Source organism: Pinus tabuliformis, chromosome 6, assembly GCF_031772625.1.
Source record: "Pinus tabuliformis cultivar Carrire ecotype Pingquan chromosome 6, CPIR1, whole genome shotgun sequence".
Lineage (NCBI taxonomy): Eukaryota > Viridiplantae > Streptophyta > Pinopsida > Pinales > Pinaceae > Pinus > Pinus tabuliformis.
In genome coordinates this window covers 718,938,414-719,010,502 of record NC_142292.1, presented here as the reverse complement: position 1 = coordinate 719,010,502, position 72,089 = coordinate 718,938,414, and positions in this window count along the sequence as shown.

The window sequence follows — 72,089 nt, the reverse complement described above, 5'->3', positions numbered from 1 at the left end:
TAGCTTTATTGTTGTGAGCTCACATATGTTGTTTGTCATTCAATTCTTCACATGTTGTAATTGTTTTTCCCTTATGCAATTTCCTGCTTTCCTAGTTAGTGTTTCAATGCCTTCCTAGATTAATTTGATTTGAATAATTTAGATTAAATTAGTTCCACTTCGGTCCTGCATATATAGTGCATGTGCCTCGTAAGTCTACGAACCTCAGATTGACAAATTGAATATTTGGGCAAGTACTACAATAGAATTAAATGATAATATTTTCACCCAAAATTTTGGCGCCGTTGCCGGGGAGGCACGATGGATTGAAGTTTATTTTGATTTTTCATGCAAGTGTGTTTAGACATGTTCCTAACTCTGAGGTGTTAAGGCGGTAAGACATGGGAAACAACCTACACATCACATTCGAGATACCGTAATGGGCTTGACCTCTTATGGATCATGGCATGTAGGGTGTGTTTACATTTATGCAAGTGTGAATTTCAAAATCTGCAAGTGTGTTTGATTTTTGCAACTGTGAAGAGTGTTTGATGAATTCATGGTTCATGGTTGTAGTTGAAGAATTCGATTACTCAATTAATGAGCAGTCCTTGTAAGAGGGTTTAATTCAGTATTGAATTCAAGATTATTTTTGTGGTCCTTTTGTTTTAATTCAATTTTTAGTGTGCTGATTTGGAAGAGTTTTTGTGAACTAAAACCTTGTAAAAGGATTAAAAAATCAAACAATTATTAGCACTTTGTTTTTAGAATCTCGTTCAACATGGTTTTATAATGAGTGTCAGCTTGGAACTACTCACTCAGATCCTTGCAGAAGTCAGAACCTCCTCTTCCTTGGAAAAGGAGATCTTGACAAGAATTGAAAGTTCAACTACTCACTAAGAAATAAACGAAGATTCAACATCTGAAGAATCCTGCTTATCTGATGGTGAACAATCATTCGAACAGGAGATCGAGGAAGAAGAACAACAGATTGGAGAAGAAGAATAGGAGTTACAACGTGATCTAAGTGAGGGAAGCTGTGCCTATCAAACCTTTATCGAACAATGGTTCTAGGTAAGTACAAGATTAGATTCGTCTTTTTATTTTTATTTAGTTGATTTACAGATATAGCAACTAGACTCATTCACTCTCAAATATTTTCACCCATTATTTAAAAAATTGTTACTGGATATATTGTTGTTACTACTAAGTGAATGGCCTCATTGGAAGTTTAATTACATGTAACTAATTTTTTTTTCTAATTAGTATAGAGTAGGTAGGCATTAATTTTTAGTTTTTACTTTCATTTTTAGTTTTGCTTTTACCTAGAATAAGTATGCTCTCCTCCATGCTTAGTGCGATCATGAGGATCAGAAAATAGGGATGATTTAGACTAATTTCAGGAATAAATAAATTCATGTTTTGAAATATGCTTCATCAAAAACATCTTTCAATATGCAAATCATTGTGTCCATTTCTCAACATTTCTCAATGAATTTTGGTGGCAATGCTTCACCAGGCCTTGCTACGGCAGGGCAGAGATGTACGTATATTACTGGCACAGAAGAAACCATTGCTTCTGCTGCATAATAAACTTGGAATTCAATCACTGCACCTACACATTTAAAACAATTTTTGTCATAGCGTTCTCATACATATGCCTCGGGACTGAGACTTGGGGATTGCAAGTTATTTGTGCAAATCGAAAAAATGTAAACGAATTGTCAATACAAAAATGGAAAAGATGCCCTCCACCCTCTCAACTCCCTCAGCAATGCCCACAAAATCCTCCAAATCATAAATTAAAAATCCAACTCTTTGTCCGGAAAATCAGGAAACGATAATACAAATTCCAATTTTGCAGGAACAAATCACTACACGATAAGTCAAATTGGATTTTTCTATTACTAAATCAAATATCGAGGAGGCAGTTTTGTAGTAATATCCGGAGATCCTAATACTGGGAATTCACGAGGTTTTGGCTTTGTCAGTTATGATTCTTTTGAAATATCTGATGCTGCTATTGAGGCAATGAATGGTCAATATCTTTGCAATCATCAAATTATGGAGAACGTCATGGAACTCCTGCAGAACGAATGCTTGCTTTATCGTGAATAGACTTTATCGTTAACGCAGATTGCAGGAAATTACTCACCACTTTAGTTGCCACCCGATAGCCAGCGCTGCATGGAGGGATTCTTTCTTTCTCCAATGATACTTTTGATGCAGTTTATGCAATTGAGGCTACCTGTCATGCACCAGATGCAGTTGGCTGCTACAAAGAGATAAAAAGAGTACTGAAACCTGGCCAACTGTTTGCGGCATATGAATGGTGCATGACTGACTCTTTTGACCCAAAGAATGAAGAACACCAGAAGATTAAGGCAAAAATTGAACTTGCAGATGGGCTTCCTGACATTCGTACTACAAACCAATTTATTGAAGCTCTTAAATCTCCCGGATTTGAGGTGCTCTTTGAAGAGAACCTTACAGTCTCATCAACAGTTACAATCCAAATTGTTTATCCTTGAGTAGTTTTCGTCTCACAACCCTTGGTCATTTTTTAATTAGCGTTAGTTTTTTTATTATTTTCATTCTTAGTTTTGTTTTTAATAAATAAATAACTCGACATAAATAATAAATTAAAAACTTTTGTTTTTTAAATTTTTATTTATTAAAAATGATATATATATATATATATATATATAATAAAATAAAAAATAATAATAAAATAAAATTGCCTTCATTCATTTATAAACTAACTACTTGTTCCCTAACAAATACAAAACCTTTTCAAATGTTTTAAATCACTTTTCCTGCAAACCAATAAAAACATTTTGAAAAAGTATTGCACAATCAATGAGTACATTGCATGGGGACATGCAATATTTCTAGTTGGGGGGAAATAAAAGTATGTTGGAATTTATCATTTATTTTTGTGGGCAAGAGTTAGGATGCATATAATAACAAGTGAAATGAGATTTGTGTTATTTGTAGGTCAACGAGAAGCTTATGCAGAAACCTCAACATTAAAATGCGACATCCTTTTCATACACAATTAGTCTAACTTCGAAAAATAAATAAAAAATGGACATTTCATGCAAATTCTTGAAAATGAGATAATTTTTTTTTGAGTCACTTCGTACAGGAATGATCGATGGAGATGGCACACAAAGGTGACAATTTTTATGCAGGAATGGTGCTAAGTTTTTCAGAGTGAAGACAATCTAATGCAAAAGTGATTTTTTGAAATCACAATGAAACATGCATCATTGGACACTTGAAGGAACTAATTCTTCACTGCACATATCATGACATTTTCCACTACACAAAAATCCTTTTGCTTCATGACTACTCACCTATTTCCTTCCAAACGCCTAGACCATCCTTATGTTGTAGCCCATCTTCCATTACCTTATCTTTCACGACTTCATGCACGCCCATTTTTCTGAATCGCATACACTCCTTTATCCTTTTTAGTTTATTTTTTCCTTCTAGGTTTCCTTTTGAATAAAACTCATTCCCTTTCCATGATTACATTGCCTTGTTTTCCTCGCCATGCTGATCCACACTGCTTGTCCATGAGTTCTTTCCATTTATAGTCCTACCAAATCTTTTTGTACAAACTCGCGTTGACTGATGTGGGATTCCTTAAGGCCTACCTTTCAACAAGTCTTGCCCCATCGACATCAGCACCTTATCTAGGAAATAGACTAGAGTTCCTTTTGGGTACCTTGAGACTTGCATGCCTCAATGGCAAGTTCTCTCGCTGACAATCATGGGAATACATCAATGTCCCTTGATCGTCAGATCTTGCAAATGGCTTGACGTCAACCCCTTTATTCGCATTTCGCAAGATGTACCCGGGTACCTTGGCACTCATTGACATCAATGGTGAGTTTGCCTCGCATTGGTTAATGGCATGCATCAATGGCCGGTAATCCAATGATCTCTTTTCATGCTTGACATCAACACATTTTTTCGCATGATTAGACTTGTACCATAAGTTTTGTAGCAGATGAAGACTATACACTTTTTCACGACTCCCTCAGCAGTTACAGCAGCATGAATTCTGATCTATGAGAGTACCACAATTCCACTTTCAGCGTTTATCTTTTCCATGATTCAGCATCAGCAGTTTAGATTCCTTCATTTCCCAGGATCCAGTTACAACAACATCAGTCACATTTTCCTAATCCAGCAGCAGCAACAACTACATTCCTATTGCATAGTTCATCATTCTTGGGTAAGTAGAGGTATGTTGTTTTCTAATCTTTAATGATGCAATTCCTTATATGCTAACTTGAATATTTCGGAAAATTCCCTCACCATGCTACATTTCCTTTCATGAACCATGTCAAGTTGCATGAGGACATGCAACCAATTCAGTTGGGGGGGGGGGAGAACTATATTCACTACATATTCACTACCATGATTCCATTTCTTCACCACTATCACTCCATTTTTTTTCTCATTTACCATTCACCAACATTTATTTTCCAACGATACTTTGTTTCACTTTGCTTCATATGCAATATTGGCATGCTTCATTAATATTACAAAAGGGCTTTCTTATGCACATTATGATTTCCATTGAGTGTTTACATTATTATTGAAGAAAAGAGAACAAAAAATGAAAAGAATTTTGTTAACACAAGAACCAACATTCTTTGTATTCATGGTTGTCACACAAGAACCAACCATAAGAAAAGGTAAGTTGTTACTCATATCTTTCACATATCCTAGAAACATTCATTATTAAAAGACATCATCATGTAAAGCCAAAGTTCAAGATGCCAAATGTTCTTAAAGAGACCCATGCATGGTTGCATGAGGACATGCAACAAGTTCAGTTGGGGAGGATGTTGGGACTCAGAAATGTCATATTTTCATCCACCTTTTTCTTCACTATTCCTTACATTTCATCATCCCATTAACCTTTTATCATATCATTTTCATAAATACATTTGGGTTTCACATTCTTATTTTCCATTTTATTCATTTTTGTATTACAAGTGAATTTATGATTAAATATTAGAAAATATACATATTTTTATATATATCTCAAGAATATGTGAGTTTTCTGATGTGTAGGAAATATGTGAAGAATTAATTCCAAGAGACTTCTCAAATATCTCCTCCACCATATTAAGGAGATAATTATGCAAGCCTATTCCTAAGAAGAAAATCATGGAGGATTTAGTTAGCATATCTTATCCAATATATGTGAGAGATTTGTGGAGGATTCAAAGGGATCATATTTTGTAATAATGGGAAAGTAGTTGAAAATGCTTGAGAGATTTGTGGAGGATTCAAAGGGATCATATCTTGTAATAATGGGAAATTGGTTGAGAGTGCTTGAGAGAATATTGGATATGTAATTATGAGATGGTTATCTTCCTCGTGTATATAAGAGAGTGCTCTCTCTTCATTTGGATAATAATGAATAATGGAGAATGGAGATTAGCTTTAAGAGATAGTTTTGTAATTAGGAGAAGGGGATTCTTAGCTTTGATTCATATTATTTGGTATGTTTTCATGATTTGTAGTTTGACTCTTGTAATATAATTTGAGATAGCTTTATTTTTGTGAGCTCACATATGTTGTTTTTCATTCAATTCTTCACATGTTGTAATTGTTTTTCCCTTATGCAATTTCCTGCTTTCCTAGTTAGTGTTTCAATGCCTTCTTAGATTAATTTGATTTCAGTAATTTAGATTAAATTTGTTCCACTTCGGTCTTGCATATATAGTGCATGTGCCTCGTAAGTCTACGAACCTCGGATTGACAAATTAAATAGTTGGGAAAGTACTACAACAGAATTAAATGATAATATTTTCACCCTACAGGAATCTTCTTAATTCCCATGAATATATAGAAGTTGTGTTAGTTTAGCACTTTCGAGGTATAGCAAAGGAAACCATTTTAGATAGGGAGCACTTCATCAAGGACTTAACAAGACATATACCTAGGTTGGTGTGTAGAGAGGATAATTTCAACCTTAATAGGCCAGTGACTAAAGAGGAGGTTAGTGAGTTCCTCAAGGAAATGCAAAATGGCAAAGTGCCTGGCCCGGATGGTTTCAATGTGGATTTCTTTAAAGCTTGCTGGAATATTGTTAAACATGATATTCTAAATGTAGTGGAAGATTCCAGAATGAATAGAACTATTTTGAAGGTGCTCAATACCTCCTTCATATCCTTGATCCCTAAAAAGGACAATTCTCAAACTCCAGAAAGGTTTAGACCCATAGCTTTGTGCGATGTGGTAAACAAGGTAATATCCAAGGTTGTGGCCAATAGACTCAAACCTCTTCTTCCTATACTAGTTTCTATGGAACAATATAGTTATGTGGAAGGAAAGCAAATTCTCAATAACATCAGTCAAGTGCATGAGGTGGTGCACTCATTGACTAGCAATAGGAAGGCTGGAATGATCATGAAATTGGACCTAGCCAAAGCTTATGATAAGTTGAATTGGACCTATATTAGGAAAGTTCGTATTGCTTTTAGGTTTGATGAAAATTGGGTTAGATGGGCCATGGCCCTAGCAACCTCTTCTAGCTTTTCAATATTAGTTAATGGTTCTCCCTTTGAGACTTTTATTCTCTCAAGAGGCCTCAGGCAGGGAGACTCGTTCTCTCCCTTTCTTTTCATCCTCATGATGGAAGGACTTGGTCGGTCTATCAAACATGTAAAAGAAGCTGGTAAGATTAAGGGTCTCCAACTTTCTAGGAATAGACAGGCCTTGACTCATCAACAATTTGTTGATGATACTGTGCTGCAGGGAATCCCCACAGTCAAAGAAGCTCTTGCATATAAACAAATCTTGAATGACTTTGCCATGGCTACAGGTATGGAAGTTACTCTCTTCAAATCTAAGATTTTTTTTTTTAATACCAATATTGCGATTCAGAGGAATATCTCTAGAATTCTGGGCTTTCAAAGGGATGTCCTCCCTTCACAATATTTCAAAGTTCCTCTAACTGCTAAACCTTTGCACAAGAGAAATTGGGAGTCCATGATTAATAAGGTGCAGGACAAAATCACGAAATGGTCTATTAGATCTTTAAACATGGCTGGTAGGTTGGTTCTTACAAAGGTTGTTCTTCAATCAATCCCAGTCTTCATACTATCAGCACTTCCAGCACCAAAAGGAGTCTTGCAACAATTAAGAATCATACAAAGCGACATTCTTTGGGGTAAGGGGGAAGAAAGAAAGAAATGAGCCTTGGTAGCTTGGGAGAAAATCTACAAACCTAAAAACCATGGGGGTCTTGGATTGGATGATCCAGAGATTCTTAGCAAGCTTTTAGGGGAAAAATTATGGTGGCATTGGCTAAAAGACCCAAAGGCTCAGTAAGCTAGTATCTGGAAAGAAAAATATGCTAGCACTTGGCAAAATAATGATCACATAAGGATTTCTGGAAATATAAAGGGCTCACATATCTAGAATAAGACCTGGGAGAAGGAGGTCTTAGTATAAAAACACAGCTTCTCGGAAAGAAAAGAGGGAGACTTATCTTTATTTTGGGAGGATAAATGGCAACAAGAACCTATACTGTTAAAAGAGGACTTTTTGGACCTCAAGAAAGAGACAAACACCAAAGGGTTATCTAAGGTAAAAGATTTTTGGGATCAAACCAATAGTACAGGGATATGGAGAACCTGGAGGAACATTGATTATAGGGATGACATCCCCTTGAAAGATAAAGCAGAGGCACTTATGAAAATGTTAGAACAAAGGAAGATTTTAATGTCACGGGGGCATGACCAACTGAGATGGGGCAATATAATGAGGCTACCTTTAATCTTAAGGAGGCAAAACGCATACTCCTTGAATTGGATTCCCATGTTACCGATAGGATTTGGCAGAACCAATGGAGGCATCAAGGTTGGATGAAGATTAAACTCTTCATGTGGCTGGTTCAGCATAAGAAAATTTTGACTTGGGATAGCATTCAGAAGAGGGGTGTTGTGGGGCCTTCCAGATGCCAGCTCTACGAAGCCCAAGAGGAAATAATGGAGCACCTTCTCAATAAGTGCATTTTCACCTCCAGGTTGTGGGATACTTTTTCCACCATTTTCCAAAGAACCAATAGGGACAAAGGGAGTATTATAGATACCCTAAACAAATGGAGAAGAAACTTTTCTGATTATGAATTTCTTGGCTCAGCTTGGGCTCTTATGCCAAGCTTCATTATATGGAATGTCTGGAAAGAAAGGAATAATAAAATCTTCAAAAATGAAAAGAATCTCTCCCAATGCCTTTTTGAGCAGATCTTAAAACAGCTTAAGGAGAAGGTTGGTACTATAGTGCGAAATCCCCTTAAGAACCCACCTTCAAAAGCTGAATTGAGGATTTTCCGTCAGCTAGATTTGTAGGGACTTATACCACTAGGACTAGATAGGAAGGTAATGAAAATGGATACTGAGTAGGATTTCTGGCATCCTCCCCTAAGGGATTTTTGAAATACAACATTGATGGGGTTTCAAAAGGCAACCTAGGTACTGCTGGCTATGGAGGGGCATTAAGGGATGAAAGAAAAAGTATTCTTTTCATCTTCCATTACCATTTACGTAGAGGCACTAACAATATGGTGGAATTAATGGCTCTGGAGCAATATTTAGATTTCTTGGAGCAGGATAACCGCCAAAATGTGATTGTAGAAGCTGATTCTGAGTTAATCATTAACTCGGTCAAGAGAATCAGCTGGGGTATGATGCTAGAAAAAGTTTCAAAAAACTGGAGGCTGATCCAGGTCTTTCAACAGATTCAGCTTCACCTCCAGCTCCTTCGAATAGTAAGTTTTAACCATGTGTGTAGAACGGCCAATAAATTGGCAAATATTCTAACAAATCAAGGAGTGATCTATACAAAAAGCAGGGTGGCAATGGGTTGGCAAGAGTTACCTTAGAACAGATTAAAGGTGAAGTGTCATGAGACAGGATGGTGTTTCAGAACAGAGCCATGGAGGCAGGGTCTAGATGACTTGGATTCATTATGAATTGTTGCTTTTTTTCACAGTCTGGTCTTTTGTGGGATCTAGGCCACTGTCCGCCTTCACAACCCTGGCATGCACATTCACAGAGGCTCTAGGTGGAAGCAGCTCGGTAGACTCTATTTATCGGATGGTTGGCGGGATGGATGGAGCATCATATTACATTGGTCCAGGTATAGGCGTAGAGGAGATGCTGTAAGGGGCCAGAATCTAGGATTTGTCGATGGCCTTAATACCCCTGATTTTCCTTCTATGGACGCAATACCACTCTTGGGGTGGTATATCGGTTATCACATGCCTTTAAAGTGGGAAGCGAATTTTCCAAAATGGGAGCGATTCCACTCACCAAGCTACACGTGGCCAAGGGGAGGGATTGAATACCGCCCTCATCACGCGCCAATGTTCCAGGTTTTAGAATTGTGCAATACGATCCTCAGTTGTCAAATTAAGCAAGGCAGATCTATGGTCAGGAACGAATGAGAATGTAGGTGGGTCCAGGTGGGTAAGTGCCATGCTTCTAAGTACTTCGAAATCTTCCACTATCGTTGGATCAGGCGAGGAGATTTGAGGCTGCAAGTCCGGATGATGGTGGGAATCATTGATGCAATACATTCATGGCAGGATGCAAGATGTTCTTGGTAGGAATTGTTGATTAGTGCACGTTCTATAGGTTTGTGGGTCCGTGGGTTATTTGCACCCGAAATCCTTTTAGATTGGTACCTTTTTTCCTCTTCGGGTCTGATTCTTTATTTAAAATGTTTGCTTGTTGGCGGCCCTATTTGATTCTCATTAGCTGGATTTCTGTGGGTAGACCGTACAGCCTCAACATTATCTGTCTTTTGAGGGTTTTGAGGTTTTGTTTGTAGGCGTCGGGGCTTCTTCCTTCAGCTTGATGCCCTTGGCAGTAAGAGAATGGTTTTTCCTTGGTCTACAATTCCTTGTGGACTACTGTAATTTATGTAACTTATTTTCCGATTTAATGAAATAGAAGGTATGACTCTTGCTTTACGAAAAAAATAAAAAGTTAAGTCTTAAATAATATAATATTTGTAGTAGTTAGGTTTTAAATAATATAAAATATAACTATTTTTATATTAATAGATATATTTACTTTAAAATACGATTTTATTTTTAATTTAATTATTAATAATTATTAAATGGATGATAAGGATTTAATTTTTTTAAAATATTTTAATAATATAAAAAAAAGGCTAAGATTTATTTTCAAAATAATTATGCTTTTTTTGCCTTTTAAATAAATTTATTAATTAAAATTCGTTATATATATGAAATGATTTATGGTTTTTTGGGTATATAATATTGATAAGTGATGGGATTGTAATACATCCTATTTACAAATTAAAGATCTCCATGAGAAAGCGACAATGAATCTCCATAATTAAGAATCTTGTTACATGTTTTTTTAATGCATATATGTTTAATTGTATATTAATTCTTTTTATCAATAATAATAATAATAAAAGTTATAATTTAGTTTAGCTTTTTATAACAACTTGAGATGTATGATAAACTAAGCATTTAGACACTTACTAAGGATTTATGTCCATCCACATTGATCCGGATTTAAATAGGAATGCAACAAATTACAGAGGTAACCATATACACAAAGATGCAGTGGAAATAATACTTCATTTCATTAATGGAAAATACTGAAATATGCTTACAACTAGAAATGGAAATAAACTAGCTAGGGCGATGGTAGCTTATCTCTGAGAAGAGATGTGGTGGCTACATGCCTCTGAACTATGTTACAATGAGGCTCAAAGACCTATTTATTGTTGAGAAACAATGGAAAACCCTTAACATTCCAAAACCTAACCCTAGAAGATGAAACGCCAAACTGTGGGCCCCGTTTGGGTAAATTGGTACACCAACTTCCCAGGGTTGTAACTTTAGCATACGATCTCCATTTGACGCGTACAATAGCTCGTTATAAAGATCTATCCGAGCACTGCCACTTTGGAAGGCAAAATCGGTCCATGGACCGATGTTGCCCCAGATTTCCCAAAAACGTCGTTTAGGGCCTCAAAACGGCTCCGAAAGTTCAGGACCCGAAAAACGGCTAAAAATAGTAAGTTGTGCTACAATTAAGGAAACTGAAAATGCTGAGAGACACAATGGTGGCGGTCCAGGTGGACTTGGCAGGTGGCTACCAATATCCACCTGGATCATTCCTCCCCCCTTAGGAAGCAATGGTCCCCATTGCGTTGTGTTCCTCCACGAGATGAGGAAACTTTTGCTGAACTTGTTCCCTGGTGAGCCACTTGCCCTGCTGAAGGAGTTGGCCTGCTTTGACAACTCGATACAGTTGGATATTCTGTTGGCGAGTGTTCTTGATCTGTGTGTCCATGATCCGATCAGTTGCAGCTTGTTCCATGCAATCTGGATTTAATTCTGTGGTTGTGAGCTGTTCTGCAATGTCGGATGTGTCTAGCAATGGTGGAAAGTATGGCCGAAGGCGGTCCACATTGAACACTGGGTGCAGGCCAAGGAATGGTGGAATGCTGAGCTCAAATGCATTGTCTCCCATAGCCTTAGTAATGGTGTAAGGACCATATCGGAGTGGTCTCAGTTTCCGATAGGCTCCAGTAAGGCGTTCCTTTTGCAAATGCAACCAGACTTTGTCACTCACCTGAAACTTGTGTGGCACCCGATGTTGATCATGTTACTGCTTGTACTTGGCATTTGATTTCTCCAGAATGTCATGGACCTGCTGGCGAATATGTTGGATGCGCTCAATGAAGCTAGCGGCCTTATCTGTTTCGGACTGGACATGAGCTGAATTTATGTGAGTAGCTGCAAGTGGTATGGCCACATCAATGGGGCATAGTGGCTGGAATCCTAAACCCACCTGAAAAGGGCTATGGCCAGTGGAGCTGTGAAGAGCTCGGTTGTAGCTGTGCTGAACATAGGGGAGGCTATCGTCCCATGTGCGTGGATGCTTTGAGTTATACATGCACAAAATGTGCACAATCATCCTATTGATAACCTCTGTCTGGCCATCAGTTTGAGGATGGAAGGCTGTGGAATTCGTGAGTTTGGTGTCCAGCATTGACCCGAGACTGGACCAAAATGTGTTGAGAAACCGACTGTCCCAATCTAAGATGATAGACTGTGGGATCCCAAAGTGCACCCACACTCGTTCAAAGAAGAGTTTAGCAGTGGCTTCTGTTGTGATATTCTTCTTGCAGGCCGCCATAATGGCCATCTTCGAGAACCTGTCCACGACCACAAAAACACAGTCATTTCCATGCTTAGTGGAAGGAAGGCCTGAAATGTAATCCATGGAGATGGATTCCCAAGGTCGACTAGGGGTATGCAATGGGGTATAGAGGCTGTGCTTCTTGATGGTCGATTTGGCAATGGCACAGGCAGTGCATGATCTGATGTACTTCCCAACATCCTATCGAAGATTCGGCCAATAGAAATAATTTTGTAGTACTGCCACTGTTTTCTCGACCCGGAAATGCCCAGCAGCCCGACTGTAGTGTGCTTCCCAAATCATCTTGGCACACTCGCTTGAAGGAACACAAAGGTGACCCAGGTGGCATAACAAGGCATCCTGGAGGTGAAAATCTGGAACATGCCGACCTTCCAAGAGTGTCTGGTATGTGTGGCCGAATTCTGGGTCGCTTTTGTAGAGAAGTGGCCAATCAAAAGTCTCGTGCCCACAAGAGTTGAGCACGGTGGTTAACGCCATGATCGGTGGTCGACTGAGGCAATCTGCAACATTATTGGTGCTGCCCTTCTTATACTTGATATTCAAGTGGAACTGTTGCAGGTATGTAGACCACTTCTGATGGCAATCATTCTGCAATTTCCCTTGGGTCTGTATGAACTGCAGGGGTCGGTGGTCTGTGTGGATGACTGTTTCCTTCCTCAAAATGTAATGCTTCCATTGTCGGCAGGCCTGTACAATGGAATACATCTCTTTATCATAAGTGGGGTACTTCTGGACTGTGTCCGAAAGTGTTTCACTGTGATATGCCACTGGATGTCCCTGTTGAGTAAGGACTGCCCCAATAGCATAGTCAGAGGCATCTGTCTCGACCTCAAATGGTTGTTGTAAATCTGGTAATGCGAGCACTGGTGCCGTGCAGAGGCGATCCTTCAATTCCATGAATGCCTTCTGTTGAGATTCAGACCAAAAGAATTTTTCTCTCGCCCCTCCCTTGGTGACTTGACTCAAGGGCCAAGTAATATGAGGAAACCCCAACACGAACCTGTGGTAGAAGTTGGCAAGACCTAGAAAGCTACGGAGCTCTGTTAGAGTGGTTGGAGATGGCCAATCCCGAATGACTTGGATCTTGGCTGGATCGACATGCACCCCCTGTTCATCAATGATGTATCCCAGATACTGAACCTGGGTCATGCCAAAAGTGCATTTCTCCAAATTGGCACATATCTTGTGTTTCCGCAGTGTTTGGAGAACCTGTCGGATGTGGTGGAGGTGTTCTTCCCAACTCTGGCTAAAGATCAGAATGTCATCCAAGTATACTACTACAAAGGAGTTGGTGAATGGCCGCAAGATGTCATCCATAAGCCTCATGAAGGTTGCAGGAGCTTTCGTCAATCCGAAAGGCATAACCAACCATTCGAAAAGGCCCTCCTTTGATTTCAAGGTAGTTTCCACACATCAGAGGGTTCGTTTGGTACCTGGTGATACCCTGACTTCAGATCGATCTTGCTGAAATATTTTGCCCCCTTTAGTTGGTCAAGGAGGTCATCAATCCGCGGGATCGGGTACCTATTACGGACAGTGATCTTGTTCAGCGCCCGATAGTCAATACAGAGTCTCCACGTCCCATCCTTCTTCTATACCAACACGATCGGGCTCCCACAAGGCAATGAACTCGGACGGATGTGACCTTTCTGCAGGAGCTCCTGAATCTGCCTCTTGATTTCATTGTTCTCCAAAACGGAGTGCCGATAAATTGGTCCATTGGGTAGCAGCGCACCTGGGGTCAGATCGATGGAATGCTTGACCTGACAGTGCAGAGGAACCCCTGCAGAGGAGGTGAAGATGTCCTCGTACTCCTCCACAACCTTGTCCATCTGTAGTTGTCGTGCAGAGGGACCCCGTCTGGAGGCCGCAGCCACCGTCTTCTTCTTTCCTTGAGGGCGTATCATCAGGAAAACAAATTTCCTGGTTTTGGAAATGATCTTACTGCATTGTTTTGCAGTAATCAAAGAGAGGGCGGTAGGTGGTGCTACCTCTGGTATCCTGTACAACTTATTTCCCAATGTAATAATAACAGCACGGGGCCTTGATTCATACACAGCATGTCGCTTCCACAAGTATGCCTGTCCTAATAATACATCACAAACTTCAAGGGGAGCGATGTCACACAATACCTCATCCGTGAAGGGCTTGATGTTGTATGGAAGGCGACACTGCTGGCTCACGCGAAGATCTCGTCCTTGGTGAAGCCACCCAATGGTGTATGGTTGTGGATGTGCTGTGGTCGATAAGCCCAACCGCTTCACGACCTCTGCCAAAATGAGGTTCTTTTGACTCCCGCTATCAACAATGAACTATATCGGGGAGCCCTTTACCCACATCTGGGAGTGGAAGAGACGCTCCTCCTCCTCTGGATCTTCGGGTTCATTTTTCTGGATCTTGGCGGTAGCAACAATGGCGTTGGGATCCGCATCAATGATTTGCTTCCCTTTGTCATTCCCCTTATCGGTTTTTGACTCAGAGTCGGAACATGCATCTGATTCTGAAACCTTTAACTCAACCACCAGTGACTGCTTGGCCCGACACTCACTTGTGTTGTGGGTGGAGCTCTTATGGAACTCACACCATTTTCCCATGTCCTTTTTCGGCTTCGCGGTGCTGTTCTTTGCTTGCAGCTTCGGTGGGTTGTCTTGGGCTATCCCGCCTTGTCTTTGTCCTTTGTTCTGTGGTTTAGGGGCACCTTTCCCCTGCTTTGGATTGGCAGATCCAAAGTCTCTCTTCTTTTGCTTAAACTTCTGCTCGACCTTGACGGCATATCGGTATGCTGCGCCGAGCGAGGAGATGTTCATGAATTGTATTTCTTCCTGGATGTACTTGTGCAGGCAGCCAGGGTATTTGAGTATCAAATGTTGCTCCGAATCCTTCATACCCAACTTTGTGCGAAGGGTATGGAAAAGATTAGTGAACTCCGGCACGTCTTGGTCCCTTCCCTGCTGCAGTGTGGTCCACTTTATGTATTCATCCTCATAGCTTCCGACAGGGTAGTACTGCTCCTTGATGGCCTCTCGGAATGAATTCCAGGTGGGTGCGGCTGAAAATAATGAGCCAGTACTTTCATCCTTTTGCTCGCAGTAGGTTTCCCACCAGTCCTTGACGTGGGGGGCTTCTTTGAGAAGAGCGAAAACAATCTTTTCCCGACTCGAAAATTCATGAACAGAAAAATAACCCTCTAGCAGATTTAACCATTTATCTACCGCATCTGCATCTATCTGACCCTCGAATATGGGGATTTCAAAATTAACTTGTACCTTAAAGGGTGTGGTGTTTCCAGAGTAGTTGTTGGAAGCCGATGCGTCGCTTCTGGGCAGCCGCTGAAGGATTTGGGCAAAGCTGTCCATCATCGCGTTCCGTTGTCGCTCGAGGGTTTCTTCGAGCAAGATTTTGATGGGATCTCCTGCCCCCTCGTCTTTCTTCTCATCCGCCATGGGAGGCCGTCAGGATTTCCGAGGATGGTCTTGCAAAGGTTCGACCAGTTCAAGCCCTAACTCCTTATATCCCGACCTTGTTGGGGACATGCAAAGAAAAACAGAGACAAAGCAGACCGCTCTGATACCACTGATCCAGATTTAATAGGAATGCAACAAATTACAGAGATAACCATATACACAAAGATGCAACGGAAATAATACTTCATTTCATTAATGGAAAATACTGAAATATGCTTACAACTAGAAATGGAAATAAACCAGCTAGGGCGATGGTAGCTTATCTCTGAGAAGAGATGTGGTGGCTACATGCCTCTGAACTGTGTTACAATGAGGCTCAAAGGCCTATTTATTATTTAGAAACAATGGAAAACCCTTAACATTCCAAAACCTAACCCTAGAAGATGAACGCCAAACTGTGGGCCCCGTTTGGGTAAATTGGTACACCAACTTCCCAGGGTCGTAACTTTGGCATACGATCTCCGTTTGACGCGTACAATAGCTCGTTAGAAAGATCTATCCGAGCACTGCCACTTTGGGAGGCAACATCGGTCCATGGACCCATGTTGCCCCAGATTTCCCAAAAAACTTCGTTTAGGGCCTCAAAACGGCTCCGGAAGTTCAGGACCTGAAAAACGGCTAAAAATAGTAAGTTGTGCTACAATTAAGGAAACTGAAAATGCTGAGAGACACAATGGTGGGGGTCCAGGTGGACTTGGTAGGTGGCCACCAATATCCACCTGGATCACACATTTACTAACCATTTAAATTATATGCCTATGCTAATTATGAAGTACATTAAAATAGTTATTTTTACCATCATTATATAATCACTCATTCAATAAACAACCCTATGTTAATATGGCCTATGAGGTGTAGATCAATTGCTTTGTGTTGTATTTAGTCTCTACCACATCACACGATCAAACATCAATGGGAGAGGTCGAGAATAAGAATAACTTTTAGGGGAAGAAAACTATTTGAAAAAATATTCAAGCTTGATCTATATCACTATGCCAACTTTAATGAAAAATACATTTAATATATTTATCATCCAAAATTGTTTATGGTTATAAATTGTTTAAAAATTGTGATAAATCTCTCTACTTAATATGATCAATAAAAATGTCTTTACATTCACACCTAAGGTTGGAAAAAAATTCTTAAAGTTGGATATCGTAATGTTTAATGTTAATAAAATGTTTTGCCCAAATGTGTGTTGGGAATAGTATATGCATTTACACCTAATTTAAATTCTAGTAGGTTGGGTAAAAAGTGACAATGAAAATGACAAAAGAGTTGGTATTCACACGTAAATAAAGATAATTTAAATTTTCTCTACTATAGAGATTTCTCCACCCAACGTACTATTTATATAAAATAGACCTTCACTTTTTCCTATAAGAGGTTGACAAATCTTGAATATGTTGTCGACAATGAAACTTGTGGTTGGGAATGGTTTTCTAAATTCTATGGGTGCACATATTTTGTGGATTGAATTCTTTTCATTTGACGTATGGCATTTCTTACTTGATGAATATGATAATTGCATCTAAATCATTGAGATCATGTTGATTGAGATCATCAACATGGACACAACAATCATGGTTGACAACTTCACTACATGTAGTTATAATGTTTATAGGATTGCAACTCTAAATACATTATTTTATGTATGGAAGAACAAAATATAATTTGTTTTCATAGTGAATGTAGGGCCTTGTTATCATAGTTATAATGGTTATAGGATTTTACTCTAAATACATTAATTTTATGTATGGAAAAACAAAATATGTTTTCTTTTCATAGTGAATGTAGGGCCATGCTATCACAAACTTGACGTTGATACACGTGTTTGGGTGAAACCTCTAAAACTGTCATTTCCAGTACTAACAATTTCTTTTCAAAGTATGAGGCTATGTTATCAAAAACTTGATATTGATACATGTATTTGGTGACATCTTAAAAAATGTCATTTCCTTTATTTCTTTATGAGTAACTCAATGTATAAGAAAATACATATATTTATTGGTGAAGCTTGATTGTTTACCTTAAGGGATTCTTGGTGTTTGTTAACATATCACAATGAAAATGAAAAAAGGAAAATAGTTAAGAAAAAAAGAAAGAAAAAAAAGTTGTAATTTTTTAATTTTAAATCTAAAATCTAAACTAATTCCATGTGAGAATGTTATTGTTATCAAATATTTTCTTTAAAAAAAATGGCTTTATTATTAAAGTTAGGGAGAATTCAAACATTATTTTGTGATTGTATCATAATTAATGGTCATTTCATTGTAAATTTGAGAATTGGAGGTTGAGTAGTTGGAAGCTAGCAATGGACTCTTGGAATGTAGAGAAGATATTGAGGAGTGAAGCTTCCATGTAGGATACTTGAGAAGAGCATCATACCAACAATACATTTCAACTATATTTCATTTAATTTTACTTTGCAGTACATAATAGAGTTTTATAATGTTTATATCTCTTTCTTTCTACTTTATATTTCTCTTATAATATATGTTATGTGGAAATTGTACTTTATTGACTTTATTAGGTTTCCGTGCATTGAAATTCTTGTCTAAGTTTCAAAATTTTATTTTGTTAACAATAAACATATCTTAGAAGTAGATAAAGAATTAAAAATTTCACACCAAGGATTGTTTCTACCAGTTGGTGCCATTGTTAGAAAGATGGCGTTAGTAATCCAAGACATCATGAAGCTCTCCAATTTAATTCCCATGGGATTATATGCATTATGTCTACACTTTACATCGTGTACTATCCTTGGAATGAAGGAGACGTATTTGGAGATTCCAAATAATTAATTTTTGACAAAAAATAAAGAAATAAAGTCTTAAAATCTTTTAGGATATTTTCTATCCATGGTAGAGAGAACATACAAATATTTCATGTTAAGCAACAATGAGCATGGTGAAAAGAGTTAAGTTAGTATTACTTGTTATGATTGAGGTGACCATCTAGGTGAATCTACATAATGGTCATATTTTTTTAAAATTTTTAGTTTGTAATCTTGCGAAACATTATTTTGGGGCTTTCTCATATGTTTTTCACCCAAAGTACACACAACATGGGGAGTTTATTCAATGTTTTAATTTAATTTCGAATGAGATAAGGAAGACCTAAAACATAAAATCAATGAAGCACTATGGTCCTAACAAAATTTTCTTCTTGTGGACAACTCAGATTCATCCCACTCAAAATTATTGCGCAGCTCTAGTTTTATCATAGGGTTATGGTCTTGAATATTAGAGATTTTGTCTCATAAGGCTTTGTTGGAATTTGTAAGATATAGTTTTAACCTCTTGTTTTCGGATTATTCCAAATTATGAGTGTATTTAATAAATATATTCTTAGAGACAAGTTATGACCATTTTAGGAAGTTTGTATTAAACTGCATATTACTTAGCTTTTACCGTTTCATTCATGATTAGTTTAGGCTTCATTATTTTACTATGGTCTTCACAGTATATCTATTTTATATCATTTATTATTGCTATCTTCATTTTTTTCTTAACATAATTTGGATTAGAGGTTTCAAAGAAATATGATCCTTGTTGTTTTTCTATCCATGTCCTTGATGAGGTCAAGGTATAGAAAGTTGGGCTTGCAACTAACTAAACTTGGTGAAGACTTACCTTGTCAATTAAAGTGGACTTAAATGGAAAAAGGAAAAGACATGGGATGGTATAGGATATCCTATTAAGATGTCTCCTAAGGAATCCCTCCCATGACAGAGGAATGAGATGATAGATAATTTCACTTAGGTCCTTCACAAATCCCAACTACAAAGGAAACACCTTTTGACACAAGTAGTCATTAAATTGAAGGTATGATTCCGTTTAAAATAAAATTTAGCTTCGACGTTGATATTCCTTTCTTTGAATGGAGCATAGAAGTAGAAACATTGGATAAATGATTAAGACTACCCGAGGGATTTTACTATGTTAATAACATTTTCAAAAGTGAAAATATCACCTTCAAGCTCCTTGTGATCCAAAATTGGATAGACATATGTATCATATGAATTTATTGATGCTCTAGATGAGAGAGTTTCAATTTTGATGCATCTCAATGATGATGTTTTGTAACACCGCATCCTATGTTAGACTAAATATATAATTTATAAAAAGACATCATGATGATGTGAAGTGTTTCATCTCATTATACCACACATTACTTATAGTAGGTGTGCAACATTTATTACTATATCATGTAAACACATTAATAAAATTATTTGTTTATTTATTTATATTTAGTGTTATTAATTTTTTTATTAATGCATAGGTCTACCAATATGCTTTAAGAAGTAAACATAAAAGTCAACCATAAAATGGATTGTTTTGAAGCAATATTTTACCATGAAATCAAGGCAGTATTTAAAGAATTATAAGAGGTCCTTAACCATTAAGATTATTGATCAAGGTAAGTGGGGGGAGCGATCACCATAAATTGTTGGTGATGTGAAAACCAACCCAAATTGAGCTAACAAGAGCATGGAGGGAAGCCTCATTTAACCAAGAATAACTAAACATAGAAGGAGGTCAAGGTCCCAAACCATCAAAAACAAACTAGAGACAAATGGGACGATCATGAGAAACCTGTCAAGCCTCTTAGCTACCCCACAAGTACCGTCACTACCATTACACCAAGTTGCACCCAAAGGGATAGGTCAAATACCAATAAGACTAGCATCCAAAATAATTTGAGAAATAAAATCTAGAAAGGGATCCAGACAAGCCAACTGACACCATATCTTCCAAGCCGACATTGTGAAATTAGGGTCAGACAAGAAAATAACACTTGAAGTTTCTAGCAACCCACTACAAGAAATTTTATGCTAGAAATGCTTGTGGTCTTGATAGGGGCCATAAAAATTCACCATAACAACATCGCCATTAAAACCCTTGAAATATGCAAAGTAAACTATACCCACCATAGATGAACAAGGTCAAAAAATAACTTTACTAGGGTTCCAAATAACTGCAAAACCACTCAAATGCCCATCCATATCCACTAGACAAACATGCCAATTAGAACATATTTTTTATAGATATTATAGCTTTGAGAACAAGAACAATGGCTTCCTGGAGCAAAATGACAGAGGGATGTTGTACATAAAGCATTCTACAAATGGCGTGAAGTTTAGGAGGGCCCCTAACTCCTATAATATTAAGGAAATAATGATCATTTAAGGGCCCGAGAGGAGGAATTTTGAGCTCTAAGTTCTCGCAGGGATTCCAGGGATATAACAATATTAATGAGAAGGTTGTTCTTAAGGAGATCATTAAATTCAAGGATCTTTTGAGAATATTTCTTCTTCTGAGAAGGGATAGACTGAAAGGAAGAAAGAGGAGTATCTCGAGGGGAAGGGGAAACCCGAGAGGGAGTAAAAGAAGGGATAACCAGAACATTCAAAGAGGAAAAAATATAGGAGCATAAAACCCCAGAATCAAAGAGAAAGCCTCTCTATTTGGAGAAGAGGACTTCAACGGTTATGATTTAATGAGACATTTTCAAAATGGGAGAAGATGAAAGATTTGAGAACTCCCCCTTCATGAAGAGGTGGGTTAGGGAAAACAAGGGTCTCAACAAACAAGCTAACACTCAGGTGGAAACAATAGGACTATTAGAAATACCATGCAATATATTGATATCGTCTTTAGAGAGAGATTTTATGAGCTTACTGGCCATGGAATCGATTATGGATTATGTTGATTGTAATGGTTGCAGAGTAGTTGTGTCCTTAAACTTTGTCCATGATCACTTCCCAAGAGCATATCGAGAGGAAGCAACCTTCCTAGCAACAACATGGTCATATGGTGAAGAAGGGGCTAATACACCCTCATCCAGACCATGAGTAGTAGTCTCTAGGGTAGCACTCCCACCAAAACCTTTGGGTAGTCGAATCTAAAAAGAGTTTGTGAGTTGGTTTCCACTGAAGACGAACCGAGCCCTTCAATGCCTCAGGATGATGAGGAGATGTTGAAGTCAGTGGATGATTACAATATGCATTAGAGAAATTTTGAGGTTTGAAATGGTCCTCCTAAGGAATATTATAAAATAATTGTGGAAATAATAAAATGAGATTAGATTACATCATCAAATTTTAGAGGGAAAAAAGAAAAAACTGTTTTCGAGTAGGAGCACTCGGTGGATGAAAAATTTAATTCTTCATCCAAAGATTACCCATGTTGCATACTTTTGATGAACCTCGCTACAAAAAAATGAGAAATATATAAAAAAATGTTATTGCAATCACATTTTTCATGCATTTCTCATTTTTCATGTAGTAGGGTCCATCAAAAGTATGCAGCATAGGTACTCCTTGGATGAGAAATTAAATTATGCATACAACAAGTGCCACTGCTTGAAATTTGAGTAAAAGTGTATGGAGATAAATTGAAAATATGAGTTGAGAAAACACTTTTTTTTAATCTTTTTACTTTTTTACTTCAAAAATGGTGAGTCATCCTTGAATCCTATTGGTTCTTATAAAGTTGATTTTCGTTGTACATTTTTATTTTGAGGCCCATTTCAGACCTCGAATTTTCTCTAGTAAAGGTAAAACCCTAGCATCTATAGTAATATCTTTTGAACCCTCCACCACATCTCCTACCCCTCATAAATCAACGTTATGTTTGTTGAGGCCCAAGAGAGGGACTTTTGGAGCAAAACCATGCTTGTCTAGACATGATACCTTAAGGTGTCTAGTTTGGTGATAGACCATACATCTAAAAGGCACATTCCAAAAATCCAACCACTGGTAGTCTTGGTTTCTGTTATATTCTTTCCACGACTAGCCCACATAGTTAACCAGGGTTAGAAGGGGGCTGGCGCCCCCTGTTCGTTGCGCTGATTGTGTAGCAGGTGGTCGCAGGGAGTTTGAGGGGTGCAGCTAACCCCACTCTATGGGGTCTAGGGTAATGCCCCAGAAAATTTTGGTTTTTGACCCTATGTTAGGTTGGTGAACCCACCTATGGTTTTGTGCATGATTTTTGCACACGCTTTTGGATGCGATGGTTTTCGGTCCATGGTTTTGGACACGATGTTTTTCGGTCCATGGTATTGGATGCTTCAGCATGTATAAATATGTATTGTAACATTGAAAAGAACATAATGAAATATCAAGCTGGTAGTCCCGGTTTTGGAATCCAGGGGAAAATCTCTATGTATATGTGTTTTATGTGTCATGCTCTTGCATTGTTTATTTTTTGTGTTTTAGAATTTGTATGTAGGTAATTTCTGTATGGGGTTAAAATCTACATTTGGTATCAGAGCTGTTTTGGCTTCAAGGGGACACCTTTGTTTCTGAGGGGTTTCGCTTAGGCCTATGGTAGACCCTGTTCAGTGGGAGATCTGTTAGATCGATTATGGTGGTGAAAGAAGATGGCGAGTAGAGGAAAGATAGAGATCTTGAAATTTAATGGTCAGAGTTTTGAGTTGTGGAAACTGAAGATGGAAGATCTATTGGTGGATAAAGATAAGTTGATCACAGTAGATCCCAGTACTAAACCAATGGGAGTGTTCGATGAAGAATGAAAGAAATTGGATCAGAAGGCAAAGAGAACAATACGATTGTGTGTCTCAGATTCAGTATTGCTGAATGTATCAGTGGAAGCTATGGCGAAGGCTTTGTGGGACAAGTTAGGGACTTTGTATCAATCTAAGTCTCTAGTGAATAAACTGTTCCTGCAGAAAAAGTTGTATAACCTTAGGATGAAATATGGAGACTCGGTGACAGAGAATCTGAATGCATTTAATACTATGGTAAGTTAGTTAGCATCTGTTGATACTAAAATTTCAAATGAAGATAAGTGCGTCAGTTTGTTGTGTTCTCTACCAGATTCATGGGATAGTCTGGTTATTGCAATAGGTAGCAATGCAACTGCCTCATAGTTTGATGAAATACTGTCATCCTTGTTGACAGAGGAGATGAGACAAAAAAATATGGAGAGCTAGAATGGTGATGCCTTGTTTGTACGATGATGGTCCCATAACAGAAATAAAAATAAGTCATCGAGTGGGAGATCTAAATCTAGAGGAAAATATAAATCTCTAGGAAAACCTGTAAAGGTGGTGTACTGGAAATGCGGAAAGAAAGGGCGCTACAAAATGGACTGTAAATCTAAAGCTCCTGATAAAGGAAAGGGATATGATGATGCTCCTTCTACAGAGGCGAAAACCACCTCAGATGAAGGTGGAGATGTGTACTTGGCTTCTTCAAGTACACATGTAGATCATGAGGCATGGTTGATTGACTCAAATTCATCCTTTCACTTCACTCCCCATAAAGAGTGGTTCTTTGAGTATGAGAAATATGATGGTGGTGAAGTCTTCTTAGGGGATGATAGGAAGGCTATAATAGTTGTTCATGGAAAGGTAAAGTTCAAGTTGCAAGGTGGAAGGCTTAGAACACTTCCAGGTGTTTTGCATATTCCTGCATTGGCCAAAAATCTAATTTCTGTAAGGAAGTTGGATGATGTAGGTGTAAAAAAAGTGTTTGAGAAGGATACCTGCAAGATGGTTCGGGGAGCATTGATATTGATGCAGGGAGTTCGGATTGGAACTCTACACAAGCTACAAGGTAGCACTGTTGTTGATGGGTGCAACAATCCCATGGTTTCTGAAAGTGGAGCAGAAAATCTAGTGGTCTCTGGAGAGAAGATCATGTTGTGGCATCAAAGGCTTGGATATATTGAAGAGAAGGGCCTTTGAATACTTCATGGTAAAGGTATGGTAGAAGGTATGAGTAATAGCTCTCTCTATTTTGATTTTTGTGAAAATTGTGTATATGGGAAGCAGAATCGAGTGAGTTTCCACTCTGGTGGTAAGAGGGCGAAACTGATATTAAAGCTTGTGCACAGTGATGTGGTTGGACCTGTGAAGGTTCCATCACTGAGTAAGTCTATCTGCTATGTGTCATTTATAGATGACTTATAAAGGAATACATGGATATATTTCCTTAAGAAGAAATATGAAGTCTTTGACAGGTTTAAAGAATTTAAGGTTCTAGTGGAAAACAAGACAGAGAAGAAGATAAAGGTACTAAGGACAGATAACCATGTAGAGTTTTCTAGTAAGGAATTTGAAGAATTCTGTAAGAAGTGTGGTATAGCATGGCAGAAGACTACTCTGTATACACCTCAACAAAATGGAGTTGTAGAAAGAATGAACAAGACATTGATGGAAAGGGCAAGAAGCATGCTCAATGGTGCTAGGTTAGGATAGGAATTCTGGGCAGAGGTAGGGGAGAGAGCATGTTACCTAGTCAACTGATCACTTTCATCAAAATTTGAGGATAAATGCCACAAGAGGTATGGACTGGTAAGAAACCCTCTCTATCACATATGAGGGTATTTGGATGTGCTGTATATGTACATGTTCCGAAGTAGAAATGAATGAAGTTGGATAGTAAATCTGAAAAGTACATCTTTATTGGGTATAAGGATGGTTTAAGGGGTTATAAGCTTTGGAACCCAGTAACACGGAAGGTTGTGTACAGCCGAGATGTGGTGTTCAGAGAGGTAAAATATGTTATTAAACATGAAGTCCAACCATAGGAACCTGAGATGATAGAGTTTGAGCTAAAGGAGGAAGAATCAGACTCTATAGTAGAGGAGGAATCATAAGATGAATAGCCACAAACTCCGGGTGTGAGAAGATCACTTTGAGAAAGAAAGCGGCCAGAAACGTATAGTCCATCTACTTTCTATCCAAATTTTACTTTGTTTGTTACTAATGATGACCCCAAAACTGTGAAGGAAGCAGTAGATTGAGAGGATGGAAAACTCTAGAAAGAGGCCATGGTTTATGAAATGGCATCTTTGCACAAAAATGAGGCTTGGGATCTGGTGGAGTTGTTGGTTGGAAGGAAACCCATTGGCAGCAAATGGGTGTTCAAGAAGAAGACAAATGTAGCAGGAAAGGTGGAGAAATACAAAGCTCAGTTGGTAGTAAAAGGTTATTCCCAAGTGCCTGGAATTGATTTTGGTGATATTTTTTCTCCTGTTACCAAGGTAACTTATGTTAGATTACGTTTATCTATTGTTGTTGCTTTTGATTTTGAGGTAGAACAGGTGGATGTGAAGACAATATTTCTTCATGGGGATTTGGAAGAGGAAACCTACATGAAGCAACCTGAAGGATTTACGGTGATGGATAAGAATGAACTAGTATGCAAGTTAAAGAAGCCTCTGTATGGGTTAAAACAGTCACCAAGGATGTGGTATCAGAAATTTTATACATTTATATGGGGATTTGGCTTCATCAGAAGCAAAGTAGATCACTGTGTGTATTTTAAATTAATTCGTGACCGTGTTATTTATCTGGTATTGTATGTGGATGATATGTTACTGGTTGGAAATGACAAAGAATTTATCTAGGATTTGAAGACCCAATTGTCCTCCAAATTCAACATGAAAGATCTTGGTGCTGCAAACTATATTTTGGTCATGGAAATTAAAAGAGACTAGGCAAAGAGGAAGCTCTAGTTAAACCAGAGGAAGTATGTCGAGACAATACTGTAGATGTTTAGTATGTAGGATAGTAAACTGGTGAAGGTTCCTATTCCTATAGGTGTGAGGTTGTCTGTTGAACAGTGTCCCACAGGGAAAATTTTAAGAACCACCCTATATTTGTATGTATAATAAATGAGCTAATCCCCATGATACATACAAAAAATGGGAGGCGATTTTATCAATAATATAATATGTATATATAATTTTCTTGGCGAATCTCTCACTAGATTATATTATCTTGTATAGTGATGGAGAATCTTTCATTGAATTATAAAATCTTGTAAGATCTTGGCAAATCCTTTACTGAATAATAAAACATTGTGAAGTCTTGGCGAATGATTTGTTAAAATATGAAACCATATATGATAATAAGAAAACATGTTCATTAAACTTTAATATACTAACATACATGTTTGGAAAAAAGAGACATAATTTTCTCTTCCTGCAAACAATGTTCCAAGTTTTAGTGGTCATGTTTGTCAAGGTTCTTACAATACTCTCTTTCATATCCTTCTATTAGCTTTGATAATATTCCACAACAAAGTTCTTGTAGGTGTTGATATTGACCAGAGTTCTGTCAAAGTAGGAGAGATTAATATTTTCTCTATAACTTTTGTCAAGTTACCACTTTTTCCAAGTTATCAAATTTATTTCTTATTCCATAGACTCCAACTACGAGATAAAAAAAAAAAAAAACACATCAAGTTTGTTTACTCCAACACACCAACAAGTAGCAAGACCAAACTATATTATATAAGAAAGTGTTAGGTATCCCAAAGGCTTGAAGGGGATCTAATTGAAAGAAGTGACCATTGTAAGGAGCCTTCCAATCAATATATGAATATATAAATGTAGATTTATTATTATTTTAATTGGAAATCTTCAATTAAATAATAAAATTTAATTACTTCTCTCCCAATCTAAATTGTTTATTAGCATAATTCACTACCCTGATACGTCTCACATTTTCTAACAGCTTTGTTACATGTAGATTAATTTCCTTTTTGGTGAACAATCTCCACCTTTTAGGAAAATATGGTACAGTGGCTCCAACCCCTACAGATCATTAGGACAAACTAAGAATAGCATAGAAGATGAAAGGTTGTACAAACCAATTTATTTTTCAAACAACGAATCCAACATCAGTACCTAAACTTTTTCATGAAGATATCATATTGAGAATGTTTGAAAAATGGTGGGAAATCTTCTATGAGGGTGATGCAAAAAGAGTGATAAGGTTTCACTGTTTTGATTTTTTTTTTTGTTAAATCAGAAAAACCAATATTAATGGAGATATTCGTATTTTTTACTAAATTTCGTGAAGTGACTAAATGTAGCTTTAACCATTCACCTTAAGGTGTTTTTACAATATAATTTCCTAAGTCTATTCAATATCTTCATTATCAAAAAAACCTACCTATATCCATCTTAACTCCGCATCTACCGCTCTTACAGGGATGAAATCTATTTATCCTTATGAGCACTTGGTAGACCCAGAATTAAGATGGATTTAACATGATAGAATTTCCCCTTTAAATAGTCTATGTTCACATGAATACCATGGTATTACCATGGGTCAATACCATCGGTTATCATAAACCTGAAGCTTAAAAATTACTATTAGTAATTTATAAAAATTAATAAAATTAATAATTGATTTTTATTTTATTTTTTATTTTAACCAAGTTAAAATGTTTAACATACATTAAATTAAAACATCCATTTTTACTCTTGATCCACCAAGCCCCGAGAGGGACCAAATATTTTTCACTCTATGCTAGTTTGCATATCATGATATTTGATCCCTCTCGGGGCTTAGTAGATCCAGAGTAAAGATGGATCTATGGTGGTTTAATTCCCCCCTTTAAATATGCTACATTCCACCTAAATACCACGGGTCAATACCATGTGCCTTTTTTATTTTTATTAATACTAATATTCGGGTTAATAATGTTTTTTTGCATGGTATTAATAATAATCTAGCCCATGGTATTTGGCCCATAGTATTTTTCCCATAGGTTTCACCTAAATATAATGCATTTTTTGAGTGTTCGTAAATATAAGGTGACTTATGGAGTAAATATAAAAAATGTTTTATTTATTTACCATACCTCTTGTTTGTTTATATTTTTAATAATTTACCATACCTCTTTTACAAATATGGTATTTGGCCCATACGATTCACCTAAATAAAACCTCTTTTTTTGAGCGTTCATAAATAGAAAGAAGGTTATGGACTAAATATAAAAAGATGTTTTATTTATTTACCATATCTCTAGTTTATTTATATTTTTATTTATTTACCATACATTTTGAGTAAGTATAAAAGGAGGTTTTATTTGTTTACCATACCTCCACTTTATTTATATTTTTATTTGTTTACACCCTTGCATGTATATAAGGTGACTTATGGAGTAAATATAAAAAATGTTTTATTTATTTACCATACCTCTCATTTATTTATACTTTTATTAATTTACCATACCTTTTTTTATAAATATGGCATTTTGCCCATTAAACAAAACCTATTCTTGAAAATTAGGGCAAATGGAAGGTTGTAACTCCTAATTTCAAGGGCTAAGTTTACCCTTTTTACCCTCTCCCTTAAAATAAGGTGGGATAACCTCCATACCTAATTTTTTTATACAATAAATTTGAGGCGATTTGTAAAAATGTACTATGATACAAAATATTCCCCCACTAAAAATTTAAAACCCCTTAATTTCACCTATGGGTGAAAATTTGCCCCTAATATTTTCCATGGTGTCCCAAGACACAAGAAGAGGAAGAGGACATGTCCCGTGTTCCATATGTAAGTGCAGTCGATAGCTTGATGCATGCAATGGTATGTACTAGACCAGACATTGCACATGCAGTGGGAGTATTGAGCAAGTTTATGTCAAAAACACGAAAGGAGCACTGGACAGTAGTGAAGTGAGTTTTTAGGTATTTTTGTCGCATTAGTGATTATGGTTTGTGCTACCAAGGAAGACCAGGAATGGACAGAGTGTTGGATATTCATTGCTTTGTTGATGCAGACTGGGCTGGAGATCTGAATAAGAGAAGATCTATAAGTGGGTATGCGTTTAACCTATTTGGAGGTGCAGTCAGTTGGATGAGTAAGAAAAAATCTGTAGTAACACTATCAACTATAGAGGCAGAATACATGGCAGCCACTCATGCAAGCAAGGAAGCAATTTGGTTGTAGAGATTGTGTTCAATTATGGGGTTAGTACAAGGAGTTATAAGGATAGACTGTGATAGCCAAAGTGCAATTTTCTTGGCAAAGAACCTTTCATATCATACAAAGACAAAGCACATTGATGTTCAATCTGACTTTGTGACGGATATGATAGAAGACAAAAAGGTGTTGCTGGTAAAAGTGGACACTTTGAAGAATACTGCAAATGTATTGAAAAAATTTGTGAGCTCTGAGAAGTTCTCTTGGTGTAGAGAAACAATGGGGGTTGCAGGGTTGAATAAATGACTAAGCTCTCTTGTGGCCCCTTGTGGAAAGAAAACAACAAGTGGGAGAATGTTGGGTTGTGTTATATTCTTTCTACGACTAGCACACATAGTTAAGCAGGGGTTAGAAAAGGGGTGGAGCCCCCTGTTCATTGCGCCGATTGTATAGTGGGGGTCATAGGGGGTTTGAGGGGTGCAGCGAACCCCACTCTATGGGGTTCGAGGTAGCACGTCGGAAAATTTTGGTTCCGGACCCTATGTTAGGTTGGAAAATTCACCTATGGTTTTTTGCCTGATTTTCACAGATTGTTTTGGACGCGATGGTTTTCATTCTATGGTTTTGGATGCAATGGTTTTCGGACGATGGTATTGGATGCTTCGGCATGTATAAATATATTGTAACATTGAAAGGAAGATAATGAAAAATCAAGTTGGTAGTCCCGGTTTTGTGATCCAGGGGAAAGTATATGTGTATATGTCTTTTATGTGTTATGCTCTCACATTGTTTATTTTCTGTGTTTTAGAATTTGTATGCAGGTAATTTCTGTATGGAGTTAAACCTATAGGTAGAAGCATGATGCCCCCATAGTCATGTTAAACTACTTCAGTAACCCCATTGACAAATCCATTTCCACCAAGACCCAAAGATATTCTTTTCCATACCACAAAAAATTTCTCATCAAGTAAAATAAATTGCTTGATACAATCAACAACCAATTTTATAACTCAGTTGGTCCATAATTCAAGGGGAAAACCAACCAATTTCACTAAAAATTACTGAGACTTTGGTTTCTCCACCAATTGATTAAACCCAATACTCCAATGTTGTAGCTTTCTTATGGATATTAATTAGGTCCCCTCATCCAAGGAATGGAAATGCATCCACTGATCCACCAACAAACTTATCTTAAAACAATACCCCAGGAGTTTCTAATTTGCCAAAACCTAAGATTTGATCTAAAAATAGGAAAAAGAAATGTAAAATAAATGACCCATGAAAACACAAGCTGATAAACTTGTCACGCTATTAAGGGACATCAAGACCAAGTGACAACCCGCTCTTTTCATTTATTCTAGGATAGGTAGTCTTCACTCGTCTCCACTTTAATTGAGTCGAGGACAATAAAATACTTTGGTAATTCTAAGGCTAGGCAGTTTATATTTTAATTGAGCTGGGTATTGGAAATCAATATTATATTTTCAAATAGAGTAAGATATATCTTATATAGATCGATATAAATAAATTTTAAATCTAATTATATCCCTCAATCTTAATCTTTATAGTGTTTGTTATTTTATCCATAATTATAATCATAAGATATAGTCTGGCATGATATAATACCCGTTCATCATGTGCCAACACATGTAGCATAAGCAAATATAGTGTAAAGAGTTAAAAAGTGCTTTTTTCATTTTTCCAGATCTCTAATTCGAGTTTAATTACACAGGTGATGGTAAAGTAATAGATTCTAGCAGAATAAGTGGAAGGAGAAAAAGAGTAATCAAGAATGGAAATTGTATCACCGAATGCTCGCCTCCCCTTGCCTATGGGAAAAGGAGCCAATTTTCCCAATCCATGATTTAGGGCATCAGCGAATGGAAATCGACGATTTTTCCAATCCCGCACAAAGAATTTTGGATGGGAGATCGGCTTTATAGCAAATATAGAGGGCATGTGTAGCTTTCACCGTGCACCACCTAAACTATTTTTGTCATGTCTCTGCTGCCATTTAAATGGTTAATTTTGAAAATATTTTGGAATTGTATAGAAATAAGTGACGTATTGCTTTTTATATTTTTTATATTATTTTTTATCAATTTGATTCTAGAATAATTTTTTTTATATTTTTTTTATCTATTTGATTCTAGAATATTTTTAGGGTAAAAGATGATTTTAAAATATCTCCCAAACCGAGTTAAAGAGATTTTATAACTATCATATTATTGGTGTAGTCTAATTAATTTAAATTTAAAATTATTATTATTGTCTATATGTGAGATTTTTGAAAAGTTTTTTTGGTTTATTTTTTGGACTTAATTAGTAGAGACTGATTGAAATCACAAGTTTGACAGGTGAACTCTAACAAAGTGTTTTATCAAAGTGCACTAGGAAGTGTTTTATCAAAGTGCACTAGGATTTTTGAGGGTACTGAATCCATTTATACACTCAAAAAACCGGCTTAAACAATACAAATCAAGATATACTCCATAAAGTCTCACATATAGACAATTCCATTAAACTAGCGTAGATCTATTTAACTACTAATCTACCAAGTGTCAACAAGGATCAAATTTCTTATGTGAAAACCTCTTTTAGAGTGAAAAGAGATTTGATCCCTCTTAGTGATTGGGGATTTTGAGGGTACTTTATAGTTATTAATTTTATTTTTTTATCTAATTTATTTTTATTTTTATTGAGTCAAAATGTTTTATTGTTAATTATAATTATTAATTATTTTAGGTCAAGACATGGCATTACCAAATCTCTTTTGTAACACCCCAAGGAAAAAGACTATATCACATGACTTTATTTTTATTAATTGCTTATAATTATAAAAGAAAACTTGTGATAAATGTCATGATATAAAAATTATTTAAGAATCAAGAAAATTATGATTTAAAAATCTTGTGATAAATAAAAAGATATAAATATTATTTAAAAGTAAAGAAAATTAGGAATTATTTTAGCGTGTTAATCCTCTCAGGAAAAAGTGAAAAGACTAATACAAGATATTAACCCCTAACTATCAATAAAAAAGTAGTTGGATTTGGTTGTGCCTAAAGTGGAATTAAAAAAAATATATATATGTTTTTTATGCCAATTATTCTTCTAGGAGAGAGAAGAAAAGTTACTACAAAAACTGCAATGATAATTTTCTATGGCTAGAGATAAATGCCATAGCGTGTGGGTGCAAAAATAAAAGAACTAAAATACCAAGGGACATAATGCCCAACTAGTGGAACCCCTATGAATGAAAAAGTTGGAGTTGGTTGTGCCTAAAGTGGAATTAAAAAAAAAAAAATCTTATTTTTATGTCAATTCCACTCCTATGAATGAAAAAGTTGGAGTTGGTTGTGCCTAAAGTGGAATTAAAAAACAAAAAATCTTCTTTTTATGTCAATTTTTCTTCTATGAGAGAGAAGAAAAGAGAGTACATAGACTGCAATGATAATTTTTAATGGCTAGAGATAAATAGAGAGTACATAGACTCGAATGATAGTTTTCTATGGCTAGAGATAAATGCCATAGTGTGTGGTTGTGCCTAAAGTGGAATTAAAGAAAAACGAATCTTCTTTTTATGTCAATTTCTCTTCTATGAAAGAGAAGAAAAGAGAGTACATAGACTCTAATGATAATTTTCTATTTCTAGAGATAAATACCATAGTGTGTGGGTGATGAAAAATAAAAGAACTAAAATACCAAGGGAGATAATGACCAACGAGTGGAATCCCTATGAATGAAAACCCCTATGAACCTATGAATGAAAACCCCTATGAATGAATTAGTAGGAAATTGCTAAGAATCTTCTTTTTATGTAAAATTTTCTCTATGAGAGAGAGGAAAAGAGAGTGCAAGGACTCCAATGATAATTTTCTATGGCTAGAGATATATACCATAGTGTGTGGGTGTTGAGAAATAAAAGAACTAAAATACCAAGGGAGATAATGACCAACTAGTGGAACCCCTATGAATGAAAACCCCTATGAACCTATGAATGAAAATCCCTCTGAATGAATTAGCAGGACATTGCTAAGGGTTTAGGCGGTAGTCAACCAATGAATAACTCTTACAAAGTTGAAGTTTTTCATTCTTCTTAATAGTTAGGGTTAAGGGGGTAATCAACCAGGGAAGAAATCTTACAAAGTTGAAGTTTTTCATTCTTCTTAATAGTTAGAGAATAGCATGGGAGAAACTAGACAAAGAAGTTGGTTCAAGGTTGGGTGGAATGTGAAGGACTTAAGCTTGTTCCTAAAAAGGTTCAGATAAGTGTAGGTTAATTTCTTATGTGTAGAAGAAAAATGATTGTAAGTAATTTTAAACTAATCTTGTGTTGTACATAGTAATTCTAAGTTATTTTAAACTAATCTTGTGCTATACGAAGAAAGAAAGACAGTGATTGTAAGTTATTTTAAACTAATCTTGTGATGTACGAAGAAAGACAATGATTGTAAGTTATTTTAAACTTATTTTAATCTAATCTTGTGCTGTACGAAGAAAGACAGTGATTGTAAATTATTTTAAACTAATTTTGTGTTCTACGAAGAAAGATAATGATTGTAAGTTATTTTAAACTAACCTTGTGTTGTACGAAGAAAGACAATGATTGTAAGTTATCTTAAACTAATTTTGTGTTGTACAAAGAAAGTAATGATTGTAATTTATTTTAAAATTGTGAGTATTATTAAACTAATTTTGTGTTATACAAAGAAAGTAGTGATTGTAAGTTACTTTAAACTAATTTTGTGTTGTACGCAGAAATAAGTGATTATAAGTTACTTTAAATTGATTTTGTGTTGTACGAAACATCATAATGGTAAAAGATTGACCAAATAATACTAATGTGATTATGTGATAATCCGAAAGACATTCTTATTAAAATATGGATAACAAAAGCCTAAGATTTAAGATTGACCATATGTTAATATTTTTTGAAAATAAGAAAACAATACATAGTAATAGTTAAGTCTCTAGTTTTCTTATTGATAATAAATATATCTGGATTACTAGAAAAGATTTAATATGTCTATCCATGTAAAATTATTTCATACAATAAAGTATATCTAATTTCTAATTTCAATTAGAGAAAATTATAAAATTCCAATAGTTCAACCCTCAATCCTGAACAGGGAATTTCCCTACCATAGAGAGAATCCCCAAGAACTCTAGGTATAAAATATATATAAATAAAGCATTCTGCAGGACCTTATAGGTCAAATATATTAAAATAAATTCTTGTTGAATGAAATGAATAGCATGCTCTGAACCGATATATAAGAAAATAGAGTAACTGTTCTTTAGGAAACAATATTAGAGAATGAAAGACATTTTCATACCAGAAAGTGCATATATCATAAATAAAAGTAGACAATGTGCATATGACAACTATATCTCGAAGTTCAAAATGGCCCTCGACCAACAAATAAGTAAGTTATAGACAAGTAAAAGTGACGGTGGTAATAGAAGAGTCTCCTTCCAAAAATATATAATTATAATTCAGTGTGACACAAGAATCCCATGGGGGTTACACTATATAATGTACACATAAATACATATGTCACCAACCACTTATAGTCCTTGCTATCGCAATATTTTAGGTACTTAGATGTTCGCGTGGTTAAAAAATTACGTGTACATTAATAAAATTGAAGGATCGACGACCTATATTTAATAATACATAAAAGATAGGATGATAATCACCAAACCCAGTTTGAGTAGGGTTTTATAACCAGTGTAGAACCCTATCAAAAATAGAGAAAAACTATGTAAGAACTTGGTAGACAATGTTGAATCCCTTCATGAAAAAAGGTAAACAAAAATAAACGTATTGGTAACTCCTCCTTCTCGCACCTTTTAACTCCTATATGACCCCACATACCTGCAAAAAGGAGCAAGGAGAGAAATTGTTAGCAATAAAATTATCATTCATCCATCGAACAAAATATAATAAGGAATGAAAGAGCTTAAGAGAAGGTTTTTCTCTCTATACCTATAGAGTCGTATAGTGTGACCATTTTCCCACCTAATAGAAACATATTAACTAAAGATTAGGGGAACAATCTTCTTTATTGAAAAAAACCGAAAATGAAAAAAAAAGGAGAGGCATTTAGCCAAATATCACATCCAATACAAGAATTAAGAGTGCGGAACCCTCTTTCCATACTTGTAAGCCAATGGGGTAAGGAAAATCAATATCAACCATTGGAGTTGTAGATATCTCTAGAACTCGAGGCAAAACCCCTATGTGTAGGACAACATTAACCTTCAACAAAGCAAAAAAAGAAAACATGAGCTCTTCTTTTCAAAAAGAAAATGAATAGGCATGTAAGCCACTACGTTAGGATTTTTTTATTTAAAAAACATTTGCAATGTTTCAATAAAAGTTCAAGAAATTACCTATAAGATAGTGAGATAAGAAGTGACCTGGTAAAATGCACTCCGGTAGATGAGGAACAAAAACTTTCCGTATTGAGCATGGTGGAACAAAACTCTGTAAATTTCCATGGAAGGAACCCTAGGGTTTGTAGTATATTTTTGAAAAACCTAGTAGATCCTTCTTGCTCCGAGAATCTTTAGAGAGAATGAGAGCATTAGTCATGAAACTATAGGGATGTGGTTACCCTAACCACCGTGGGAAGTAATCCCCATTGTTCAAATCAATCTAGACTATCCTAGATGGAAGCTGTCACACAATAGACATGCAGATGGATAACCCGATATAACATTCAAAACATATGTGTACACTAATTGTGAAGTTACATATGCAATGGAGGACTTAACATAAGTCACATAAGCATTAAGATTTATTGCATTTCATTCCACCTTCCCAACACAATAATATATATAAATCGTGATAAGAAAGTTATTGAAACCCCAAGCCTAGGCATACGACTCCATACGTTGCATTCAAAATTCCATATCCTATATATAAGAGGGTTGTAAGGTCTAATCTTGTTGTAAAAAAAGATAAGATATATTGAAAATGTTATAGTGCTCAAGATAAAACATTTTCGAGTGAGTGTGGGTTTTTAAATTGCGAGAAGTGGCGGGACTACGAGGATGAAAAACTAAGGTTACAGGCTGTTACAAAGGCTGTTCTCCATGGAAGGATGCAAAGGATGGAGCACCACTCCCTCCTATAAGCAGGTTGTGGCCAGTAGGGGCAAAAAACCAATGGAAAATGTTAGAGAGCCTTCAGAAGGAAGGAAAAACAACAGTGAAGAGGAACAGGATGGAACCAAGTCAAGGGAGCATAATGGCACAAAGGAAAAGGAGGAAGAAGACAAGGAGCAAGGAACAAAAGACAAAGCACACATGGGACCATGTAAACCCAAAACGACAGTTACTCCCAGAGTCATTTTAAATGATCCTACAGTGCAGGCGCATAGGGACCACATGCAAAAATATGCAATCATTTGTAATATCTTGGGTTTATGGCCCACTGAAAAAGCCTTACAAACATGGATTAAATACCACTGGAAACCAAAGGGCAGCATTGACCTACATCTTGGGTCCAAGGGTTTCTTCACTGTGGTATTTGGAAATATTGAAGATAAGGACAAAGAATTGAAGGAGGGCCCTACTTTTATGCTCCAGTAGGCCTCTATATGCACCCATGGATCATGGATTTTGATCCGGAACACAAAACTTTTACATTGGTCCCGGTTTGGTTAAGACTCTACTCTCTTCCCCTTGATTACTGGTAGACGGAATCCTTATCCGCGATAGGAAATAAGTTAGGACATTTTGTCAAAGCTTCTGAACCAACTAGAAGGGGAAAATATACTTCCTATGCTAGAATATGTGTGGAGGTGGATCTCTCTAGAGCTCTGCCGGATGAGGTTATCTTGGAAGTATTTGATGAGGAATGGGTACAAATAGTAGATTATGAACACATTCCTTTTAGATGTCACAAATGCCACGAGCATGGGCACTTGTTCAGAGATTGCCCTCTCAGTAAAATAGAGAACAAAAGCAAAACTGACACAATGAATGATTCTGAAAGCTTCCACAAGGTGGCATATAAAGGAAAAGGAGTCAAAAGAGGACTAAATGTGCATAAATCTAAAGGGCATCAGGCTCACCAGAATAGGTTTCAAGTTCTTGAAGAGGATGAAGGTATAATAGAAGCAGATCAGGCAAAAGGAAGGAAGTACAGAGGAGGAGGGGAAGAAGAAGATAGTGAACAAACACAAGATAATAACAAACAGAAAGAAACTATGATGAGTGATGTAGAAACGGAGGTGGAGCATGAAATGACCCAGAGGGAGATGGAAATGGAGGACCATGAACTACACGAAATTCTTGAGAAATTGAACGTAGATCTGGAAGGTTTCTTGAATCAAGGAACCAAAGAAGGGTTAGACTCGTTACCTCCAGAGGAGTTCAATAGAGTCCAATAGCTGTTTATATGGAAAACCTAGATGCAAGGGGTGGAAAGACAATGAAATAGTGATAAGCAGGGCAAAGAAGGAGTCAAAATGATTAAAACCACAGCAGGACTAGCATCCAAAAACCCAGGAAATAAAAGAGGTAGAAAAAAGCAGAATGAGCTATTGATGGAATGTGGAAAGATAATGATAGATTCAGGTAAGATGAAAGAACTATCCAGTTACTCCTTTACTAATATTTAATAATGAAGTTCACTTCTTGGAGTATCAGGGGTTTAGGTAGTAAAAGAAAACAAAGATTACTAAGTAACAGAATGAAACAAGCAGCTCCGGATGTGATCTTCATCCAGGAAACCAAGTGTTCCATTCATAAAATAAAAGAGATCTATAGTAAATGGATCAATAGATTTGAGTTTTTGGAAGTCAAAGCAAAGAATACAACAGGAGGTATACTCACTCTTTGGAACCCATAAAAAATTGGCATAATAGATGCTGAGGCATCTAGGGATTATTTATTTGTGGTCATTCAACCGATGGGAGACAAGGTAACCTACCTGGTAATAAATGTGTATGGCCCTCAAAGAATGGATGATAAACTCAGGTTTCTAAATTCTCTGGAGAATCTCAGAGACAAATATGCCGGAATACCCTAGATCTTGGGGGGTGATTTCAACTTGATCAAATCACTTTTGGAGAAAAAAATGGGAACTAGAGTTCTAGGCAGGGACTCTTCGGCATTTCAAACCTTTATTGATAAGATGAAGCTAGTGGACATTGTAACGAGTAATGGTATATTTACTTGGAACAATAAAAGAGGAGGAGAGTCTCAAGTGGCCTCAAAATTAGACAGATTCATAATCTCAGAGGATCTTATGCTCAACGACAAGGAAATGGTAGCAGGAGTTCTCCCCTTTGGAGGCTCAGATCACTAGCCAGTTCAACTAGAGGTTCAGGCCATTGGTACCCCCAGGAACAGACCTTTTTGATTTGAGAATATCTGGCTTTCCCACCCAGATTTCATCAGCAACATAGCCAAATGGTGGTCAGAATATTTAAACATTCAGGGCACCAGAATGTTCCTTCTCCAGAAAATACTAAAACGCATCAAGCTTCGGCTTAAAGACTGGAACAAGAATGAATAAAGAAATATTTTTGAGGAGAAAAAAATCTATTGAAGGTAAAATGCAGGAACTCAACCAAGCCCCTATCAAGGAGGGCTTTGATAAAGTCAGAAGTGATCAAGTCACCAAATATCATCAAACCTGGGAGAATTTATGTAAACAAGAAGAAATATTTTGGAGACAAAAATATAGAGTTCAGTGGCTAGAAGAAGGAGAGCGTAATACTAGATTTTTCCACAAATCCACCATGGCGAATAGAGCTCATAATAGGATTTCTTTGATGAAGGACAGAGGAGGAAATCTTCTCAATTCTCAGGAAGAAATAGAAGCAGTTCTAGTTCAGAACTTTTGAAGCATAGCACAGGAAACCTGTCATGATAGAGGAAACTCCACTAGGGACTTCACTAAGCATATTCCGAGGCTGGTACCTCGAGAGGATAACTTCAACCTTTACAGGCCAATGACTAAAGAGGAGGTTAGTGGGATACTCAAAGAAATGCAGAATGGTAAGGCACCAGGCCTGGATGGTTTCAATGTTGACTTCTTTAAAGCTTGCTGGAATATTGTCAAACATGATATTCTGAATGTAGTGGAAGACTCTAGAATGAATAGAACTATTTTGAAGGCTCTAAACACCTCTTTTATAGCCCTGATCCCTAAACAGGAGTTGGCCCAAACCCTTGATAGGTTTAGGCCAATAGCTTTGTGCAATGTGGTTTACAAGATAATATCAAAATTTGTAGCCAATAGACTCAAACCCCTCCTTCCCACCCTAGTTTCTATGGAACAAACGAGATATGTGGAAGGAAGGCAAATTCTTACTAACATCATTCACTCATGAAGTAGTGCACTCCCTAACTAGCAAGAGAAAGGCTGGAATGATCATGCAATTGGACATAGCCAAAGCTTATGATAAGCTGAATTGGACCTATATCAAGAAGGTTCTTATAGCTTTCAGGTTTGATCACAGTTGGGTGAGGTTGATCCTGGCTCTAATAACTTCTTCTAGCTTCTCAATTCTGGTCAATGTTTATCCCTCAGAGACTTTCATTCCTTCTAGAGGTCTTAGGCAGGGTGACCCACTCTCTCCCTTTCTCTTCATCCTCATGATGGAAGGCCTGGGTAGGTCTATCAAGCATGCTAAAGAAGTTGGTAAAATAAAAGGTCTCCAACTCTCTGACAATGGATAGGGCTTGACTCATCAACAATTTGTTGACGATACCACGTTGCAAGGAATCCCCACAGTCAAGGAAGCTCTTGCGTACAAACAAATCCTCATTGACTTTTCCATGGCTTTAGGTATGGAAGTTAATCTCTCCAAATCTAAGATTTTTTTCTTCAATACTAATATTGCTATTCAGAGGAACATATCTAGAATTCTGGGTTTTCAACAAGATTCTCTCCCATCAAAATATCTAGGAGTTCCTCTAACTAATTAACCATTACACAAGAGCATCTGGGAGCTGATGATTAATAAATTGCAGCATAAAATCAGGAAATAGACTATGAGATCCTTAAACTTGGATGGCAGGTTGGTGCTCACAAAATCTGTAATTCAATCAATCCCAGTCTTTATGATCTCAGCTCTCCCAGCTCCTAAAGGAGTCCTGCATCAATTCAGAAACATACAAAGAGACTTTCTTTGGAGCAAGGGGGAAGAAAGGAAGAAATGGGCCTTAGTAGCCTGGGAAAAAATTTGCAAACCCAAAAACCATGGGGGTCTTAGATTGGATGATCCTGAGATTCTAAGCAAGGTATTAGGGGAAAAATTATGGTGGCACTGGATAAAAGAACCAAAGGCTCAATGGGAAATCATTTGGAAAGAAAAATATGCTAGCTCATGGCAAGATAATGACCACATAAGGATGGATGGTAATATAAAGGGATCACACATCTGGAATAAAGCCTGGGAAAATAGGGGCTTAGTTGGAGATAACAACTTTTGGAAAATTAGTGAGGGAGACTTAGCTTTATTCTGGGAAGACAGATGGCAACAAGAAACTATTCTATTAAAAGAGGATCTGGGGGACCTTAAAGCAGAGGCAGATACTAAGGGGCTTTCCAAGGTGAAATATTTTTGGGATCAAAAGAACAGTATAGGGAAATGGAGAAATTGGAGGAGATTTGATTTCAGAGATGACAACCCGCTGAAAGCTAAGGATGAGATACTATTGAAAGTGTTAGAACAAAGGAAAATTCTAGTATCAGGGGGGCATGACCAGCTGAGATGGGGCAACAACAATGAGGGTACCTTTAAGCTCAAGGAAGAAAAACTCATTCTCCTTGGACTAGATTCCTATGCTCCGGATAGAATTAGGCAAAACCTATGGAGGCATCAAGGTTGGATGAAATTAAAATTTTCATGTGGTTGGTTCTCCATAGAAAGATTCTGACCTGGGATAACATTCAGAAGAGGGGTGTCCTGGGACCTTCCAGATGCCAGCTCTATGAAGCTCAAGAGGAAACAATGGAGCACCTCCTCAACAAATTCATTTTCACTTCCAGGCTATGGGATTATTTTGCCTCCATATTCCAACAGTTTGACAGGGACAATGGGAGTATTATCCATACCCTTATCAACTGGAGAAGAAACTTTTCGGATAATGAATTTCTTGGTTTAGCTTGGGCCCTTACACAAAGCTTCATTATTTGGAATGTCTGGAACGAAAGAAACAATAGAGTCTTTAAGAATGTTAAGAAACCTTAAGGATCTGATCCTAAAATAGCTTAAGGAGACGGTTGGAACTAGAGTTCGAAATCTCCCCATGAATCCACCTTCGGCAATAGATTTGAGGATTCTCTGTTAGCTAGAGTTGCAAGGACTTATTCCTCAGGGCTTGGATATGAAAGTTTCAGTTTTGGATCCTAGGCAAGATTTCTGGCATCCTCCCCCTAAGGGTTTTCTGAAATTCAACATTGATGGTGCTTCAAAAGTTAATCCAGGCACGATCGGCCATGGAGGGGTGTTAAGGGATGAAAACGGAAATATTTTGTTCATCTTCTATTTCCATTTAGGAAGAGACACCAACAACATGGCAGAATTAATGGCAATGGATCAATTTCTAGAGTTCCTGGTTCAGGATAACCGCCAAAATGTGATCATTGAAGCTGATTTAGAGTTAATTATTAACTCGGTTAAGAAAATCAGCTGGGGGATGAAGCCAGAAAAATCCTCAAGCAACTAGAGGCTGATCTAGGTCTTTCAATGGATAGACAGTCACCTCCAGAGTCTGAGAACAATCAGGTTTATTCATGTGCGAAGAATGGCCAATAAACTAGCATATTTTTTGGCCAATCAAGGAGTGATTTGCATAGATGATAGGGTGGCGAAATACTGGCAAGAGCTACCTCAAAATAGATTAAAAGTGAAGTGCCAAGACCAAGCAGATTAAGATAAGACAGTGTTTCTGAATAGAGCCATGGAGGTGGGGCACAAATGACTAGTTGTTTTTGGTTTAGCGGTTTATTCATAGTTAGGTCTAATGCGGGTTGCTTGTAGGGGCTAACGCTTGCATCCCAGGTTAATATGTTCACCACAGTTTCTAGTTGCAACAACGTGGGCGATTAGGTTTTTTAGATAACAGACAGGATGGTGGTTGCTTCAGGTCACATCGATTCTAGTAGGGCAAATGCAGAGAGTGGTTAGAAGCTGAGATCTCTTGGAGGTCATGAAACCAGGGTTTTTCCTCCTTGTTAGCTTTTTCGCAGTCTAAGTGGTTTTCTAGTGATCGCAGCCCTAGCAAGCGGGAAGTGGGTTTTCCATTTTGGGAGTGATTCCATTCAACGTGCTCCATGTGGCAGTGGGGTCGGGAGGAATACCTCCCTCATCACACGCTATTGTTCGTGAATGTAGGCGGGTGTGATATTATCCCCTACCATCAAATCTTGCCAGGCAGATCTACGGATGAGATTGTTTGTGCATGTTGGTGGATCCTCTGGGTAAAAGTCATGTTTCATAGCATTGCAATTTTAGCCATGTCCATTGGATCGAGCGGGGAGATTCAACGGTTGAGATTAAAGAAGCAAGTTAGGAAAATGGCGGGAAGCAATTTGTTCTTGGTGGGAGGTGGCTTAGCACTCATTTCTCTGATTCGCGAGTTAGGGAGTTGTGCGGATATGAAAACCTTATAGTTTTTCACTTTTGTTCCTCTTCAGTTCCGAATCTAGATTTGTGTATTTCTCTTTAGAGAGTTGTAAGGTTTAGATGTAGGGGGTGAAGCTTTGGCCTTGGGCTCGGTTATAGGTTTTGATAAGTTCTCTCCTTGGTCCATGGCCGTTTGAGATTGGTTGTATATTATGTACTTTCTTTGTTGATTAATGAAATAGAAGGTCTGACACTTGCATTAGAAAAAAAATATAAAACATTTTCATAATATATATAAAATTCCTCTAAGGTAAAGCATACCTAAGCTAAAACATTTTGATAATGTATATAAAGTTCCTCTAAGGTAAAACATACCTTCGCAAAGCATGCAAATATAATTAGTTTAAAAAAATATCTACAAGGGAAATAATGAAAGGAAATGTGCCTCCCTGATGTGAGTGATTAATGGTGCTAGTACAACATGACTCATCCAGGCGGGCAAGTGGCACAGCTACATGGCCACCCACACTGCAACCAAGACACCCACCACCATAATTTATGGCGTTTTAATGCTATCTGAAAGCTGAAAACATTAATGATGGGTGAGGGTCGAGGCTACCTAATTTTGATCCTTAAGATGGAGAATGCAGATCGCCTTCCCCCTATTCTGCCCCCTCTAGCCCATAACTGCCTCCTCGCTGCTGCAGAGCTGAGCTCTCGAACGACCACAGGGAGAAGGTGCCAGATCCTCTGTTGCATTGAGATAAACGAAGGTGCCCACTTCTCACACAACCTACTTTGCTACTAGAAAGCTGCTACTTTGGACCTGAATTCTACTTTTGGTGATCAAATTCCTCACTCTCCTGCCTCTACAAGCCATTCCATCCCTTCTCTTGCTCCTCGAAGCACCTGGCATACCGATATTCACCAAGCAAATATGCCCCATTTAAGGCACAGAATGACAACTCATAGGGGTAGCAGCAGAGGCAAAGCAACTCGGCCTCCCTCACTATCCCCATCTGAACTGACTCCTATGGATTCCTCCTCACCCTTAACTGCTACTCATTGCACAGGTCGGTATCCCAACACCTTCAATGGCAAAGGGTATGCCCATATGACTAGCTTTAGGCATGATGCGGAAGCCCAGCACCCCTTCATGACTTTGTGCTAATGATGAATCCTTGTCATACGAACCCGTTCCAGTTTAGATGCACTTTGGAGCGCCCTTGTATTATCACCACCATTTCTGTCACCTTCAGAGAAGAGCCAAAAAGCACTATCATCCCGGCTCACATCATTCAGGACAGGACTAGCACTAGAAGACGGAACACTCATGGTAGTAGCTTGGGGACTCATAGATCTCCTAGTGATGCTATGAACCAGATGGACGTAGTACGCTCTGAACCGGGCACTTTGAACCCGATGGACAACACTCCAGGTGGTACTATGAAGATGGAAGCCGAGACGAGCACTCCAGGTGGCAAGACGCAGACAGAAGCCATGACAAACGAAAAATACCAAGACGTCAAAGATATGTATGCCTACCGGTGTCTCATCGTGGAGGAATCTCTGCCACATGCTGACACCTAGCAGGCTGTGGTTCTTTACTCAGGTTTTTAGACATGGTAACCATCTTAGGGGTCTTTTTTTAGTTTTTGTTGTAATTGTTGTTATTTCGGGTCAATTTTGTTTTTTTTGTTATGCTCAAAAAACTCTTATACATGGGAATTACAGGCTGGTTCCCCTACATGGGCAGCTCACACCATGATTTTTGGACTGGTTTCCCCTTGAGGGTAGTCTCTTTTTCGAATACTATTTGTTAATACTTGGTAAACTCTGAGACAGGTTCTGTAGAGGCTAGTGCCTCCATGTATCATTATTTTTTGTCTCTTTAATAGATTTATTCTTATTTAGAAAAAAAAAGAAGGAAATGTGCCAGCATTGATATATACATATCTATCTATCTATCTATATATATATATATATATATATATATATATATATATATATATATATATATATATATATATATATATATATATATATATATATATATATATATATTATGTTTATACCTAGTCATGACTTGAGGAAAATAGACGATGTGATCTATAGATAAAACAAATTCTGAACATAGTAGTAGCAATATCCTGATTGTTCATCATTTATGGTAGCAAAGTCTCATAGACTTTTAGGCTTCCATTAGTCATGAGTTGACTATTGCAAACCCATTGTAAAAGAATTATGGAGTTAGGAATAAAGAATTTTTTGATCACTTAGAATCATTCAATTTATATACACATTTCTAATTTATATAACAAGGAAAGAAAATTTTTTATTGTGGTGATAGTCACTTGAGAAGGGGATGTTACAAGTGGTATCAGAGCCCAGTTAGAAAATTGTGGCATTTTTAGCTAAATATGATTTTTTTGATTGATTATTTGTGTGTGTACAGAAAAAGTGAGATGTGCATGATGGATGAACCACAAAGTACACATATTAGAGTAGAGGAAATTTATGTACACCTAGGACAACAAACACAAAATCACAATAGAGAGTTGTTGGACATAATGAGAAATTTACAAGCTAAAATAATAAACTTGCACGCAGGACATGAGAGACTTTTGAAGGCTAGTGTGGAACAAGAACAATTAATTAAAAATTTAACTAATAAGTCAAACCAAAAAACTATAAAAACAAATAAGGGATGAGGAAAATCGGGAGGGAACATCCAAATGAAATACTGCAGAAGAAGTACAGATAGTAAAGAGGAGAAAATCATTGAAGCAGATGAACATAGTTCCTCCAAAATGCAAAAGAAGGCAGGAAAGAAACCAAATATATAACTTGACAATAAATTTCAGAAGATCAGACCCCCAGTCTTTAATGGAGAAACAAAATAAATGATTGAATCTTGGTTGTTGAATATTATTATATATTTTCAAGTATACCACTACTCTGAAAATTTAAAGCCAAGCTGCCGCATTTCAATTACAAGTAAAATTTTCATTGTGGTGGGAAGAAATGAGGATTATCCATAATCTAGAAGGTAATGAGCCGGATTGGGAAGAATTCTATAGACTCTTTAAGGAAAAGTACTTAGCTGAGTATTATTTTGATGATAGAGCGAAGTAATTTCATGATTTAAAATTGGGAAAAATATCAATGGATGAAATGATAATGAACTTTACTCATTTGTTGCACTATGTACCATACCCTCAAGATGAATATGCAAAGGTGCAATGTTTTATAATTTGTCTTCCAATTTCCTTAAACTACATAATTGAATATTATAATTTGAAGACTATGCATGAAGTATTCAGAAAGGCCTAGATTGTTATCAACAACCTAGACAAAGAAGTGCAAATTAGAAGTCTTGGTTAGGAAATAAAAGGACGAGATGAATTATGGAATGAAAAGTAGAAAAAATGGACTCTCCATGTAGTTTGGAAGGAGTAATCAGAGCTGAAATTGGAGCAAAATTGGAAATCAAACCTCTAAGATGCATAATCAATCCAAAGTTGGAACAAAACAAGTAAAAACAAATAAAGGAGGAAATGGAAAGGACAAATAACAATTAAGGTGTTGGGGTTATTGGGAGCCTCATTTATTAAGAAACTATCCATATGCCAAAAAAACTATACAAAATGTACAATATTCAAATGAAGACTCTATAATCAACAATGTGGCTAGGAGTATACCTCACATTAACGCAACATTATAAGGACACCAACCAAAGCATCAATACATCACGGTGGAACTTGAAGGTACAAATTCTAACCATAAAGAATTTGTATTGATAGATCCTAGTACTAGTTTAAGCTACGTTAGCCATAAGTTAGCAGAAAAATGCAAGTTTAAGTCTGAAAAATACATGAATTCATCATTAGTACAAATAGCCACAACAACAAAAAGGAAATTCACTCATTGGATCAAAACTTTTCCAGTGATCTTGAATGGAATATAGACTATTGTAAGCCTAGACATATTACATTTGGGCTCTTACGATATGTTGATAGGACCGGATTGGTTAGATGCACACCAATTGATTGTTGATTGGTTGAGAAAAATTGTTACATGCACAATGTAAAATGAAGAAGTGTGGATTATCAAAGGCATACCTAGACCTATCTTTCTGCGATAGGTGACAACTTTACAATTAAAACAAGTTGCAAGGAAGGGGTACTAACTCTTTACTGTCCAAGTTGGAAATCAAACATCAAGAAAAGTGAATAGGTCCATGGATGAAATGGAGGTCATTCAAAATTATCCATACTTATTTCGAGATGATATTCCCGGGCTTCCTCCAAAAAGGGAGATAGATTTATCCATATAATTAATACTGGAAGCAGCCCCAGTATCAGAAACCTCATACAAAATGAGTGTGTTAGAGCCTATCGAACTAAAAATGCAACTACAAGAAATGCTTAATAAGGGATACATATGACCTAGTGTGTCACCATGGGGTGAATTGATTCTCTTTATCAAAAAGAAGGACAAGACCTTTAGGCTATGCATTGATTATCAACAATTAAAAAAGTTGACCATTAAAAATAAGTATTCTCTTTTGAGGATTGATGACTTGTTTGATAAAGTCAAAGGAGAAACAATATTTTCAAAAATAATTCTCGCGTTTGGATATCACCATCTAAGAAACAAGGAAGAGGAAATTCCTAAGACAACCTTTCAAACACAATATGAGCATTATGAATTTATGGTTTTACCCTTCGAGCTCACAAACTCTCCTGCTATGTTTATGTGTTTAATGAATAACATGTTTGGAAATATTTTGGACAAGTTTGTGTTGATATTTATAGATGACATACTGGTATACTCGAAGATGATGGAAGAACACAAACAATGTCTATAAATAATGTTGCAAACTTTGTGTGACCATTAGCTATATGTGAAATTCAACAAGTGTTCATTCTACCAAGATAAAATAAAGTATCTTTGTCATTCTATATCCAAACAAGGCATAGAAAAGACTTGGAGAAGAAATAAGCGATACTTGACTAGCTAGTACAAAAGGACGTAGTAGACATAAGATCATTCATGCGCATACCCAGATATTATCATATATTTATTGAAGGTTTTTCTGGAATAACACACCCCATAACTTCTTTACAAATGAAGGGGGTTAAATTCGAATGGAATCATAAATTCCAAGACAATTTTGAGAGGTTAAATCAAATGTTGACAAAGGCACCTGTACTACAAATAGTAGACCCAAACAAAGAGTTTGTTGTGTGTACCTATGCAAGCTTAGAGGGGTTAGGGTGAGTATTAATGCAAGAGGGACATGTGATAGCATATGAGCCCCACAAATTAAGGATCAAGAGAAATAACTAGGCGATATATGGTCTAGAGTTCGTCGCTATTATTCATGCCCTCATGATGTGGAGGCATTATTTGGTGGGTAAGAAATTCACACTAATAACATACCATCTTAGCTTGAAATATTTTTTCATCCAACCCGATTTAAATGTTAGGTTAGTTAGGGGATGATGTTCTTGAGTGACTGTGATTTTTAGATAAAGCATATCAAAGGAAAATAGAATACTGTGGTTGATTCTTTAAGTAGAAACTTAGGATCCTAGAGCTAGTAAAGTTAAAACATATTTTTCTAAATAAGTACAAAGGGAAACCACAAGTGATCAACATTATAAAAAGATTTATGACAATGTGAGAGATGGGATTTCCCAACAAAAGCATCTAGAATATGAAATTAACAAGAATGGATTGTTGTTATACCAAAAGAGACCTTACATTCTATATTAAAATGAAATTAAACAATTGATTTTGGCTTAATACCACAATAAACCATATGAAACACACCCATGTTACCAAAAAATGATTTACGCACTTTAAATATAGTTTTATTGGCCTGGAATGAAAAGGGAAATTACATAATACCTAACAAGATGTGAAGAATGTAAACTGGTAAAAATAGAACATCAACATCCAGCAGGATTGTTGAACTCCATAGCAATTCCTGAATGGAAATGGGAGGTAATATCTCTAGACTTTATTATCAAGTTAGCCAAAAAAAGATTTAGAAACATGATTCCATTATGGTCGTGGTGTACAAGTTAACAAAGGTTGCACAGTTTATTGCCGTACAATCCACCTATAAGGCTGCACAAGTTTTGAATTTTTTTTATAAAATAAATCGTTTGATTACATGGAATGCATAAGACAGTAATTTTAGACTGGAATGCAAAGTTTACATCAAAATTTTGGAAATTTTTATTTGTTGGGTTAGGGACACAGTTAAATTTCAGTATCGCTTATCACCCACAAATGAATGGACAAATAGAAAAAGATTAACCAAGTATTAGAAGATATGTTGCATATGTATGTCATGAATCAACCTAATAGGTGGGAATATTTTCTACAATTGGTAGTGTTTGCCTATGGTAATGGCTATCAAGCCTTATTTAGGATGCGCCCCTTGAAAGCCTTGTATGACAGAAGATGTCATGTTTCTTTGAATTGGGGTAAATTAGAAGAAAAACTCAAAATAGGTCTAGAATAGTTGCAAGAGATGAAAGTCATAGTAAATAAAATCATATATAATTTAAAAGCTGCTCAGGATATACAAAAAATATTAGAGAATTTTGAGGTCTAAAATGCACCTCAAAACAAAAATGTACAAAGAAAATAAACTTTGTAAGAACCAATAATGTAACAGCCCAAAATAAACATGTAATTAATCAAGTAATTTATATTCAACATGCAATTTATCAACTAGTTAACATGAATTTCAAAAATATATGGGTAGAGAGACAACTTACTTGTGGAACGCTAGTTGAATTCTGCTACTTGCAACAAAGTTTTGGGGATGACGCTCCACCCAATCATAGGCTCAGTTGCACAAAATCTTGCTGCAACTGGCCACCCTCGAGCACTCAATCAACGTACTACTGTCAGGGTATCCTTTGTCTCACAACACTATTCTCCCAGGAGAATGGATGATGGAATCATGGAATGATGGAATGACTCCCATCTTCCTCACCATCTAATAAATAGAGCAAACATTGGAAGGGGAACCACATGCACACACTCCATGTGTCTACATGTGACTTTATTGCTTTCTTGTTTTATTTCTTTTTGATAGCTTTACTGGTTTTTTTGTTGTTTTGTTGTTTTATTTCTATTTATTTTTATTTAGAGCTTTATTATGGTTATTTATTATTATTATTATTATTATTTTTTATTCATTGTTTATTATTTATTTTCTTGTATTGTTTTAATATTATGGTTATTTATGATTAAAGGAGGGACATTACATACTCTCTCGCTTTAAGGAACTTCATCCCGAAGTTAAGTTGAATTATTATTATTATTATTATTATTATTTATTACTTCATGTTCGCCTGACACCCTCTGTTGAACTAGTATAGCTAGCGGGTTTTGAAGAGCTATGGAACCATCTTAAGGAGGCCAAGTGCCTGATGTTCTAGGCTAGGTGCCTGTTATTCGATTGGGATGACGAAGTCTGGTGGGGGTGTAAGGACTTCGATGTCTGGGGTTATGTGCCTTAGTAGTTGTGGAGGGAGTGGGCTAGCCTTTCCAGATGCCCGAAATCACTGAGTACCATACCAAATGCCTACATTGGAGCAAATGAGGTCTGAGTCAGGCGGGAGCCTTGGGGCCAGCCTTGGACTAGGATACAGACCGGGGAGGCTTATGCTTGGCTACGAAAGTGGGAAAAAGGACAAAGATTTCTTGATATTTCCTGGGTGTTTTGAAACTTTCGATGCCTGCTCATTATACTAGTTCAACAGAGGGTGTAGGGAAAACATGAAGTAATAAATAATATAATATAATATTAAAATACAGGAAAATAAATAATAAACAATAAATAAAGAAATAGTAATAGTAAATAAATAATAAATAATAATAAATTAAGAAATTAATTACACTCTCTAAATGAATATAAATAAGAATAAACAGAAAAATAGTAAAAATCAGTAAAGCTATCAAAAAGTAAAAACAAAAGAAATAAAACAAAGAAGCAGTAAAAATCAGTAAAGCTATCAAAAAGTAAAACAAAATAATAAAACAAGAAAAAATAAAGTTACATGTTGACACATGGAGTGTGTGCATGTGGTTTGAATCATGGAATGATGGAATGCCTCTCATCTTCCTCACCATCTATTAAATATAGCAAACATTGGAAGGGGAACCACATGCACACACTCCATGTGTCAATATGCAACTTTATTGCTTTCTTATTTTATTTCTTTTATCTTTACTTTTTGATAGCTTTACTGATTTTTACTGCTTTCTTGCCAAAATCTTAACTTTAATTATAAACATACCTCCTGTGTCTCAATATTCACTTTCTATTTTAAAACCTTAAGAAAGTGATCATAGTAAAAGAATAAAAAAATAAAACCTTTTTATTTTCTTTTTAACATAATTATCACTTCTAAAACAAGTTACAAACACAAAAGTAAAAATCTACAATATTAAAAATAGCCTCCAACAATTATCCTCTTTAGAATCAAATTAATAATAAAAATCCATTTATAGCCATCACACATCTTAAGCATTCAGCAAACACTAAAACTTTTAGATAATAATAATTCTTTACGGTCTAATTTTATTTTAGGATTAAATTTATATACTACTTGGTTTTGGGGATGACTCTCCACCCAACCGTATGCTCAATTGCACAAAAACTTGCTACAATTGGCCACCCCGAGCCCTCAATCAACGTACTACTGCCAGAGAATCCTTTGTCTTAGAACACTATTCTTCCAAGAGAATGAATGATAGAATCTTGGAATGATGGAATGCCTCTCATCTTCTTCACCATCTATTAAATAGAGCAAAAATTGGAAGGGGAGCCACTTGCACACACTTCATGTGTCAACATGCAACTTTATTTCTTTCTTATTTTAATTCTTTTGTTTTTACTTTTCAATAGCTTTACTGATTTTTACTGCTTTCTTGTTTTATTTTTTTATATTTATTTAGAGCTTTAGTATTGTTATTTATTATTTTGTTATTATTTATTTACTCTTACTATTTTTTAGTTTATTGTTTATTATTTATTTTCTTGTATTTTAATATTATATTATATTATTTATTATTTTTATTATTATTATTATTTATTATTTATTACTTATTATTTATTATTAAGGAACATTACATACTTCCCCACTTTTAAGGATCTTCGTCTCGAAGTTAGGTTGAATTATTTAATATTTTATTTATTTAGTTATTTATTATTTCATGTTTGCCATACACCCTCTGCTGACCTAGTATAAACAGTAGGCATCGAAAGTTTCACAACACCCAAGAAATCTCAAGGAATATCTATCCCTTTTCCTACTTTCGGAACCAGGCATAAGCCTCCCCAGTCTGTATCCTAGTCCAAGGCTCGCACCTGACGCAGACCTCATCTGCCCCAAGGCAAGCATCTGGTATGGTACCCAATGACTATGGGCATCTCACAAGACTAGCCCACTCCCTCCACAACTACTAAGGCACACAGCCCCAGGCATCAAAGTCCTTACACACCCACCAGACTTTGGCATCCCAATCCAATAACAGGCACCTAGCCTAGAACATCAGGCACTTGGCCTCCTCAAGATGGCCCCATAGCCCTTCAAGAGCTATCCATCAAGAGCTATAGAAGACAAAGGAACCACTGGCATATGTAGTGTTGATTGAGTTTTTCCCTAGCCCATATGGTGTTACTTATTCTCCATCGTGCGTATGGGCAAGCACGAGATAATCAAATAAATCGACCCTCTCGGCCCATTTATGGAGTCCTGTGAATTATCACACCTCAACATGCAACCAATGCATTAGCTATACCATCATAGTATCATAAAAAAATATTCCACATGCCAAGTCTTGCATGTCACCATGTAACATTCATCATTGTTAATCATGACATTATGAATAATAACGAACTGCATGCTCATGCATGTCATAAATTTGTACGCAACTATCACATGCTTCACCTCATGAAATACCATCAACATATTTGCATCAAAAACATATCATGACTTCACATAATAACTGAACCACATGTCAATAAACCTCATATTATAGCATTATAATTCCTATGCCACATTATGCATATCATAATCATCATAAGGATACATCATCAGTATTGTAACAACTATATAAATATGAACCACATGTGCATGATCACCCTCATACCACCATATCATGAAACATGGGATACATCTCAATACTTATCAAATATAGAATAATACTCTATAAGCATTCTTAGCATGATTCATCAGAAAAATGAATTTAATTTACTTTACAAACATTCAACTATGAAGTAATATTATTCAACATCCCTCTAGGATCTATGTTATCTCATCAGTGTTTTTAGTGTTATGTTTTCATCAAGATACCAATTAGTTTCTCAATAATCATTTCCTCTTCTTTCAACTAGGCAGTTGACCATTTACACCATAGGTATAACCATCTAAGCACATTGTTAAATCTCACATGAGCCTCATCATCTTGAGTCTTAATCTCTCCTCATATATTCTTCCTTCCCCAAGCAAATTCTTGTGAAATTCATTGTTAAGATATTATTATTTATACAATTATCCTCTATCTCAAAATTAAAATCCCTTGGTTTTACATCCATTTACCCTTTGGCTTACTGATTCCAATATCGTTATATGCAATTGCATATAAACACTTGTTCATCATGATTTAATTTTATATCATGCTTAATTTACTTGCATGAGGGTTTGTTGATCCATGTTGACTTATACATACATCACTTAACAATTATCATTTTCATCCACAAAAATTATTTCCTTGTCTCTTCAAGTTCCTATCTCAATACCATTTGATTGCTTTATCATAAATTCATCCTTCTTCAAGTTGGACAAGAGATTCTTTCTCATTAAATAGTATCTTTATTTTAGATTTTGAAACAGTTGGAAACACTACTACCATCATTGTCCACAAAAAATTTAAATGTGTGGTGTTCTATGGAAATAACCTCTTTTAACGCTAGGGGAACAAAACTTGATAAGTTTCTCTATGTGAAGTCCTACTCATGAAACAATGAGTGCAAATCAGTCAAGTACAACCTCTATTAATTGACTCTCACTTCTTTTGGAAATATGTAAACAATCCTTCTCAAGGTATCCTTATAAAATTTCTAGCAACATTTATTTCCTATACTTAATATTTTTTTTACCATTTAAAATTTTAAACATCTTCTTCATTTATCATCACCTGTCATTATGAAAATTCTCAACTTCATATCTTCACACTTTTAAACTATGTAGATCATCACTATTTACCAATCATGTTTCTTGGTCCACTCATCAATACCCTTAAAAGAACTTTCTTCTTGATAGAACATCCCTTCATTTCCTCCTACCCGATATTCATAGACATATCTTTATTTTTCTCGAAGTCTTAATTTCCTAATATTCCATGTCTACTAGCTTCAAAAATGGAAACTCCTTCACTTCATTCTATTTTATTAAATTGACTTTTATTTCTCACCTCCAATCATTGTGGTTTCTTTTCGTCCTCTCTTAAAAGCATAGCATTGATACACTTTGGAAATGTTGTTACTATTTCCCAACCTGGGTAATACCCTTAAATAAATTCATTAAGATGGCTACCAAATGTAATGCGCTTATCATTTCCTGTTTTAAGACATCAACATAATAAAATTGTCTGTTCATACATCTTGTTATCCATAATTTATGCATATATTTAGTCATCTAAGGAAAACATTACAATGTGGCCCTCCCATTAGGGGGAAAAACTATTATAGATGTTGTCATGCAAACAACTTATCTCCTCCAATTGATCAATTTTATTACGGATTTACTTCTTTAATCTATGTCATCATATCTTTGAGCTTCCTTTGAAATGACCTTCATTATTACCATGATTATTCAACTTCATTAGTTGATTGCCAATATTTTCTTCTTTATGTGCATCATCCTTAGATAGACCTTATAGTGATACCTTTACAGTACCATGTTATGATTATACCAAACTCTTCCATTATTTTCCAAAATAGGTTGCTTCTTCTTATTGATTTCTTACCCTTGTTGTGACACTTCCTCTCAACCACCTTAAGTATCTATATCCAAGTTGGACATAATCACATGAGCTATCATTAGTTATCATCATTAGAAAATTTGCAAGTTTCTCCTTTCCATTTCTCCTTAGACAACTTTATCCAATATGCAGTTAACCTTGAATCACGAAACTTATGTAACATTATACTCAACATCATAACTGAAATCATAGTGTATAATTTAGATGCTGGATAAAGTTTAAACAATAAAACATGATTTAGATGCTCCGAATCCATATCTGTACAATTTTCCACTGAGACTAAAATATACCATCATATGGTTTATATATATACTGCGAACCCAACTGACTCACTCAATAATGAAGGGGACTTGATTTTGCAATTGCAGTGCAAATCAAATTTATTAGAATATTTTACATGTGTATTTCATGAAGGTACCCAATGTTTAAAAGTAAAGGTCTCATTCATTCATATGTTCAGTTCATGATACCACTTTAACCATATCAAAAGTGTGTTGTCTTTAGTGGAGCCTATGTAAGAGGACTACAACTATTTTAATTTACCAGAATGATATATAGAAAGATCATTGCATGGGATTAATGTGTCATGGAACATGGTATAGTGAATCATATCATATATGCTCATGGAACCCATGCATTGAAATGTAAATGTCACTTTTGTGTTAAGAGATCATTCACATATGAATTTATTAGTAATCAACTGATCTAGAGATCCACTAGTGTTGCCAAAAAAATAAAGTATACCAGTGTTCCATAGCTTAGTCAGATGAAATGTGCATAGGACTGAAATTTGTTGAACCATTTAAACATTTGCCTTGATCAGAGAAGTGATGCAAATATTAAACTGTATTATCATCATTCAAATTCCATTAGGAATTGATTTAAATTTACATACCCTTCCCAAAAAGAATTGGCGTCAACAAATTAATTACCACTGTTTATATTCATTTGCATCATAAAAAGGAATTTAGGAATTGAGACCATGAAATTTGTAGGCATATGAAAATGGAAGATCTTGACAAGAAAATGCAACAATTGATTTAAAATAGAGATCATTCCAGATTTATAAATTTTAATTGATTTCAAGTATCATCAGGAAGCATGTATTGGCCTAGACGTTAGCAAAAATTAATGGCTTATCAGTGTTATCATGTGATCTAGAAATGAAAAAGAGGTTAATGTGTGAAAAAATAAATAAATAAAAAATACTAGATTCCTACCTTGTAGCATCATCCGCTATTGCCTTGAATTTAATCAAACATACAATTCAAGAAAGTAAACAATTTCAGGGGTTTTGCAGAAATGAAATAAGCCTTGTATTGAATTTATTTATGGTATGTTTAATTTAAATAAATATTTTTGTTGGGTTTATTCAAAATATTAAATGGACTGCCTTTCACAAAATAAAATAGATTGTTATAACAAATTTATTGAATGTATCTCGATATTCTTATAGCCATTAAATGATTACTCTAAGGGGTTTTACGAAATCAAACAACCAAAGAGAGATTCCAATAGAAACACCATAAACAAGAAGAGACACCGCCACCCAACCCAAAACTGGATGAGATGACTAGGAAGGTTATCCCTACCCCAAACACAAAATAAAATCATTTTATTAATAAGATGGCCCATCTGCAAGTGCACCTGTGAAGGCAACACCATATCAAACCCTAACAAAGCTTTTGATGGCTACTGGGTTTTACATTCATAAAGATCGAAAAAAAACCAGGAAACTCTAAACAAACCTATTAGCTACCATATTTTAGCTATAATAATTTTTAGCGCTTTGAATTCTTGATGAGATAAGGAGATTCTTTTGGTGCTTGGACTTTGAACAGATATGCACTTCATTTGAGGTAACCTTGTGGATCATATTTATCTGCAAATGGCTATAACCTGGATGCTACACACAAAACCTAAATTCCAAATCTTTTTCCACCAAAGAATCATGCTGACTTGTTGTTAATTTGAAATTTATCGAGAGAGTGACAGTAGATCACCAAATGTCAACACTTGATGTACATTTTGTAGAATTAGAATTTTCTGCCTTAATATAAGAAAATATATTACTAAATCAACACTAAATGTAGTTACTTTTATTATTATTATTATTTCATATATTTTTTTTTCTTCCCAAAAATGAGTTGATTTACTAAATATCATTAAATTTATCTTATAAACTATTATGTACATATTTATATATCAATCTGTACAGACCATAAATAATTCAATTTGTTAACTAAAACATAGATCATTTACATGTAAGTGCAATTATATAACTAAAGTTTAACTTTACTTTTATTTAAAATTACTTAACAATTATAAGTCCCTTCAAAACATGCCAACACCATTTCTATATAAGTGGAAAGTACTTTTTAATTTAAAAACAATTTCCAAAAATACTTGTAATACCGTGCTTCAAACATGATGATTGTTTTTAGTTTTATGTTTTTATTAGTAAGATGAGTTTTAAAGCATATTTCCACGGGAAGGACCGATCATGAGCTAGACCACTGCTCCTAGGAACTCAGCTAGACCACTGCTCAGAAATGGGTTCCCTATGCGAGTCACTTCTGAGAATTTTAAGTTCTACCCATCAGTAAAAAATGCCATTAGTTAGTGCATATACATATACATATCTTGTAGTTTGCGAGGACATTTATTTTACAACCCAGAGGTACCCAAGTAATTGGAAGGCATGGAAGAAAACCAAGAGTCAATTATCAAAGAGAAATAGGGATACCAAGTCATGGCTCTAGAAAATGGCTCTACAAGACGTTACAAGCCAAGAAAGAAGGAAGTGATTATGGTAGACCTGTTGGAGGAAAAATGCTTGGCTGAAGAAAAGTTTAAAAGACAATGAAAAATTGAAACAATCATACGATTTATAATCAACATGCAATTTATCAACTAATTAACATCAAATTTAAAAAATATGAGTAGAGACAACTTACTTGTAGCGATGATGTTTCTCACTTGTGATTTTGGGGTTGAACGCTAGTTGAATTTTGCTAACTACAAAAAAGTCTTGATGATGACTTTCCACCCAACTATATGCTCAATTGTACAAAATCTTGCTACAACTGGCCACCTCCGAGCCCTCAATCAACATACTACTGCTAGGGATCCTTTGTCTCACAACACTATTCTCCCAAGAGAATGGATGATGGAATCATGGAATGATGGTATGCCTCTCATCTTCCTCCCCATCTATTAAATCAAGCAAAACTTGGAAGGGGAACCACATGCACACACTCCATGTGTCAACATGCAAATTTAGTGCTTTCTTGTTTTATTCTTTTGTTTTTACTTTTTGATAGTTTTACTAATTTTTACTGCTTTCTTGTTTTATTTCTTATTTATATTTATTTAGAGCATGTAATTAAATTATTTTATTATTATCTATTATTTATTTACTATTACTATTATTTATTTATTTTTTATTATTTATTTAATATTATATTATATTATATTATTTATTACTTATTATTATTATTACTTATTATTTTTATTATTTATTATTTTATTATTATTTATTATTAAGGGACATTACATACTCCCCCACTTTAAGGAACTTCATCCCGAAGTTAAGTTTTTTACTTTTTATTTTTTCTCTAACTCAAGTTAGAGTATTCAACAATTCTTCAACATTGCATATATAAAAATAAAGAAAAATAGTAAATAATAATAAAATAATTTAATTACATGCTCTAAATAAATATCAGTAAGAAATAAAACAAGAAAGTAGTAAAAATCAGTAAAGCTATCAAAAAGTAAAAACAAAAGAATAAAACAAGAAAGCAGTAAAGTTTATGTTGACACATGGAGTGTGTGGATGTGGTTCCCCTTCCAATGTTTGCTCTATTTAATAGATGGGGAGGAAGATGAGAGGCATTCCATGATTCCATCATCCATTCTCTTGGGAGAATAGTGTTGTCAGACAAAGGGTCCCTGGTAGTAGTATGTTGATTGAGGGCTTGGAGGTGGCCAGTTGTAGCAAGATTTTGTGCAATTGAGCCTATGGTTGGGTGGAGAGTCACCCCCAAGACTTTGTTGCAGTTAGAAGAATTCAACTAGCGTTCAACCTTGAAATCACAAGTGAGAAACATCATCGCCACAGGTAAGTTGTCTCTACTCATATTTTTGAAATGTGATGTTAATTAGTTGATAAATTGCGCGTTGATTATAAATCGCATGATTAGTCTAATCAATTACATGTTTTTATTTTGAGGTTGTTACATATGGTAAATAAATAATAAACAATAAACAATAAATAGTAATAATAACTAAATAATAAATAACAATACTAAAGCTCTAAATAAATATAAATAAAAATAAAAAGAAAAATAGTAAAAATCAGTAAAGCTATCAAAAAGTAAAAGCAAAAGAGATAAAACAAGAAACCAGTAAAGTCGCATGTTGACACTTGGAGTGTGTGCATGTGGCTTCCCTTCCAATGTTTTCTCTATTTAATAGATGGTGTGGAATATGAGAGGCATTCCATCATTCCATGATTCCATCATAAATTCTCTTGGAGAATAGTGTTATGAGACAAAGGATACCATGGCAGTAGTACGTTGATTGAGGGCTCAGAGGTGGCCAGTTGTAGCAAGATTTTGTGCAATTGAGCCTACGGTTGGGTGGAGAGTCGTCCCCAAGACTTTGTTGCAGTTAGCAGAATTCAACTAGCGTTCAACCCCAAAATCACCAGCGAGAAACATCATCACCACCGGTAAGTTGTCTCTACTCATCTTTCTTAAATTTGATGTTAATTAGTTGAAAAATTACATGTTGATTATAAATCACATGATTAATCTAATTAATTTCATGTTTTTATTTCGGGGCTGTTACCTATCATCACGTAGTAAATGAATTTGTCAATATACCTTGACATAACATTATAATGCCTATGCATATCATCATCATCATAAGGATACATCATCATTACTGTAACAGCTATATAAATGTGAACCACATGTGCATGATCACCCTCATACCATCATATCATGAAACATCATCAACATGAGAAACATCTCAATACTTATCAAATATAGAATAATATTGTATAAGCATCCTTATCTTGATTCATGAGAAAAACAAATTTCATTTACTTTACAGACATTCAACTATGAACTAAGATTATTTAGCATCCATCTAGGATCTATGTTATCTCATTAGTGTTATTAGTGTTATGTTTTCATCAAGATACCAATTACTTTTTCAATAAACATTTCCACTTCTTTCAACTAGGAAGTTGACGAATTACACCATAGGCATAATCATCTGAGTACATTGTTAAATTTCACATGAGCCTTATCATCTTGAGTCTTAATCTCTCATCATATATTCTTCCTTCCCCAAGGAACTTCTGGTGAAATTCATTGTTAAGATATTACTAGTTGTACAATCATTTTTTTAAAATCATCTATCTCACAATTAAAATCCCTTGGGTTTACATCCATTTACCCTTTGGCTTACTGATTCTAATACCGCTATAGGAAATTGCATATAAACATTAGGTCATCATGATTTAATTTTATATCATTCATAATTTACTTGCATGAGGGTTTGTTGATCGATGGTGATTTATACATACATCACTTAAAAATTATCATTTTCATCCACAAAAATATTTTCTTATCTCATCAAGTTCCTATCTCAATACCACTTGATTGCTTTATTGTAAATTCACCCTTCTTCAAGTTGGACAAGAGATTCTTGCTCATTAAATAGTATCTTTGTTTTAGAGTTGGAAACACTACTACCATCGTTGTCCATGAAAAATTTCAATGTGTGGTGTTCTGTGGAAACAACCCCTTTTAACATTATGGGAACAAAACTTCTCGACTTCATATCTTCATCAATACCCTTAAAATGAATTTCTTCTTGATAGAACATCCCTTCATTTCCTCCTACCAGATATTCATAGATATATTTTTTGTTTTTCTCATAGTCTTAATTTCCTCATATTCCACGTCTACTAGCTTCAAAAATGGAACTTCTTCACTTCATTTTATTTTATTAAATTGACTTTAATTTCTAACCTCCAGTAATTGTGGTTTCTTTTCCTCCTCTCTTAAAAGCATAACATTGATACACTTTGGAAATTATGTTACTATTCCCCAACATGGGTAATACCCTATAAATAAATTCATTAAGATGGCTACCAAATGTAATCCGCTTATCATTTCCTGTTTTAGGACATCAACATAATAAATTTTCCTGATCATACATCTTGTTATACATAATTCATGCATATAGTTAGTCACATATAGAAAACTTTACAATGTGGCTCTCCCATTAGAGGGAAAAACTAATATAGATGATGTCATGCACACAACTTATCTCCTCCAATTGATAAATTTTATTATGGATTTACTTCTTTAATCTATGTCATCATACCTTTGAGTTTCCTTCAAAATGACCTTCTTTATTACCATGATTATTGAACTTCGTTAATTGATTTCCAATATTTTCTTGTTTATGTGCATCATCCTTAGAGTACCAAGTTATGATTATACCAAACTCTTCCATTTTGTTCTAAAATAGGTTGCCTCTTCTTATTGATTTCTTACCCTATTTGTGACACTTTCTCTCAACAACCTTAAGTATCTATCTAGCACCTTTTTCTTGCAAGAGATTTCAAACATTCATGTTATTTAACATATAAATATTTTTAATCTGAAATTATTATTATCCAAACTAATTTGATTCTTCAATCTTTATTTGCCCTAACCGTAGCTAAATGGATTTTGATTTTCCTTTTATGATGTCAATGTTAAAAGAACCTCAAGTCAAAAATCAAATGGAAAAGTTTACTCCCTAAAATAGATAAGGTCAACTGCAAAATATCTATTGACAATTATGAGATTAACATAGACATCATTGGGTTTTCTAGAGATGAAGTATAATTGACTGAGATTTTATTGTCACTAAAATTCAATGAAAATTGGATCTGGAGTTGATTCTGAGATTTGAAAAATTGATTTAAATATAAAAATTACAATTTTAAATAAATAATATTGATTCCTTGAACCACACATATGTATATATTTTAATATACATCTATTTACATTATATACCCTTTAACTTTATTTAAATAACTTTTTCTCAACTCACTTTTACGATATATAACATCTATTTACATTAGATATACACTTTATTTGACATTACCTTTTAACATTACTAATGAGTTTTATACTGCAGAAAAATGTTTTCTTTTGGAGGAAAATATTCAGCCTGCATCTCTGTTACCTTTCCAATGCATGTTGAAACTCAAAGTCAATTCTCATTTAGTGTTTAGATAATTCTAAATATTCTTCCAGTACTCTGGTAATTGACTTTACAAGAATAAATAAGCACACATTCATGAGACATTGTAAGCGTCTGAACAGTGGAGAAAGCTATTTTTCATGATGTTTTTTCATACATCTAAACATGATTACCACGCTTGTTCATTTTCTGAAAAGTTTTAACCATTTAAGAATTTTTCTGCCATAGTTCACTAACGAAATATGGATCTTCCAAGATTCCAAAACATTCCCAATTTGGATTAATGGTATAAACGCGGTCTTCCTCTGTATCTAATGTATTCATTTTATATTTAAACTTCTGATCAAACTGTGCTGAGAAAGTGAAAGAAATATACAGAAAACTACTTTAATGTCTACAAATGGTTATGAAAGTAAGATATAGAGAAATTATATTAAGGTCAATGGGTTTCTAAACTACATGGAACAAAATAGAAAATAACTATCATAAAAAAAACACTTGTGATGTATCTGGCATTGTAAAACACTTACTATATTATATTGCAATTGCTTATATTTTTACGCTTTAAAAACTCGGTACTTCCATTATTATAAGGAATGCAATTGTCATCCTTCTAAAATGTACATACAAAGCCAAAATTACCTTTATGGTTGACTTTTAATAAATAATAAAATAATAACAAACTAATCTCTACATAATATCTTATAATATTATATAAAAATTTTAATTTTTATTACCAACCTTATTCAATTAATAAATTATATAATTATAATGATATAAATATATTCAATATTGAAAATTTACTAAATTTTTCAAATTTTAATAAATAATCACTTTTCTCACTTTCCCATAACATTTGCTAAAAGAATAACTTGTAACTACTTCTCATCATGTTTTTAGCACTCTAAATTAGAATAAATCATTCCAGTGAAAAGTTAAGTGATAGTTCAACCAAAAATTGTGTGACAACTCAATTTATAAAAGAAATCAACTTGTAACTAAACCCACGTTTTTATTATTCACCGTTGATCTGTTCAATGAAAAGGAAAAAGTCTTTTACATGGAAGCAATTATCATAGCAGTTATTCGATGACTATTTGATTGAGAAATCTATTTTCATTTTTACATCCATTTGAGTAGAAACCAAGCATGGAAGTCCTAAGTTCAGTGAATTAGGGACACTATTCTCTAAATAATAAATATAAATTAGATTAATCATGTAATTAATTAATCTATATTAAGGACACTGTTATAACTTTAACCTTGCTTGGGAGTCAAAGTTTAATAAATTAACATGGGTGAATAATAAAGACCACATGTGTGTTAAGTGACCAATAATAACTTAATAAAAATTTACTAGGATTATGATGGAAATTAGGATAATCTGATAGGCAACTACCAAACGTATCACTAGAATGGTGTATATCTCATCAGATTGTATTGATAGAATTATATCAATGACTATAAATAATAAAATCTTTATTATGTATCTTCTGCGTTTATCTTATATTCATACACTACACACTTTGTCTTCTAGTTAAATATAAACAAGAAAGTTGCACCCACTACTTTCCGAATTTGCAGATGTATTCCCTCCAGAGCGTTGTGTTCTCAACAAGATGTCAAATGCTTTCAATAATCATTTTCTCTTCTTTCAATAAGAAAGTTCAAAATTTATTGAATAGGCATAGCCATACTATCAGTATGCTATAATTTTGATATAATCTCTTTACTTGCAAGTTTCACCCTATGGTGTCATATTCTTGCTCGTCAATAGTACTATTGGTTTGAAAAGTGAAGCATTGAACCACTATTACACTTATTCATCCATCAAAACATTTTATATGCTTGGTGTACTTGGTAACTTCTTCCATTAGCCATGGTATAAACTAGATAAATTTCTTCTACAAAAGTCTCATTATATCATCAATCTACTCATGAAACCATATGTAAAAGCCCAATATAAACATGTAATTAATCAAGTAATTTATATTCAACATGCAATCATCAATCAATTAACCTCAAGTTCAAAACTATGAGTAGAACACTTACCTGTACCTGTGATTTTTTGGTTGAAGTCTGCTGACTGCAACAAGGTTTTGGGGACTACTCTCCACCCAAATGTAGGCTCAATTGCGCGAGGTCTTGCTACGATTGACCACCCCCGAGCCCTCAAACAACATACTACTGACAGTGAATCCTCTATCTTAGAAGAATATTCTCCCAAGAGAATGAATGATTGAATCTTGGAATGATGGAATGCCTCCCATCTTCCTCACCATCTAATAAATAGAGAAAACATTGGAAGGGGAACCACATGCACACACTCCATGTGTCTAGATGCAACTTTATTGCTTTCTTGTTTTATTTCTTTTTGATAGTTTTAATAATTTTTTAACTATTTTCTTGTTTTATTTATATTTATTTTTATTTAGATATTTAGTATGGTTATATATTATTTATTACTACTTTTATTTTTTTATTCATTGTTTATTATTTATTTTCTTGTATTTTTTTAATATTATGGTTATTTATTATTTTAATTATTTATCATTTATTATTAAGGGAGGGACATTACATAATCTCCAACTTTAAGGAACTTTGTCCCGAAGTTAAGTTGAATTATTATTATTATTATTATTATTATTATTATTTATTTTTATTATTTATTACTTCATATTCGCCCGACACCTGTTCCTGAACTAGAATAACCAGCAGGCATCGAAAGTTTCACAACACTCTGGAAATCTCAAGGAATCTCTGTAGTTTTTCCCACTTTCGGAACGAGGCATAAGCCTCCCCGGTCTATATCCTAGTCCAAGGTTGGCCCGAAGGCTTGCGCCTGACTCAGACCTCATCTGCCCCAAGGCAGACATCCGGTATGGTACTCAGTGACTCTGGGCATCTCGCAAGGCTAGCCCACTCCCTCCACAACTACTAAGGCGCACAGCCCTAGGCATCGAAGTCCTTACACCCGCACTAGACATCGACATCCGAATCCAGTAACAGGACACTAGCTTAGAACATCAGGCACTTGGCCTCCACAGGATGGTCCCATAGCCCTTCAAGAGCTATCCATCAAGAGCTACACAAGACAAAGGAACCACTGGCATATGTAGCGTTGATTGAATTTGTCCCCAGCCCATATGGTGTTACTTATTCTCCCTCATGTGTATGGGCTCACACGAGATGATGAAATAACTCGCCCTCACGGCGCATTGTGGAGTCTTGTCAATCATCACACCTCAACATGCAACAATGCATTAGCTATACCATCATAGTATCATAGAAAATAATCCACATGCGAAGTCTTGCATGTCATTATGAGAACATTTATCATTGTGAACATCGTGCTCATGCATGTCATAAATTTGTATGCAACTATTACATGCTTCACCTCATGAAATACCATCATAGGTTATAACATGAACATAGTGCATCAAAGATATATCATGACTTCTCATACTAAATGAACCACATGTCAGTAACCTCATATTATAGCATCATAATTCCTATGCCACGTTATGCATATCATATCCATCATGAGTATTCAACATTGAATACCTATCAACACGTAGTAAATGAATATGTCAATATACCTTGACATAACATCATAATACCTATGCATATCATTACCATCATAAGGATACATCATCTGTATAAGAACCACATGTGCATCATAAACTGAAATCATAATATAGATGTATCTTGATTTAGTTGCTGGATAAAAAGTATATGCCTTAGCTAAGTAAGCACTAGCACACATTTTAATCAAGTAAATAAGGAAAGTATTTAAAAATAACATCTGCATCTTCCCAAGTAGCTAACCCTGGGCTATATTGGTCCCAATGGACCTTGACTTGCTCAAACTCATGTTTCCTGAGTGGACGAACCCGACGGTCTAGTATACAGAATGGTTCAACCTGAAGGACTCCTTCCTCAGAACCCTGCAATTTTTCAAATTTCAAAACATGGGATGGGTCAGGTACATATTTTTTAAGCATAGAAACATGAAACACATTATGCATCCTTCTTAGATGGAATGGCAGCTCGAGCTTATAAGCAACTAGTCAAATTGTCTCTAGGATCGTGAATAGCTGAACAAATCTAGGGGATAACTTTGTTCCCTTACCAATACTAAAGGGACTTTTAAAAGGTTTGATTCTAATAAAAACTTGGTTTCCTTCCTCAACGTTCCTATCAACACTCTTTTCATTAGCATAACTTTTCTAGCGATCCCTGGCTTCTTTTAGTCCCTGTTTAATTATGGCAATTTGTTCTTCCATTTCTTTGAGCATTTCAGGTCCCAATATGACTCGATCCTCTAATAAAACCCAACCTAATGGAGTACAACATGGTCTTCCATACAATATTTCGAAGGGAGATGCCTGTATTGAACTATAATAACTATTTTTGTATGCAAATTCCATTAAGCGGAGGTATTTCTCCCATTGGTTTTGTTGATCCATGACATACATTCTTAGCATGTCCTCTAACACTTGGTTTACTCTTTCTATTCACCCATCTATCTCTGGCTGATATGCTGTATTGAAATTTAGTTATGTTACCATAGATTGTATTAGGCTTTTCCAAAATCTGGAAGTAAAACATGCACCTCTGTCAGATATTATCTTTCGAGGCACTCCATGAAGGTGAATTATTTCTTTTAGCAAAATTTGAGCAATAGTTGATCCTTCGAAGGTGGTCTTAACTGGAATGAAGTGAGCACTCTTAGTTAATTTATCAACAACAACCATAATGCAGTCATGTCCTTGGAATGTCACAGGTAATCCTCCAACAAAATCCATCGGAACAACTTCCCACTTAGTTTCCGGTATATCATGGGGTTGTAAAAGCCCTGCCGGGTGACGATGTTCAGCTTCAACCTGTTGACATTCTAAACATCGGGCCACAAACTCTGTTATATCCTTTTTCTTTCCTGTCCAAAAAAAAGGTTGTTTTAAGTCCGTGTACGTTTTCTAGACTCCTGGATGTGCAACATATGGAGCTTGGTGGGCTTCCTTCATTATTAATTTCCAAAGTTCATCCTCATCTAGGACGTAAATCCTACCTTTATATCGTAGCAATCGATTATTTTCTAAGGCGTATCCTTCCCACCTATTTGCCACAGGTACCTCTTCTTGTAAGGCAAATTTTCTTTGTTGGTATTACGGGTCTCCTACTAGGTGGTTTAGAATTCGGCTTCTCAATTCTATTTAATGATGATATTGAATGAAGTCTAGGTCTCTCACTTAAAGCATCTACAACTTTATTCTATTTTCCCTTGATGTAGGATATCTTCAAATCATAATCACTAGATATCTCACTCCAGCATCGTTGTCGAGCATTAAGGTCCTTTTGTGTGAAGATATGCTCAAGACTTTTATGATCTATTCTTAATTCAAATTGACGCCCCATCAGATAATGTCTCCATAGTCTCAAGGCCATTACAACTGCCGCTAACTCCAGATCATGAGTTGTATAATTGATTTCATGGTTCTTGAGTTTACGTGAAGCATAAGTGATAACCCCTTCATATTGCATCAAGACTACACCTAATCCTTCTCCTGATGCATCCATGCATACACGAAAGTCCTTGTCCATGTAGGGTACCTTTAATATTGGAGCAGTTGTTAGTTGATGTTTTAGCTCATTAAATTATTTCTCACACTCAATTGTCCATTCAAACTTAACCCCTTTCCTTTGGAGGTGCGTGGTGGGATTAGATATATGTGAGAACCTTTCTACAAATCTTCTATAATGGCCTGCCATGCCCATAAAGCTGCATACCTCTTTGACATTCCGAGGAGTAGGCGAAGTCATTATAGTTTCAATCTTACCGTGATCCACTACAATACCTTTCCCACTATGTTATAGCCTCAATATTGAATTTCTTTCTCAAATAAGGAACATTTAGTAAGTTTTCCATATAGATTATGTTCTCTAAGGTATTGTAGTACCAATCTCTGTTCTAGATGCTCCTTCTCATTGCGGGAATAAATGAGGATGTCATCCAAGAACACTTGAACAAAGCGGTCCAGATATTTTCGAAAGGCACTATTCATCAAGTTCATGAAGGCTGTTGGGGGTTTAGTCAAACCAAATGGCATAATAATAAACTCATAGTATCCATATCACGTTCCGAATTCCATCTTAGGTATGTCTTCCTCCTTGATTATTAGTTGATGATAACCTAACCGTATGTCTATCTTGGAAAATATTGAAGCTCCTTTTAGTTGGTCAAAGAGGTCATATATTTGCGGCATGGGGTACATGTTCTAAATGGTGGCCTTGCTTAGATCTTGGTAATCAATACATAACCTAAGAGTTCCATCTTTCTTCTTTACAAAGATCACTGGTGCACCCGAAGGTGACACACTGGGTCAGATAAAACCTTGATCAAGAAGTTCTTTAAGCTGTATTCTCAACTCTTTAAGCTCTAGGATAGTCATTCGATAAGGTGTTTTGGATATGGGTTCTACTTCTAGTTTCAAAGTTATGGAGAAATCGATTTCTCGACCTGGAGGCAAACCTGGTAGCTTTGGAGGGAATACATCTGCAAATTCCTCACCATCTGATAAATAGAGAAAACATTGGAAGGGGAACCATATGCACACACTCTATGTGTGAACATTCAACCTTACTGCTTTCTTATTTTATTCTTTTATTTTTACTTTTTGATAGCTTTACTAATTTTTACTGCTTTCTTGTTTTATTTCTTTTGTTTTTACTTTTTGATAGCTTTACTGATTTTTACTGTTTTTTTGTTTATTCTTATTTATACTTATTTAGAGCATGTAATTAGTTTATTAATTTATTATTTATTTACTATTACTATTTATTTATTTATTTATTATTATTTATTTAATATTATATTATATTATTTATTATTTATTATTTTTACCGTAGGCTCAATTGTGCAAGGTCTTGCTACAACTAGCCACCCTCAAGCCCTCAATCAACATACTACTGCCAGTGAATCCTCTATCTTAGAACACTATTCTCCCAAGAGAATGGATGACGAAATCATCGAATTATGGAATGCCTCCCATCTTCCTCACCATCTAATAAATAGAGGAAACATTGGAAGGGGAACCACATGCACACACTCCATGTGTCTAAATGCAACATTATTTCTTTGTTGTTTTATTTCTTTTTGATAGATTTATTGATTTTTTCTACTATTTTCTTGTTTTATTTCTATTTATTTTTATTTAGAACTTTAGTATGGTTATTTATTATTTTTTATTTTTTTATTCATTGTTTATTATTTATTTTCTTGTATTTTTTTAATATTATCGTTACTTATTATTTTTATTTTTATTATTTATTATTTATTATTAAGGGAGGGACATTACAAATAGGATTCAAGATGATTATCTCAACCATGGGTGATGATTCACCATTTTGGAGTAAAAGAGTAAAGAGATTAATTTTTATTTATTTATTTATTATTATTATTATTTAACTCGTATTTTCAACTTGCCTCCCTATGTTTTTACTCAAATTTTGAGTGGGAGCACTCCTTGGATGTGGAATTTAATTCCCCATCCAAGGAATAGCCATGTTTCATACTTTTGATGGACCCTGCTACACGAAAAAATAGAAGTACATGAAAAATATGATTACAACCATGTTTTTCATGTATTTCTCATTTTTCATGTAGAAAGGTCCATAAAAGGTATGCAACATAGGTAGTCCTTGGATGAAGAATTAAGTAATACATCCAATGAGCTCTCCTGCTCGAAATTTGAGTAAAACCATTGGGAGATAAGTTGAAAATAAGAGTTGAAAAAATAGCTTTTTATTTTTTCCCTCTAAAATTTGATGATGTAATATAAACTAATTTTATTATTTCCACTATTATTTTATAATTTTCCTTATGAGGCTCATTTTAGACCTCAAATTCTTTAATGGCTACACTAATCTCAAAAGAACACATAAATAATTCAATGTGTGAGAATTTGTTTATGTCAAATTAAAACAAGAAAGGAGCTCCCTAAGGCTAGGGAATTTTTCTAAATTATCTCCATGATTCTATGGACCCTTTAAGACCTTGGCTAGGGTTGATCTAGTGGCTTATTAACTGGCACTACCAGCACATGTTAATTTAAATTCCTAATTTTTTTCATGTGTGGGTGATACCATGGAGTTGGGTTACACTTTTTGGTGAAATGAGTGCGCATTTTGGTGAAAAAAAGATGATCGATCAAGAAAATTTTAAGTGCTCGATCGATTTGTTGAGGCACTTAAAAATAACTTGATCAAGCATTTTGAAAAAACCCAATCAAGAGTTATGTATTTATTGAGCATTACTTCTTATTAAAAATCCCTGTCATGACCTATGCCAGTCATTTTTCTTAGACTCTGAGAGGAAAAGGAGTTCGACGGAATATTTCTAACCTTGACTGAGATGGAGGAACTCAATCCAGCTACCCATCAAAATCACCAAGGATGCAAAGGCTCATGTTGAGGTAGGTTTCATATCATTTTTTCTCTTTTATTTATTTTTTTCTGCAAAATACAATAAATTAATTTGAAAAAAATTCCTGGCATACAAGAACTACAAAAAATAATCACACAAAATACCATGAAAACCATGAAAAAACACCAAAAAAACCCTTGAAAACCATAAAAGAAAACCTAGAAAACCACCAAGAAAACCCTTGAAGACCAAAAACAATTTAGAAAACCACTAAGAAAACTCTTGAAAAGGACAAAAAAACTATAATTTAGGTTTTATTTTTTATTTTTATAAAATTTCATTGTATACGATATCTGCAATGGTGACATGTTTAGTACCAGCCTAGAACCATCTTAAATCCAAATATATCAATCATCGAGAGGGATCAAATCTCTCAAGGTGTAAACCTATTTTCTGAGTGAAAAACTTGAAGAAAGGTTTGCACCTCGAGAGATTTGATCCCTCTTCGAGCTTGATAGATACAAAGTTAAGATGGATCTAGGCTGGTTTAATTATTAATTTTATCTTTTTCATTTAATTTTTATTTTTATTTGATTTCACTAAGTCAAAATGTTTTAATTAATAATTTCATTTTTATTTCTATGTAATTTGATTGGGTCAAAATGTTTAGATAACATAATATAGCAGGACATTACAACATCTTTCCCATACTAGGATGGAGAGTGTCTCTTGGTAGCATGCGGTATTGATGGGCCATGGTATTGGCCCATGGTAAAGTGGGGTGAGTATCCATGGTTAAAAATATTTTTATATTGTAAGTATTATTTTGATTGTGAAATAAGAGATGGTTTTTGGGCATGCAACACTATTTATAAATTATATATTTTAACGTGATAGAGGTGTAAGTATATCTCAAAATTAATTATAATATACTTTATTTTAGGTTTAATAAAAAAATTATAAAACTAAATTCAAATAAAATATTTATAAGATATTTTGATTGTGAAATGAGAGATAGTTTTTGTGCATGTTGTGTTGATGAGCCATGGTATTGGCCCATTTTATTGCACAAACCCTATTTACAAGTTAATAATATATATGACAAAGTGAACATGAATATACATGGTTAAACATATTGCTATATTGTAAGTTTATTGTAAGTATTAAAGTTTTGATGTGCTTATTAATTAAATTTAAATATGATTCCAGAATCATTATTCTATTTTATAAGGTAAAATGGATCTTCACTTATTGTTGCTAATAAGTTATATATTTTAATGTAATATGTATATTATTTAGTTCTAAAGTTTATGTATTATAAATTGGA